This window comes from Euphorbia lathyris, chromosome 3 (genome assembly GCF_963576675.1).
Source record: "Euphorbia lathyris chromosome 3, ddEupLath1.1, whole genome shotgun sequence".
In the NCBI taxonomy this organism is placed as follows: domain Eukaryota; kingdom Viridiplantae; phylum Streptophyta; class Magnoliopsida; order Malpighiales; family Euphorbiaceae; genus Euphorbia; species Euphorbia lathyris.
The window spans coordinates 42993070-43065158 of NC_088912.1; the positions used below are offsets into that span (position 1 = coordinate 42993070).

General features: G+C 36.4%; 1 protein-coding gene and 1 long non-coding RNA gene across 3 annotated transcripts; both read left to right on the forward strand.

The window, feature by feature from the left end:
• Positions 1-12121: 12121 nt before the first annotated feature.
• On the forward strand, positions 12122-13322 carry LOC136224876 (uncharacterized). Its single transcript, XR_010686654.1, has 4 exons — positions 12122-12186; positions 12633-12721; positions 12797-12902; positions 12995-13322. It is a non-coding gene; the product is annotated as an uncharacterized lncRNA (long non-coding RNA).
• Positions 13323-26494: 13172 nt separating this feature from the next.
• Positions 26495-30130, forward strand: LOC136224859 (D-ribulose kinase). Of its 2 annotated transcripts, none has more exons than XM_066013287.1 (9): positions 26495-26640; positions 26768-26997; positions 27400-27539; positions 27616-27868; positions 27971-28103; positions 28869-28957; positions 29251-29528; positions 29645-29714; positions 29799-30130. In XM_066013287.1, exons 1-9 carry the CDS (start codon positions 26586-26588, stop codon positions 29991-29993), a joined length of 1443 nt encoding a protein of 480 aa, XP_065869359.1. In that variant the 5' UTR covers positions 26495-26585; the 3' UTR covers positions 29994-30130. The 2 variants fall into 2 exon arrangements, with proteins under 2 accessions (XP_065869359.1, XP_065869360.1); XM_066013288.1 differs by having other exon boundaries at positions 29637-29714; positions 29799-29937.
• The last annotated feature ends 41959 nt before the right edge of the window (positions 30131-72089 follow it).

The following is a 72089-nucleotide window of genomic DNA, read 5'->3' on the forward strand; positions in this document are numbered from 1 at the left end:
TAATGATAATAAAAATCAACACCAAAGGGAGGGAATGGATAGGGAACATCTGTTTGGAGCATCACCTATTCATATCATTCCAATATCGGCAACAATCATATTAACCGTCAATATTTCATAAAATCCAAAAAGCAATGCCCGCTTGCACAACCATTCAAATCAGTCCAAAATCAACAGAGAATGCTCATTTGCGAAGCCATTCAAAACTGGAGAATGCTCAGTCTCAAGCCATTTAAAATGAAAAATGCCTGTTTGTAAAGTCATTTAAATTAGTCCAAAATCAACAGAGAATGCCCGTTTACGAAGACATTCAAATAAAAATCAACGGAGAATGCTTGTTTGCGAAGACATTCAAATCAAAATCAACGGAGAATGTCTATTTGTGAAGACATTGAAATCAAAATCCACAGAGAATGCCCGTTTGCAAAGACATTCAAATCAATTCAAAATCAACGGAGAATGCCTGTTTGCAAACACATTCAAATCAAAATCAGCGGAGAATGCCCGTTTGCGAAGACATTCAAACCAGTTCAATTTTGTTCGAGTGGATTTTTCAAAATTTAACTGATTATATTTGAAATTCTAATAAATTCGCAACACATATTTCCATCACACATATAATTTATCAGGAAAATTAGATTTTATTATATCAATTCATCATATCTCAAATTATATTCAAGGTGTAATTCATTGAAATAGAAAATATATTTTTCAAGTTATAAATTATATTTAAGGTGCAATGTGTTGTGTTCTAAATATGGTTTGAAATTATTAAGTTTCAAATTTATTAGTTAAGTTCAATTTGTATCTAAATGGTTAGATTAATTTTCCAATTTTAATTCATTAGTTATGGAATTCTATTAGAAAAATATTTATAGTCTAAATATAAGTTATGATTACAAAATTAATTGCTACATTTATATATTCATATAGCTTTAAAAATAATTTTTGATTATATACTATGTTTAGAGGGTAAATTAAATATGTGATGTACAACTTTTGTTATTTTTTACACTTTGGTGTATAACTTTCATTTTTGCATATAAAATTGTACAACTTTTTCGTGACCTTACACTAAAATGTACAACTAGTAATTATGACATGTCAACGCCTCATGTCCGCAATTTGACCTCCCTAAAAGTTAAAATTGCTGACATAACACGTTGACCGGTCAACTTTTAACTTTTAAGAAGTTCAAATTGCTGACGTGGCGCATTGACCAGTCACAATTACCGGTTATATACTTTAGTAGGAAGTCACCAAAAGGTTGTACATTAAAGTATGAAAAATGACAGAGATTGTACACCATGTATGTAATTTACTATATGTTTAGAATATAATCTACTTTTAAATTTAATTAATGATAAATGAATTAATAAATAATATATAAATCAAATCATTAGATAAGAGTTAGAAGCAAAACAAAATAAATTAAAGTCTTTTAATAAATAATGACATTTGTAAAACTAATCTCAGTTTACTATCTTTTTGTTTTTACAGAATTCCTAACCCAACTCAAATTAAACCTCAATTCAAATCTTGAATGAAATTCCAAAGCAATGATTCAAAATTCAAATCTGAAAAATTATTCTAATCACCAAGATTGGACAACATTATGGGTTCACAAATCCAAAAGTAAAAGAGGCCATTCCAAGCCAATTTTCTCAATTATATGAAACAAATCATGCGGAAACCCAGAGTTAAAAGACAAATGCATGATTGAAAAGGAGTTTATGTTTGAGGACAAGGAGCCAATTACACCCATGCCAAGGCAACTACATCCATAATGAAGTCAAACTATAAATAGAGGAGCTCAATGCCTAAAAGAGGACAACAACAAGAGAGAAAGAAAGAGCAAGATTTAGAGAGCAAAAGACACATGAAAAAAGCAAGATTTAGAGACAGAAAACAAAGAAAGAAGAAAAATAGAAAGAGAAAAGAAGTAATTTTCGAACATCAAGAGAAAAAAAGAGGGGGAGCTTTTACTGGAGAGCCTTTTAGGTTAGAAAGAAAGTTTAGGGAAATAGTCCTAAAAAGGGTTAATTACTAATTTGGGCCAATTTGAAAGTTCATTTACATATTAAGACTACTTCTTCAACTTCTTACAAATTTAGACACTTTAACCTCATTTGGACAAAAATACCCTCACATTTCCCATTCCTCATCTCTTTAAACAATCGATAGTAGAAGCGGGAAACGGAACAGTGAAGAGAGAATGATTTGCAGGCGATTTCACCACGAATAGAACCTCCGGCAACATCTCTCCACCAGAAACAAGTAATGTACATCATCGTTATTATGGGTAGGAAGAAAAACGAAGCCCGTAGAAAATGAAAGGTAAATAATCTTCATCGTTTCGTTTCATACAGTACATTATTGTATAGTTATATGATTTTACTGCAAATTTAGACAATGTGTTATAAAAACCCGTTTTGCGATGGTTATATGTGGAAATAGATGGATTTACAGGCGTCGTTTGCTATTGCTGCGATAATAATGGCGTCTGTTGAAAATAACAAAACAGATAACATAAGCTAAAATATTCTGTGTTACATTTAATGAGACAATGCGACAATGTGACATAGTTTAGTTTATGTTATTTGTCGTGTTATATGAAAATGTGACAACGCGATAAAGAATAGTTTATATATTACGTCACGTTATATGACAACACGACATAGTTTAGCTTATGTTATCTGTCGCGTTATATGAAAACACGACAATGCGGCATATTTTATTCCTTAATTTTTATCTGGTTAATTGTTAACGCGGCAACATGACAACATTATATATCCAGCATTATCAGAAGGCAGCAAAAAAAAAAACAAAAAAAAAAAAATAGAGATAAACTTCATGTACCCGTATGCCATAAATTCGATAGTCCAAGTACCTTTAAAGTGAAGGCACCTTCATCTGCAAGCTTTTCGATAGCCAACACGGGTGCCTCAAGGGCCTCTAGAATCCACCGCAATGGATTATTCATTCTTCTTTGCCTTTTTTAATCATCCTCAGTAGATTTCGGGACATGATCAACTCATGGCTCTCTTTTGACACCACTAGCTCCACTCTGTCGTATAGGTACTTCCTTTTGAACTTCTTCACCATCATAATCATCGACACAATCATCACCGGATATAGATCATAACCATTATTGTGATCGTAACCATCATAACCATAATCACCATTCCAAAATTGATTTTCCGTTATATTATCTAATCCACGGGTGTCAAATTCGTGTGTAGAAACATAACTTGATTGAGCAGGCACAACTTTTGGCAGTGTCTCTTCTTCTTGGGGCTTCCTCGTCTCCTTACGTTGTATGTCTATTCTTTCATCATTTCTTCATGGTATAAAAGTAGCATATCAAGGAATCAAATTGTTCAGATTCATACGACAATAGTCTATAAAACACATAACATCGTCATCTTCAATTGGTGCTACTCTTCCACGAACTTTGTTTGGACCATATGCCGACTATATGGACATATGTAGGTCAAATGAGGCCGGATCAACACCTATTAAAGTGTAAAGTTTCTCTTTTAACTTTTGCATATCGATGTTAGTTGCAAAACAGAACAACTTCGATGGACCGTCCACGCATGTCATACTATCTCGAACGATTTTCCAATGTTTGTGCCATGATAGCATACATAAAACAGTTCCAGTCAACATAATTTTGTATTTCACAAAAAAAAGCACACACTAACAAACATAACGCGAAAATATTTTAAACAATAGATATTGTCGCATTATGATATAACGCGGCAACACGATAATATTTTAAACATTACATATTGTCGCGTTATGATCTAAACACGACAACATGACAGTCTGTTAAACATTACAGTTTGTTGCGTTATGATCTAAATGCGACAACGCGATAGTCTACTGGCTACTGAAGTTTGTCGCGTTATAATATAACACAACAATATTGAAATCACTTCTCCATTGTCACATTAGGTCGCAACACTGCAATACGACAATGTTAAGCCCAAAATATACCTAAAATATCATTAATATTCACGTCAATTTTGTCATAAAATTGTGCTATTTATATATATATTTAGAGTATTTTTACGTCCGAATATGTTTCTTTGATGCAAGGTACCTAAATATTTGGTAAAATCCAAATAGGAGCGAAAACGGATCAAAAACAAAGGAAAAACCCTAAGTTACGAGCCAAAAGGATGAGAAATTCAGCGCACCGATACGAGGAGGCAGGAACGAAGTCAGAACTGGGAGGATCATCCCATGTCGCGACCGAGATTCCCAAATCTCGATCGCGACACGCCCTCTTTAGGTACTTGACCTGTTCATTCTGAAGAATAAAAACTGCTACCCACATCTCGGCAGAGATTCTGAAATCTCGGTAGGATCAGCAGATTTTTTAGCACCAAATACACATGTTTTAATTCCAAGAAGCGCGTCTGTTTGGGTGGAAAGAAACGTCTCTTCAAAGCGGACACGACCCTTAAACACGACTCTTCAACATCTATAAATAAAGAGTTGATTTCAGAGTTGAAAAGAGTTAGATTAATTAAGATTAGAGAGCAGAATTTATGTAGAAATTCTGAGTCAGAAACGATTCAGAGTTAGATTTCGATTTTGTAAAAGCAATCTGATGTACACAAATTGTTCTTAGATTTCTTACAAACACAGTAACAATTAAGTTTAGATTAAGAATTGATTCGAAGACGAGTTTTCATTTCGGTAGAAGACAAACAATCTCTATTCTGAAGATTCAACGAGAAGATCAAGCAGCGGAGGCGACACTAGAGCCCGACAAACTCCAACGAAGTTTAAGGAAAGGATTGACAACCCGGAACTCAAATTAGTTAGAATGCTTACCATGTTTTCTTTTCTCTGTTAACTTGTATTGATTCACAAATTCTATAAGAAAAGTTTACGCAATTCAATATACCTTTCTGTAGTTACTTTGATAATTTCTTCGAAGTAAGATTCTGGTGTTTTCATTAAAATGTATTTAATTCACATAGTTACAAGGAAACTTTGTTGAACACTTGAAAGAATTAATATTTACGGATGATATGATCGTTAGGTCGGTTTATCGGAAATAAATATCAATTTGATTAAGGTAGAAATCTACTCCGAACCAGAGAGATTTCTACGGTTCAAAGCCTTTTAATTGAAGGAATTTACCTTTTGTTACACACTTATAATCTTTACAATGTTTAAGTTGATATCTTTGCTTAATGCAAATGAGTTTAACGCTTTTCTTACTTTAAACGCTAAAAGTTTCTGTTTTGTAATCCAATCTCAAGACAGAATTGATTTCTAAATTTCTAACATAAAGTTCTAATCTGATTCATGTTAATTCAATTCATCACAATCCAATTCAATTAAACGATTTTCTATAATATAAACCTAAAGACGTATTTAAACGGTATCAAAATAAGTTTTTGTGAAAAAACGTTCCATGTGGGATCGATATCTTTTTATTACGACAAGCGAAACCGTGCACTTGCGAAAATCGCTCAACAGACAACACGATAAGTGTTGGGAATTGCAAAGGCGTATTGGTTTACAGTATTTTCAATGATAATGCGAGTTCCAATGAGTTTTTTAGGTTCAAAATTATTGGTAACTAAGCTAATTTCATTTGCATTTCACATATATATCAAGTATCCATCATCTTACACATATGCCGATATTGTATGAAATTGAAATTGAAATTGAAATTGAAATGCAGGTACGAATCAATCCAAACTTACATGATTTTTGAATTGGAATGTTGAACAAAGCTTTAGCTCTTGGATTGTGTTGTTCTCTTGATTGTTGTATAAATTATTGTAGAAAATGAAGAGAAAGAAAATAAGGGAAGAAGGAAATTGAAAAGAAGAGAAGAAGGAAACCAGCTACTTCAATTTTGTTTGCAGGAAATGGAGAATGAGAAAGATGATAGTATTTTTGTCCAAATAAAGTTAATGTATCTAGATTGGTAAGAAGTGATTGAAGTAGTCTTAATATGTAAACGGACTTTTAAATTGGTCCAGATTTGTAATTTTCTCTATACTTTATAAATATTAATTAAAATTTACAACTAGTTTATTTGTAAATTGTGTTATCATTCACTCATAACCTTACTCGGCCTCTCACATTATGCCAGAGATAATTTTTCCACTAGTTTATTTTAGTGTTACATGTCTTAAGAAAATAATAATAATAAAAAAGAATCATTAACAGAAGATAAAAAAAAACAAAAAAAGTAATTACTAATCTAGCCTATTTGAGGGTCCACTAATATATTAGACATACTTCCCTTTCATTTTGCCAAATTAAATACTTTTATCCATTCTGGACAATAATACCCTAACCTCCTTCTCCTTTTCATTTCTTTCAAATTCTTACAACAAAATTCAATAATTCAACCCAACATCTAAGCATATCCATACATTATTCAAGTTCATGCAAGTATTCTTTCTTCATTTTACATACACATTATTCAAATACGCAGCCGGTTAGTTGGATGTTTTCTCGTTGAACCCGTCATTTTCAATTTTCTCCATTTTTGTCGCATTGATAGTTGCTTCTGTTGCATTTGCGATGAAAGTAGTCGCATCTGTGACAAAATTGCTCATGACGTCGCAGATGTGACAGCGCAGATGCGACAAATTTCATCGCAAATGCGACAAAAATGGAGAAAATTGAAACAATACGGTTGTAGATGAAGAAAGAGGCAAGACTAACGAGAAAAGCAGACGTATAAGCTAAAAGCATACCGTTTCTACTAGAAAGATTCGTCTGTTTTGTGTTTCCATTCCCAAAATTTAGAATACTTCAACAAATGCTTTCCTCTGATCTCTGCTAATCTCAAAATTGCTAACGAAACCGAACTCATCACACATATTCCTGAGATCACCAAATTTAAAGGACATTTATACAAATATTTCATCGCTACTTTTGGGTTTGGCTATGGATCTCTTTGACTTTTTTCTATTTTGGTTTAAGATGGCAAAGAAAATGTTTGATAGTTTGAGGAAGAGGTGAATTGAAATAAGGGTATTTTTATCCAAAGTGGATGAAAGTGTCTAATTTGGTAAGATGAAAAGGAAGTGTGTCAAATATGTTAATGGCCCCCTTCAAATGGGCTAGATTAGTAATTAGCCCAGAAAAAAAATCTAATTTAATCTAACATAACTGTCACTCCCCCTTCTATGTTCTTCAAAAGGTCCTCACCACCGGATCTGACGACGAAGATAGATCTCCACCGGTTTCGTATGCCACAAATCTGGTAAAAGAAGAGTAAATGTTAAAACAATGAAGAATGAAGAGAAAAAGATATCCTGACTCAACAACCATCACAGAAATGGACTAATATATAAGATCGGGACAAAAAATGAAACTCAACTCACTTGAGTTCATCAAGGAAGACAAACTGGTGATTCCGATCTCAAATCATCCCCGTTCCACACTGTTTTGAGTCGTTTTCCCGTTATTCATGACCCTTGGAAGAGCAGCAATATGGACGGAGGTAGATGGCGGTGGTAGAACACATAAGCGACGGAGAGAATACTGGCAGAATCTGAGGCAGGCCGAACGGAAGACGGTTAACCGTGGCAGGCGAATGGATGAAGACTGGCGGAGGCTCACGGCATGAAATGATGCCGACGGTGGCAATGGAGTGGTCGACTAGTAGAGGTAATTAATGTGAGCTAGATATATTGAGTACTACGAATCTCATCAGTTTTGAGCTAAATATATCTCGGGTTTTATTCTCGAATAACACTGCTAGTCGGCTATTAGAGGTAATTAGTGCTAAGCTAAATATATCGAATACTACGAATCTCATCAGTTCTAAGCTAAATATATCTCGGGTTTTATTCTCGAATAACACTGTTAGGCATCTAGTATAGGTAATTAGTGTTTAGACCTAGCAAAGCGACACACGACCCGATGACACGACATGCTTTTTTAGTGTTAGTGTTTAGGGTTTTATGACACGACATGAAAATTGACATGACACGAAATGACACGTTAATTTTCGTGTCAACCCGAAAACACGAAACTGACCCGAATTTTAATTACAAAAATTAAAAATTATAATAAACTTAAACTAGGTTAAAAGTAAAATAGACATACTTTTATTATTTATCAGAGAGTATAAATATAGAATATAAAAAAACCCTATCTTATCTTATTATTATCCCCTGCTCTCACTCATTGCTCGCTTCTTCTTCATCTCGTGGTAGTCAGTGGCGGCGGCTTCTCCCTCCCCCTCACTAGCCAGCGGCGACGCCTCCTTCTACCTCTCCCTCACTACCCAGCGGCGGCGGCTGCTTCTTCTTCTCCCTCCCTAGCCAGCGGCAGCGGCTGCTTCTTCTTCTCCCTCTCACTGCTCATCATCTTCTTCATCGACTGCTGTTCATCTTATGGTATGTCTCTCTTTATCCTTTATTTAGTTTTCCACAGACAAATCAGAAGTTCATCTTATGGTATGTCTCTCTTGACATCTTATGGTTAGAGCCGATATTAGGGATTCTTTTAATTGCTGCTATTTTGTCTGATCTTGACATCAAATATATGGTTAAGATCTGCAAAATTCTTGGTTTTAATTGCATGATTTTGGACAGCAACAATATCTATAACCATGTATGAGTTTGGTTTTAATTAATGACTTGGATGTCCTATCATATTGGAAGGCCAATTCCTACCGCTATCCTAAAATTTCAGCCATGGCTCGTGATGTTTTAGCCATTCCGGTGTCAACTGTTGCATCAGAGAGTGCTTTTAGTGTAGGTGGAAAAGTGTTGGATCAATTTAGGAGTTCACTTACACATGACATGGTTGAGGCATTGATTTGCACAAGAGATTGGTTATTTGGGGAGCAAGGTAAATTTTATAACTTACTAACAACTAAAAATTGTATTTGTTGAATTTCAATTTGATAATCAATGTTTAAGGATCTTTAATTTGTGTTAATATTTTTCAGTATTGACCAAAGATGATTTGGGTGAAGATATTGTGGAGAAGGATGATATGGTTGAGAGTATTCCTACAACTATGGCTACTGGTTCAAGTTCAATTCAAGTTGATTGATATATGTAATTTGATTATGCTATTTTGATGGATGTTAAACCTAAATATTTTTAGTTTGTGTGTTTATGGATGTTTTAAATTTATTTTGATGGATTTGAAACATATTTCAGATTGTTTGTAATAATTATCTTAACTTATTAGGTTTTAATTTTTCAAATTATGAAGTTGAAGTAAAGTTCAAAATATTTGGAATGATAGGTCGGGTCGTGTTAGCAGGTTAGGTCGTGTTAGCAGGTCATGGCGTGTCAATTTAATTGGTTGTGTAAAAAATTCGTGTTATGTCGTGTTTACCGTGTCAAGAGCAGGTCGTGTTCGTGTTCTGATTTTGTGACACGAAAAGTTTTCGTGTCGTGTTCGTGTTTCAGGTTTTGACACGAACCCGAAACCTAACACGAACACGACACGAACACAGAAATTGTCAGGTCTATTAGTTTTGAGCTAAATATATCGAGTACTATGAATCTCGGTAAGTATTATGTGTGACCAAGGAGGCATTCCAACATGTCGTTAATAGGGTACATGCTCAATTGAGCGGATGGAAGTCACGATGTCTATCTCAACTTTGATTACATCTATGACCTCTTCGTTGCCAGCTTATTCTATGGAAACTGGGTTATTGCTGGTTAGTATCTGTTGTAGTCTAGATCCGATGAACAGAAGGTTTTTCTAGGGAGGATTAGAGAGTCAGCAGAAGATCCCAAGGGTTAGTTGGGCTGCAGTCTGTCACCTCGGAGGTGGGGTGAATTGGATATTAGACATTCCCGGGAGTTTATTCTCGCCTTAATCACAAAGCTTAGCTAACGGGTCCTTATGGAGGACGAGACTCTCTAGGTTCAGGCCTTGTTGAAACGGTATGGCGGGGCATGCTCGTGTGGCCTGTTTTCATGTCGGTTCGACGCCTAGCTATATTTGGTGATGCATTGTTAAGGGTTCAATGCTAATCAGTCAGGGCCTTAAGAGACTTACGTCTAATGGGGTCATGACTCGATTTTGGACGGGTGCGTGGGCTGGTGGATCACCACTTGCTGAAGCGTGTAATATGCCATTACCTGTGACAACTAGTGTTCATTCGATGGCGGAGTATTGGAAACTTGACTGGTAGTGGGATTGGGACGTCATTGAGCCTTATTTGTCGATGCCAGACTTACTCCGACAGGCTTCAATGGTTGTTTTTCCTGATCAAGAGTCAGCCGATTCATAGAGATGGAAACTATGGATGCGGGGAGGTTCACGGTGAAATCTCCATACCAACTGACCCAATCCTGGGATGATAGTATTGGAGAGCTTTTGGATTGGAGGATTGTATGGTCTTTGTGGATACTGGATAGGCTAGGGGTTTTTTATTTGGCTCATTCTGAAGAATGGTATTATGTCTAATGTTGAGAGGATGAGGTGACATTTAAGTGAAGATTACACCTGCTCGGTATGTGAACTGCTGGAATCGACCCTGCATATTCTTTGGGACTATGCACAAATCACGAACGAGGGTGGTTTGGCATACGTGGGTTCGTATGCATGGAGTTTTATAGTAGCAGTTTGGAGAATTGGCTGCGGGGGAATTGTCTAAGAAGGCAGAAAAAACTCGGGAGTGGCAGGCTACATTTGTGATGGTGTATGCGGGTGTTTGATCATTCGAGGGGAACACTGTTTGGATAAAGCAGGTTTTTTATGAATGCAGGTTGACGGGTTTTGAGCTGCACTCCGGGCCGACCAGGGGCTGTGTGCGGTAAGAAGCGCGGAGGTGATGGTAGGATAACGACCGTCGGAGATTGGTTAGATTAAGTTGAATAGTGACGGTGCGAGCAAGGGGAATTCTGGGCCTGCGACTACTGGTGGTGTCTTCTGGAATGGATCTAGTGGATGGGTCAGTGGTTACACGGTAAACTTAGGAATCTGCATTGCATTCCTGACAAAGTTATGAGGGATGTATTTCAGGCTTATGATTGCACGGGATAGAGGTTATCAACGAGTTATATTTGAGCTTGATTCCTTAAGTGTTATCAAAATGATTAATGATTAGGGTGTCAGCCGGCACATGTTTTATTGGCTTATTGAAAAGTGTCGCGTGATGTATAAACATGATTGGGAGGTCAGGTTACTCCATGTTTTTCGTGAAGGAAATAGGACAGCGGATTGGATGGAAAACTACGCAGGACGATTCTCTTTGAGTCTTCACGAGTGTAACAAGCACTACAAGAAAAGTGGGCTTTACCGGCCCTTTCATAGCAGCTGCAAGACAAACCGCTTAAATGGGCTTATCCATGTATTGTAAAAGGGCGGATCCATAAATCGTCACTAGAGAAAAGCCCATTAATTTGTTTTATCTGCCATCTGGATCCCATTAAAATCGCTTACGAAAAACAGAGCTTCCTCCTCCTCTTTCTTCCCTATGATCCTGTTTCCTCCGTCTGGTTCATCGACCATTCTTTCTCTCTAGAAATTTGGATGAGTTTGCTAATTGAGATTTGTTTATACAGAAAACGATTTTTATGTTTTTTCTACTTTTCTAATCCCTTGTGATAACAAATGCAAGAGGAGAATCGCAGGCGAAATGCTCCTTCTCGGTCACGGCTGAGGACTACTCGGCTTTGTAAGTTCTAGCTTCTCTTGGATCCATCTAGGTGGTTTAGTTCGTTGTGTTTGACTCTCTTCTTTGTGTCAATGGAGGAATCTAGATCGATCTCGATCTCGCTGGATTTTGTTTGGTTTCAGTTTTTTTTATACTCCTTGATTTTTGTATTTTTATGCTTTGATTTCTTATAACCAATTTTTAATTTATTCTTTTGTGCTGAACTGCTTCTGGAATGACCAGATTTCTGTTTTCAGTGGTTTACACGGATAATTTTCATTTCTAAGTTCTGATCAACCAATCTGCCGAGTTCTTTTACATCAATGACTAACTGAAATTCTTAATTCTTTTGGATTAGGTATGGTCACTGGTTAGGCGATTCAATCAGCCACAGAGATACAAACCATTCGTGAGTAGGTGCATCATGAATGGAGAGCTTGGGATTGGAAGTGTTAGGGAAGTGAATGTCTGCTACCACTAGTACAGAGAGGCTCGAACTCCTCGACGATGAAGAGCACATTCTGGGAGTCAAGTTTGTAGGCGGTGATCACAGGCTAAAGGTATATATTCTATGTGCTTCTTTATTTGTAATGAATAGTTGCAATTACTTTTTTTGAGATTCTCTTTTGTTTTCCAAATAAAATTGTCTCGTAATTTTCTTCCTAAAGAGGCATTGCCATATAGTTTGCTGGTTACACAGATTTGGAATGGACTTGTAGATCACCATTGATATAGTAGTAATTAGGATTGGTTGCTTTGAGATTAGATCACCATTGATATTTTATGCTGGTAATCCTGAAATGGTTGATGGTTTGAAGTCATGTTCAGTTGCTACATTTCAAGTGCTTTTAAGGGGGTTCTGTCAAGGACTTTGGACAAAGTGTTTGTAAAATTAGGAAACACTAATAAACAGAGAAAGTGAGATATTGAATTGTTGAAATATGTGTTGTTCTTAGTTGTGTTCTTAGGAAACACAATTTTAACTTTTTGCTATACTTCTATGAAGAGCAGCTGCACCGCATGGAATGCATGGCCCAGGAGCCTGTACTATTTGAGGATATCTTGTGTCAAATTGTAGATATGATTGCACCGAAGGTGAAAACTCAAATAGCTATTTCGAATCTTCTATTTTTGTTTGGTACATTAAGAATGGTGTGATCTTATTTGCAGAGAGAAGCTTTTATCACACTGCGAGACTTGAAATGTTTTCAATATACTTTTTAACCTCAATAAGTTCATGGCTTTTGAAAGCTGTGATCCATTTCTAATTCGCCAGGTATGTTGATTACTCTGCCGATTTTTAGTTCCCTAGTTATGACATTATCAACTGTGGGGTATATTATCATATGCTGATTTTGGTTTGGACAGGAGCGTGAGGATCCAACTTTGACAGATTGGGATCGGTTTGCGCATAAGGAGTATATCAGGCTATCAATGGAAGAAGATGTTGAAAATGTCTCAAATGGGAGCGCAGATGTTTGGGATGAAACACTTAAGGCTCCTTTTTAACTGAATGAGGTAAATTTTATTTGGAGTTCAGGATCGACTTCCTAAAGTGAAAGATGTGAAGAGTTATTTCCAGGCTTGAAGATTACACACTGTGACACTAGCTGCCAAAGAGCTCGTGATTGTTGCAACATTGGCACTAAGAGGCAATGCCATTAGTGTCTAGGTTTCCAATAAGTATGGGTGGAAGATCGACAATTTAGAAACAAGATGGATGTCATGTAATAGTTTTATTTTGATATTTAAATGACATTAGTGTTGCAATATCAAGCTAGTGATATTGAAATGACATACTTCATTAAATTTAGTGTTTTATAATTTTAGAATCATGTATTGAATTTAGTAATATATCAAAAGTTGAATTTTTTGATATTATATATTCTTTTTGAATTGATTTGTACAATTAAAACACTTAATAATTATTGTAGGTAGCAAATTCAAATATATAAAAATAGTATGCATAATAAATAATGCATATATTATGTTGGGGCGGTTAAAACCGCCCCTAGAGTCAAAAGGGATTCTAGAATCAGGTGTAGGGGCGGTTTAAACCGCCCCTACAAATCCGTCGCTAATTTTTAGTCTACCCCGTCGGTGATGATTTTCGTCGCTAATTCGTAGCTCCGGTCCTCTTTGGCGACAGATTTGGGGCGGGCGGTAAAACCGCCCCTACAAGCGAAAAAAACTGCCTCTATAGGCAGTTTTTGTTGTAGTGAAGCCTCCTGTAGGTATCCAGGATATTTTATTTTCTGATACCAATGGCTCGTGTCTTCGTCGAATGACATGGGTCTCGATGTAAAACTTTTTGCCTCCCTGTTATAAAAAAATATATTACATGTGTTTAGAAAAATAAAAAAAATTCCACATTATTTTCCAATTCAGGTAGAGATTAACCATCATAATACATTAAAGAAATTTATTAGCTATAAAGTATGATTTTTTAATACTTATTTAGCATTTCCACCTTGTTATTGTTCTCTATTACATTTCTTATGCAACATCTATCATTCATATATGTGGCAAGGCTCTTGTGTTTCTACTATTAGCACTATCATTGCAAAGAATGCTTGTCATTAGACATCAAAAGAAACAATTATTTTATCATTTATTACACCTCCGTGTTCCAATACGCTCTATTTTTGTCCGTTCTTCGGTGTGATTGCCCCTATGGGGGGCGCCGTTGGGTTTAGCCGGGGGGACTCCGATGCTTAAGTCATTAAAGTACAGAAAAATGATAAACTGAAAGCACGAAGAATAGTATCGAAAGTGTACCTCAATAGCTTGGGATGCAAGGCTATTTATACTAGGATAGTTGTAACCATCAATCTTGTAACTAGAAAGTCCCCATTAATGCCACATTAATGGTAGTTACTATTCTCATTGAAGTATGACTGTTAGCTCATTTATGGAGCTATTACTTGTCATTAATTGTTTCAGTTTCCATATGGGAAGACGACGTTGACATCCTTTGGGAGTATCGATGCCAGATGGCGAGTCTCCCGAGATATGGCGGTTGCGAGCCTCTTTAAGATGGCTAGTCATCATGAGGTGTATCATTGAATCCAAGGATCCTACGTGGCGTATAACTTGCCTCATACGCCATCCAATAGGCGTATCCTTTGGCCGTAGCCGATGGCTAAATGCTCCTTTGGTCCTTTAATTCTATGAAGCTTTATGAATTTGCCTTTGGATAATATCTGGATGTTATCAGAAGCCCTCCTAAAATGTCAATCAAATCCTTTAGGGCTTTTCAGCTTTTGTGCGTGCTATCAGTTGGCGGCCTATTAATGGGTGCTCCTTCCCAGGCCATTAGATTAGTGACAGATGTCATCTTGGTGCCCAAACCTCGAAGCGATGACGTCATGCTTCCCTTTAAAGCCCCAAGTTTTCTCTTTCCTGAGTTTCTTACTATTTTTGCTCTTCAAATTCGTCTCTCTGCATCATCAAACCTTCTTACATGGAGCTTTTTATTTCTAGATTTCCTCGATCTCGTCTTTGTTTCTCACATCTCTAACTCTTCATGTAAGTTTGCGCAATTTTTTCTTCTTTATTTCCTTCCGCCTCTTCATTTTTATGGGTTCTAGCTCTGAGTTGTTAGGTTCCAGTGAAAGTTCTTCGAGTGAGAGTCTTTCGAGTGAGGGTTCTTCTATGAAAAAGGTGAGTTGTGAATTCACGAACCTTAGACGTCTTAGGGAAAACCAAGAGGTTAATCAACCTAAGTCTTTAAAAACCCAGGCTTCTCCTGTTGTGGCATCTCCAATTGCTACGACGGTAGAGCTTAGATCGACCTTTGGGAAAGAAGCCACTTCTTCAACTCCTTATAGGGGGAAGATGAAGGGTTCTAAGATGGAGATTACTCCATCACGGATGAGTTTTGGGGATTTGATGGCGTTGGCGGGTCTGTATCCCTAGATGAGGAATGTAGAATGTATGTTGGCGGATGAAACTCATCGGCCTGCCATGCCTCTAAAGGGGTACTTTGCTGTATATCGGAGTCATGTGGAGAGGGGATTCATCTTTCCTGTTCCTAAGGTCATTGGTGACATTTTGGACTTCTTCGGGATTCCTGTCTGCCAGCTACATCCAAACGGCTGGTTGGATATAGTTTTAGATTCCTACCTGGCAGTGAATCTAGGGGTGGTCTTAGCTTCTCGCATCTTTAGGTACCTTCACACATTAACCAAAGGTTGAGGATCACCTTACTTTTTCCAAGTTGAAGAGCTATTCGCCTGTTAGGGACAAGATGTCCAACATCCACAATTGGCTGGACAAATACTTCTTTGTTAAACTGTCGGAGGGCGTCTCTTTAGGTTCCCTTCTTCCTGGAACTATAATCCCAGCAGCAAGGTTGGAGAGTCGATCATCCTTTCGCCAGCTGAAGAGATAGTGGTCGGGCTTCTAAGGGCAGTCAAGACAGACTTCTGGTCATATGCCGAAGCTCTCAAATTTGTGGCTGATGGAGTTTCGCTAGTTCCCCGTGAGGGCGCTGTGATCGTCTACAAGACATACCACCAGTTCTGCGAAGGTATTTTTACTTATTTTATTTTTCACAAGTTTGACTTCCTCTTTTTATTCCTTTGGCAGGGAGATGCTTAACGCTGATGATGCACTTGCAGAGCGCCGGAAGCGGATGAAGGACCGTGAAGCTAAAAAGAAGGCGGATGACATGGTTGATGAGAAGAAGGAGGGGAAACGCCCTCGTGCTGAAGCAGACACTCACCATAGATGGTTAATAGCAACATAAAATAAAAGTGTTGCCACTAAAATGTTGCAACATATATGATTAAATTTGATCAACTGCAACACTGTTTATAAAGTGTTACAATTGATACGAAAAACTAATTTAACTTTTAATCATGGCAACACTTATGTGAAGTGCTACAGTTTATACTAGAAATCCGCAAGCTTCTGGAATTAATAATCTTGTTTTAATTCACAGATGCAAAATGACATAGTTTTGCATCTGGAATTAAGAAGAAAAAATATATAAAAGAATAACTTTTTTGGGTGGAAATTTTTTGTTTTAGGAGGGAACTTCTAATTTATTTCCCCTACTTTTATTACTTCTATTAAAAAGAAACCATCGATCTCTTTGGGCACTATACATCAATATTATTTCCCCCAATTTTTTTTTTACAAAAGTGTTACATCTTTTATGGTAATGGCAACACTTATTCAGAGTTGTCTTAGGGTATGAAAAATGTTGCTAATGATACCAATGGTAACACTTATGTTGGTGTTGCTCCTGATATAGTCAAGTGTTGCTATAGACATCTATAGCAACACGCAATAATGCAACACTATTTTTTGGTCTAAAGTGTTGCCTATTTGTCTAAAGCAACCCTTTTGCAGTCTAAGCCAACACTTATTGGGTGTTGCAATAGACCATTTATGGTGTAGTGATCTCAAGGCCGACAAGAGGGCCAAGACTACTACGGCTGACGGAGGGAAATTAATGGCGGCTGCCGTTAAGGCGAGCAAGCCAAAGGTGGATTGGTTCCAGTCCCGTTCTGAAGGGGTAAGACTTTCATCCATTCCTTTCGTTCGACATCCGCTTTTTGTTAGATTCTAACTTGTGTTTTTCTTTCTTTAGCTTGAGAAGCCGGATCTCGGCGGATATTGGCTTACCAAGTATGGCGATAGGGTTGCCGTGGAGAGCGAGGATGTTATGAATGACCTTGAGGAGGCCTTTGGGCGGCTCTACATGCTCTAAGAGGTGAGGGCCAAATACCCTGGAACCAGTCATGCTAAGATGGCGAAGCAGAAGCTCCTTGCGGTAAGTTTTTTAGTCATCTCCATACCTTTGTTCTTTTTGGTTTGATTTTTGACTTAGGTTTTTCTTTTTTCGCAGGCGTATAATCATATCTGCGACATGGAGGCGGATGTCGTCTAGAATGTTGCTAATAAGGCAACAATAGTGAGTCTGGAGGCGGAAGTATCCAAGGCTAACTCTGATGCTGCGGCGGCGGCTCTCATCTCCAGCAAGGATGCCAAGATCGGGGACCTTGATGCTAAGCTCGCGGAGGTCACTAAAGACCTTAAGCCTGCCCAAGCAGAGATGAGCAGCTCAGATGTCCTATGTGGCAGCTGGGCCTTTTACTATGGGGAGCGGATCATGTCAGTTATTAAGATAACTACCCAGACTTGGGTTTTGAAGATCCTGAGCTGCGAGTCCCCATCGCAAAGGAGGCAAAGAAATACGACGCGATGGAAAATCCTCGTGATTACATTTATGGGCAGGTCTCGGCAGAGATGAAGTTAAACGCCGGTGAGGACATCAACCTGGATGATAAAGAGTCTGAACACGTTCGAGATGCGTCAGAAGGGGAGCTTCCGTCTCAGAGCATGCGGGCAGGCTCTGAAGGGGTGGAGCTACAAAAAACCCTTAAAGGGGACACTGGGAAGGTTGATGGTGCGCCTAAGGAAGATGCCATTCCTTTGCAAGTGGAGAAGACCGCCAATTCTTAGCTTGCTTTATCTCCTTTGTAATAGTTGTAGTTAAAAAAATGTTTATTTTGAACATTTATTAATAAAAATCTCCTTTAAAAAACCTTGCTTTATTTCACAGGTATTTTATTAGAGTAAGAAAGTTTTCGGATAGGTGGCCAGCCATACCCCAATAGGTGAACCTTTAGAAGGTTCTTAGTTTTATTTCCTTAAGGAAATTAAACTGTCCTTGGTGGCGATCAATCTTTTCCTATCTTTGAGGTAAATTGATCCGCATGTGGGACTTTTCATTCTCCTATCTTTGAGGAGAGAGTTTATGGTGTAATTTTCTCATTCTTGAGGTAATTTTAACCCGCCCTAGGTGGCAATCAATCTTTTCCTATCTTTGGAGTAATTGATTCGCCAGTGGGTCTTTTCATTCTCCTATGTTTGAGGAGAGAGTGAATACGCCATAGAGGCAGTTTGGACCCATCAAGGGGTTTGTGTTTAGAGGATGCATTTGCTGCCCCCAATTTTTATGAATCAAGAATATTTATATTCTGCAATAGACACTAAAAGAAAAAATTCATGTTAAAATAATTCTTTATTAATGGTAATTCACCTTATTAAAATGGACGATGGTCTCTTAGATGAGCCTCATTAAGACCTTTAATAGGAAAAACCCAGTGGAAAAAACCCTATTAAAGGAAAAAGAGTGCTCAAGACTTACATTTTACTCTCTGAGGAAATATTTGCGGAGATTTTGGATGTTCCATGTGTGCGGTTGTAGGTTCAGCGCCTCATCGCAAGCGATGGGGAGAACCATTAATGACGCGACTGTTTTGGGCTCGGGGCCCAATTGAGATCATGATGCATTTTCGACAGGGTCGGCACCGGAGAATGAGAGTCGCCACCCAAACAAGGTTTGGGAAATGTTACCGAGATTCCTTGCGGGAAGCAAGCGGGTTTGGGAAATTTGGTACACTTTGGGGAAGGCTAATATCCTCTCGGAAGAAGATATTAGGCACCCCCAAAACGCCCGGTGAACCCACCGGCCTCCTACTTAACATTCCGAGTCTTACCAGGCTAATCACACTATTCCTTTAGGTTTAGAATTCTTTTAAGATAAACTTGTTTTGTTTTGTATGAAAAATAGCACAAATAAATGAAAATTCTCAAATCAAGTCAAACAATTATACAAAATGGGTACAAATTAATTAACTAAATTACAAATACATCCGGGCATCCCCGGGTCTTCAACCATATTTAATTATTTAATAAAACCTACAAAATCCGGGTTAGAAGCAAATAATTAAGAGAATAGTGAGAAAAAGAGAGTTTCAGCATTTCTGACAGACATTTCCTGTCAGATTCGTAACAGAATGTCGGGAATGGTCTGCTTCTAGTTTATGATGGAATTTACTGACAGAATATCTGTCAGAAGGACCTGCTAGCTTAATTAATTCAATTCTCATTCTTTTCAACCCCGTTTGCCTCGAAACTCCACAAAACACACATTAGTAACTTCTAATAGTTAAATAAAATACTAACTTGTGGAAATAATGCTAAAAAAAAATAACTAACATAAGATTAATTGATTTAAACATGGTAATAATAGAAAACATACTTACATGGATCAAAGTGAATAAACTAAAAAAGTATTAAATCAGGGGCCAAAATGAATAGGATGAAAGTTATTTATTTTTGGGATTATAATGAATAAAACAAAAAGTGTAATCAGGGGCTAAAGTGAACAAACAAGAAAGTTATTTATTTCAGGGACTAAAGTGAATAAATCAGAAAGTTTTTTATTTCAGGGACCGAAGTGAATAAAACAGAAAGATCCTAATCAGGGACTAAAGTGAATAAATCAGAAAGTTATTTACATTAGAGATTGAAAAGGATGAAAAAAGATTTTTTTTATAACTATTGGTAGTAAAATGACCGTGAGATAAGATTTATCTCGGATTGGTTCGTTTACCCCCAAATCATGGTTATGAATAAAAAAAAGATAAAACAATTGAATCAATAATATTAACGGGTAATATTATTAACGTCAGATTTGTACAAAAAATGGAACAAGTTAATTAGAACAAATAAAAGGGTCAAAACAAGTGATTTAACTAGTAAATCATTGCTTTAGGGTTGATTTAAACCTATTTAGGCATCAAATATATATGGAAAATATATTGACACCATATAGATAATAAAAATCCGTATTGAAAAAATAAAAGAGAAAAAAAGATGAACGAACAAGATTTTTCAGTGTAAAAATAAAGTTAATAGACAGGATTTGTCCCTCAGAAACCTTTACCTAGGTTGTAGGATGATTGGAAAATCGAGAATTATAGAACACGGGTTTTGGTTTCTCTGAAACGGTATTTTATTCGGAGTATTTTGGCAGAGCTTCGCTAATTTTCGGTGTAATTTTCGTCCCCCTAACTGTGTCTAAAGAGCTGCTATTTATAGAGTTTAATTAGGGTTTAAGGCTGAACTTGTAATTAATTACATGGAGCAAGGGCTTAATTGTATATTTTATATAAAACAAACAAATAACCCTACCCGAGTACGCCATAGCCGCCATTGTAATATATATTACTAAGAGCATGTCTAATGCTATGTAATTTGTTACTTTCAACCTCCACATCATCAAAAATAACACTCTATAATTACACACCATTAGATTACCTTGTTACTTCAATTTTTAATGGACCCCACTTGTCATAAAACACTTCATATTTACTCAACTAATAATTTATCCAATATACTAATAATTAAATAAATAAATTATTATTATTAAATAAATTAAAATTACTATGTGATTTTTTTTGACAACATGTGATTATTTATTTATTAATTGAAAAATAAAATTATTTATTAAGTATGATTATTTATTTAGTAATTGAAAATAAATTAAAATTATTGTGTGATTAAATATGAATTAGTTGAATCTATACAGTCTACTTGGTGATAAATTAAACTAAATTATTAGGTAGAGATCTTTTAATTATTTAATTTAAAGTCTTTTAATGTTTGCTGGAAGCTTTAAAGTGGTTGTTAAATAGGAGAGAGAAGGAGTTTTATTATCAAAAGTGGAGAGGAGAGAGAAGGTTGGTTGTTATCAAAATTGGTTACAAACCTAAAATTGGTAACAAGGTAAATAGTGGTTGGTTACAATTTCTCACAAAGAGATTACAAGCACTAGAGATGCTCTAAGTAGTTCCTTTTTTTTTTCAATTCAATTCCAAAATGAATTAAAGTAGCAGCACAAGATTTTGAATTAAAACAGCACAAGTTGGGCAGGCGTGCATGGCACGCTCCAGCGTCATGCTGACACGTGGCAGCGTGTTTCTTCCACGCGTTAGACGAATCTCCAATGAAATGTTGACATGTGTCATTCTCCCTCCATTTTATTTTCTTTCCTATGTTTTTGGACTTGAAAAGGCTCTTCCCGACCTCCGATTTTGACGATTCTTTTGCTATTGGACTCGTTTCGACGAGACAAACATTTTTATGTCCAACAATCTAAAGATAAAAATGACCCGAACTAAGATTATTACTCATTTGTATCTCGGATTTCACCCGAAACCTTAATTAGTCATAACTTATTCGTTAGACCTCCGAATCGAGCCCGGAAAAGTGCATTACGACCCACTAAGATATCCTAAAACTCATTTTAGCTCTCTTGAAATTTTTGGTTTTGGATGAGGAAGGGTTGATCTAGACTTCCTAACGAGGATTTTTCTATGATATGTTTTCCATCATATTTTTCCAATCATCTTTGAAGGTTTTCATCATAGGGCTACGACTCCAGTGTCTACAGCGGTAGAGTGTTTCCGTCCATGTCTTGTATCTTAAAGGTGGCGGGTCCAATTTTGGTGATGATACGATAAGGTCATGTCCATGTAATTCCAAGTTTGCCTTTTCCATCAGCAGATTGGTGTCGTAATAAGATCCCAACCAATAATAGAAAGGTCTGGAAATAGGTGGCGGACTATTCGATGCCCCAACCCACTGGCATGGAAGGAATAAATGATAAGATGGACAAACGAGTGCTAGATACCTTGCTGAGGTATGGATACTCGACGAATAGACCAACTCCCTCCTATGAGGATTCGCCATTCTCCATGCGGATCTTGAGCTATGAGAAAGATATAAGGTTTTTCGACTTCCATATGAGAAAGGGAAGCCCCAGATAGCACCCCGTGTCAAGCGGAGATATGAATTTTAACACATTGGTAATAGTCGCTTTACGCTCAGTTGTAACATTTACATTGAAGAAGATACCAGATTTAGATATATCAATAGCTTGTCCAGAAATGTCCTTATATTTGACTAGTATATCACAAATTACCTGACATTCCTCCAAAGAAGCACCAAAAAATAGGAAACTGTCGTCATCAAAGAATAAACGCGAGATGCTTGGGGCTCCACAACATACCTTACACCCCTGGATGCGCTCATCCGTCTCTGCCTGGGTAATGAGTTGTGACAGCACCTCTGCATACAAAATAAATAAGTATGGTGCCAAAGGATCACCATGCCTGAGACCCCGACCCGACTTAATAGGTCCCACCCTTTCACTATTAACATTAAAAAAATACGACACAGGAAATACAGAGCATATAATCCATCGAAATCGGACTACATCAAACCCCATTCTAATCATCACAGCTTCTAGGAATAACCAGTCTACATTATCATATGCTTTACTTGTTTCAATTTTCACTGCTACCTTGCCCTTTGCTCCCACAGTTTTACGTTTCATCTTGATTTAAGGAAAAAATTAAAATATTAATAGCAATGATGGGAAAATAATTATTAAATAGTAGCAAAATGCAAGACATGTGGTTTGAACTTAAAACCTCATGGTTATGGAAAAACCTCCACACTTCTCTTTACACCAACTATAATACATTATTCTCTTATTTTATATTTACATCTTCTTTAATATATAAAAGATACTGTCTTATGGGGCTACCCAGAATGAAACCACTGATCGAGGGGGCTTCATCCCATTGGGCTCTAGACTGGCTTTGCCTCAACTTATATGATGATCAAAAGAGTATAGAAACATCTTAACATACAAACAACAATATCAGACCAATTACTAAACATCCATTAACGATTTGACTTTGCATAAATTGTCGAATGCACAAAGACCAGGAATCTCAAAGGTAGAAGATTCAAAGATGTTCATCACTCACAATAGAATAAACATTGACACTTCAATTGCTTGGATTTTATAAAGCAAGGCCTACAATCCATCTGATAAGTAAATAATATTTAATAACATATAATATAAGAAAGCGATGAAAATCCACATTACACCCATATAAATAAATCAACTTTCAATGCCTTCCATAAATCTTACATAACCATATTCAGTAAGTTTGTCATTTTAGAGGGAAATTTGAGAAACAATGCGAGTAAGAATGGAAAGAAAGGAAGAACCATTAGTTAAGTGTTAAAAAAGAGTGAGAATGGGGGAGTGAGTGAGTGTATGAGAGATGAATACTTGGTTTAAGAGAGAGAGAAAACTAAATAAGAAATATCAAATTTTTCGAATTTATATATTCATAATTTTACCGATTTATTATTTCAATTCATTGTCTTGAACACGATATTTTACTGTGTCTCGGTCCAATGGATTTACCGATAAAAAAAGAATTCGATAATTTTGACAAAAGACAAGTGAGGCAGATTTTAGTGCGATGTTTAATACGTGGTTTTACACAGGTTATGTGCTTGAGTTTAGCAACATAGGCATGTCGTAGCCTATGGTTCCATAAGTCTAAAATGGAGGAATCAACAATATTGATGTCAAAAGTAAGACAAATGTGAATAAACTTGAGACACCCACTCTTTAGGCCAATGTTTTGTATGGTGATTCAATAAATAATATAGACCATATTCTTTTTTTTCCTATGCCCATCAATTGTTTTGTCATATAATCAACAATTAAACAATGTGTATGATATAATGATACCTCACAATGACTGCCTTTTGATCAGTTTTCGAATAGAAAGCAAGTTGTGTTTAAAGTAGGTAACATATAGAACATTTTTGAGTTATAAACATGTTGGCAATACTTTGCGACCAATATGGGAGATAAGACCAGTTTGATCATTAGGGATGTTGATAGAAGGTGTATTTATGGATGTGATATGTTGTGTAAGGTTTTGCAAATGAGGAGTCATATGGTCAGAAGCCCATAAGTCAATGGTCCATTCTTAGGATGAGCATCAACATAATGACAAGTTATCATGCTTGAGAAATGATTGTCAAGTTCTCCATCTGTCTATGAACCCTAGTTTTGTTGAGCTTGTAACTTGGGCATCAATTGGATTAATTGATCCAACTACTGTGGAGTAAAGAGAAGACATATAATATCAGTCCTATTAACACTCTAAGAATTGGAAGCAAGTTTAGGTAGAGGATCATAAGAGTTCTTGGAATTCCATTTAGAAGTAGGATTGGAGAAGTAAGTATGTTCTTGATTTGTAGATTTAGACTTACTCTTATGTTTAGAGAGCAATTTGTGGTAGCCCAAACATATATCTCCATTGTGCCATTTCCCTCCATAGGCAATGTATGTCTGCAGTTTATTAGATTGATTTGCATTGTAAATAGCATATATATCAGTGTCAAACTTGGTGTAGCTAAGAATTTCTCTCTGAGCATCTTCTTGTTGTAGGGCAACAGAAGCAGTTTCCACTGAAGGGATATGGCTTTGCATCACGAGCTGACTTCTTTAGGAATTATATGCGTTATTCAATTCGTTTAAGAACTAAAACAGTCTGGCTTCCTCTCGTTGAAGATCAATAGCATTAAGAAGCACTTCAATCCCAACATTTGGTTGATTAAAAACATGCAAAAGGTTCAAAGAGTCCAACTTTCCCACATAGATCTCATAGCAGTATAAAAAAAAAAAGGGCGGCCCGGTCGTAATACGCGTCCCCGCTGAGCGAGGGTCCGGGGAGGGGTCCCACCACAAGGGTGTATTGGGAGCAAGCCTTTCATTTACCAATTTAAGTGTGTTTTTCTTTAAATATTTATTTCTTTAACTTATACTTTCTAGATCTATTTGTGGGAAAGAACATTTTTTCTACTTTAACCAGATTTTTTTAGCAGATGTCATGAACATCACAAATTTCTTAATATTAAGAGATAAGTTTTGAGTTACCCAATCGATTACCATGTTGTTGCATGTCTCCCACAATTCTGCTTTGGTCTCATTATCGTTCGATTTCTTCATAGTGCTAGTGACGAACTTAAGTTTGCATTTTGAAGACAGATTTATTCCCATCATTCTTCACCGAGCTCTATAATTAGAGGAACCTTGCAACTTATCAATGAGGATGGAGCACCATCAGATGGATGTATGAATAAGGGATTGAGCATATCTTGGTAGGTTATTTTGTTGTTGGCTATTGAAGACTTTAGAATCTAAGAGGAGGATTCAGAAATAAGAGAAATTACAAAAGAAAGGTAAATGAAAGGTGATTTTGATTCACATCGGAGAAATCAACATATAAGGGGATAAGAAACTGTCTCTTATGCTAGTGTTTCCGTAAGTTCTGATACCATGATGAGTGAATTGCCATGAATCAACATAGATAAGTATCAGAGAAGAAGAGAATGACAAAGAGAATGAGCCCGATGATCATTCATTTTTTATCCCCAAGAGTGACTTACACATAGTCTATAAAGCAAAAACAACACAAGAGACAAAAAGGACAAAGCCATCTCACACAAACAAACAAACGAGAGAGCCATAAATATAACGGTAAAGCAGACAAAATAACAATTTAATACATTAAATAATGGCAAAGAGCTAAATGGTCCTCAATATTATTATTTATTTCGATTGGAATTTTTGAAAAATTCTTTGCGTCCATGTTTCTAAATATGAGTTGGCATTTTTAAAAGTTAGAAGAAGACATGAAAAACCATCACACCATTAATGAAGTTATATGGATGGAGGGTGTATCTTACTAAAATAGAAAACATGAGTATAAAGGTACTCATATTTCCATATTATATTTTAATGTTGTAGAATAAGAAAATCTACAAGAAACTCTTAGTTCATTCTCTAAAATAATATAAACAATTGGCTCTTAGTGATATAAAAAGTGACTAACATATTATCTCTAATAATACTCTTCGTATTTACTTTTTATTTATTATTTTATCATTAATTATTATTATATTTACTAACAGTGAGAGGAGAGAAACTTATTGGAATTGATTTTTATTTTTAATTGTATTTTCTCAAATTTTAATGTAAAAGTCTAACCACGGTTAGAAATACTTTAAGTAAGATTGATACTTATTAGTTGAAAAAACCGGGCCGTGGCTATGAATTATGTGGCGATCGCCCATGACCCGTCAACTAAGGGGTGCCCAATATTCTAAAGGAAAAAAAAAGAAAATTTGAAGTCCAGCAAAAATAACGCCAAAAAGTGTCTATCTTTTATTTTTGATGGAAGTCTAAAAAAAATTGAGAAAACAACGGCCACCACTCATGGCTGCCTCCGTTCTCCATTCCACCACATTCATCTTCCCCTCTCCAAATCACAGTACATTCACCATCCTTCTCTGCTACTTCACCTGTTTTCCTTCCCTCTTTTATTTATATATATAATTTGATGTAAATGTTCTATTCATCAACTTGATTTGGATATGTATATGCTTCCATCATTTCAGGGTGTTTCAATCCATTGAGTTCTATTCCACAATTTTCTCTGCGACCAAGAAGACGGCCTCCTAATCCTATGGCTCATGCAAGCAATATAGATACACAAGAAGCTCTTCTTCAAGATGGAGAGCGGCTTTATCTAGGCATGGATTTTGGAACTTCTGGTGCTAGATTTGCTCTTATCGATAAACAAGGGATTATTCACTCTCAAGGAAAGAAAGACTACCCTCTTTATACGGTATGATTTCTTTGATTTTGAATTTCTTCTTGCATATGAATTGAACAGTTCAACAATCTCCTCAAATGCTGACTGCGATCTCAATTGGTATAAAATTTCATGCTTGTAAGCCGTTATTGTAAAACTCAATTCGAACTTACAATTTGTATCCTTGACCATATTATGTTAAGTTATTTTTCATAAGAGGAAAGACCATATTTAGCTGGATTCGTGTCTTGTGGAATTTTTTTGATGAGTCACAACACCTGCAAGAATCCTAATGATATGCTTTTCAAAATAAAGATTTTGTTTCCATTTTGCATAAGTATGCAATTTTTTTTTTTTATATCTCAAATAGCATAGTTCCTGCAAAATTTATGCTGACCAAATGTTTTGAGAATCTTGTTTCTGTTGTCTAGAAAGAGTGAAGAGACAATAGATTGGGCAAAATCTTGGAAGACCACGCTTTTCTCCTTGCTAGAAGATGTTCCAGATTATCTACGACATCTAGTTGCTTCAATTTCAATTGATGGGACTTCTGCCACTACTATCATTGTAGACAGGTAAATGGCCCTGCATAATCTTATTCTCTAAAGGAAGACCACTTTCAATTAGGAATCTAAAATTTTCTTAGTATAGTAATACTGGAGGACCAATATGGCGGCCGTTCCTTTACAATGAAAGTTGTCCTGATGCTTTGCCAATGGTAAAATCTATTGCTCCTCCAAACCACACAGTTTGCTCTGGAACTTCGACCTTGTGCAAGCTTGTTTCATGGTGGAACACGGAGGATTCCAACAAAAAATCAGCACTGTTGTTGCATCAGGCAGATTGGCTTTTGTGGCTTCTTCATGGAAAGCTTGGAGTGTCTGATTATAATAATGCTCTCAAGGTAATTTGTTCACCTGATTTTTGCAGTTTGCATTTGCTTTTAGACCTTTAATGTACATAAAAGATCATCTAGATTAAAGAACTCACATTTTCTTTGTTGCAGGTTGGCTATGATCCAGAACTGGACTCCTATCCTCCATGGTTGCTTGCTCAGCCATATGCACAACTTTTACCTTCTGTTATAGCTCCAGGGACTTCAATCGGTTGTTTAAAAGAGGATGTCAGAACCCAATTTGGTATGCTTTCTACCTGTTAAGCATCCTAATAATTAATAATAAATATCAGTTTTGTTTTTCTGTTTTACACTGTTAACCATCTGTTGGAACTTGGAGTCAATGGGCAATTTAGTCGATTTGCTACAAGTTTTTCTGAAGGAAATGAAATTGGCATCACTTCAGCTGGCATTTTAGACAGAGCATTGTGCTGTATAATCTTGTGTATTTGCGCAACCATTTTTTCCCACAAATATATGGATTGATTCAATGCTCGTAGGAATTGTGGCACACTCAACTCAAGCAGGCACCAATAAAAATGGTTTCCTATTTGCGTCTGTTTTTAACAGAAAACGGAGCAAAAAGCCTTAAATTATTTCTGAAGCTGCAATTAAGTTTGTCTTTAAGATTGTTGACATTATTAACATTTTTGTGTTAATATTAGCTTCCTAATGAAAACCTAATGGTAACTTCAGAAATAAGACTTAAATAAAAGGAACAAATCATAAAAGTTGGGATTGACAGATCATAGGGGAATGCAATCTCAGTGCACTTAGTTCGGGAAGTTATGTTATTGTGCATGGGCTTCATGTCATTAATATTGCTGTATGCCTCAAATTGGATAATAGCCTATTTGTTCCAGAACAAAATTTTCAGGGCATTTGCGTTTGAATTTCTGTGTCCTATTAGTGCCCCTTAAAAGTGCTCCAAACAGAATTATTTGAATTTTTGTTTGCGGCTGTTAGGCGTTGCTATTTGGTATTTATATTACGCATATGCATCCTGCAGGATTTCCAGAAGATTGTGTTGTATGCACAGGAACAACAGATAGTATAGCTGCTTTCCTTGCAGCACGTGCAACAGAACCAGGGAAAGCTGTAAGAATTACTTATAAGCTATTTGTGAGGACAGTAGCACATAGCTCTATTTACCGCAGCATTTAGGATTGTCTAGCCACATGGTCTACACTGTATTAGTATTTAGTAATGCGATTGATAGTTTTTTTACATTTTCTTTAAGTAATTCTATAGACCACGTTGTCAACTATGTTGAATTATTCATTGTTATTTTTCGTTTTAGATATATCAGCTAAACAAGGATTTCTTATCTGTTATTCCAGAAAAAGACGATGCCATTTTCTTCTTTTGACAAAATATATGCTTGTCTCTAGGTCACTTCTTTGGGTTCAACACTTGCTATCAAGCTACTAAGCACTAGTAGGATTGAGGATGCACGATTTGGGGTGTATAGCCATCGTCTTGACGACAAATGGCTTGTCGGAGGTGCTTCAAATACTGGTGGAGCCGTTCTTAGGCAACTTTTTAATGATGAGCAATTGAAGAAATTGAGTGAAAACATAAATCCCCTAAAAGTTTCTCCTCTAGATTACTATCCTCTAAATGCAGTCGGCGAAAGATTTCCTGTGGCAGACCCAAATCTAGCTCCAAGGTATTAATTCTTTTTATAGTTCTTATTGGAGGTTACCACTACCACATTCTCTTCTCCATATGTGCAAAGTTGTTATTTATTTCACATATCATTTGATATATTTCAAAGTTATGCAGGTTGCATCCGCGGCCAGAAAGCGATGTAGAATACTTGCACGGTATTTTAGAATCAATTGCACGTATAGAGGTATTGAGATTTTAAGTTTAACCGCATTTCATTTCCTAGCCCAACCTTTTATTCAGTGACAATGATATCCCCTGTGAAATTCAGGCGAAGGCGTATACCTTGTTGAAAGATATGGGAGCAACGGAAGTTGAAGAAGTGTTTACAGCAGGAGGCGGAGCAAAAAATGAGAAATGGACGGCGATACGAGAGAGGGTACTAGGGTTGCCTGTGAGCAAGGCAATGCAAACAGAGGCTGCCTATGGAGCAGCATTATTAGCATTGAAGGGTGCTCAAACATAATTCAGAGATAAACCTGAAAGGAAATGTCTACTGAATTGTATAAATGCATCTTCCTCTAATTTATATGTATACAATTAGGAACATAATTGGCTAGTGTGTGTAATTCTTTTGAATTTTATAATAAGATATTTCTACTACTTATGAAAGGCAATCTTAGGAGATAATAATCCCTAAAAACATGTTAAATATGTGATGTATTCATGATAACTTTTAGGCATGATATATTATGAATTAGAATTTTATTTTCCTGTGATTAGATTGTAATTACTAGTGACTTCCATGTAATTTATAAACTATAATAGTTATCTTTGGGAATTTTATTGATTAATGTGTTTGTATAGTAATTCTTATATCATAATTGCGTTTAACTGAATTTAGGGGAAATTGCAAAACATAGTCAATGTTATGTGCCTGCATTTACAAAAACAGTCTTGCGATTTAAAACTTTGTAAATGATGCAATTTTTCATTAACTTTTTTTTTTATTATTTTTTTTCATTAACTTTAAAAGGGATATTTCTACCTGTTTTATGTAAATTAGTTTTACACCGTGCTTTTTACATTTTTATAGCGAATGTGACTATATATAATTTTTTTTTTTTGTATAAAAATATTAATGAATATATTAATTTATAATTTTATTCGTATATAATTTTTGTAATATATTAAACAAAATAATTGAGTATGGTGAATGAATTGCTGTATATTATGAATGAAATACTTTTTCGAATAAATTCTTTTGAATGCATTATATGTTTTTTTTTCCTGCTTTTAACTCTACATAGAAAACACGTGCATTTGCATGAGATATATAGGCTCTGTTTGAGAATTAGCTGTTAGCTGATTACATTAACTGATTTGACTAGTTGTTTGTGTAGACTTGTTTGGTAAAAATTAGTTGATTGATAATAGCGGTTTGTGCAAAAAGACGAATAAGGACATTTCTTTTTTAATTTTGGTGCAGGAGAAGAGGAGGAATCTATCTATTAGCTGTTAGCTGATTACATTAGCTGTTAGCTGTTAGCTGTTTACATTAGCTGATTTGACTAGCTGTTTGTGTAGACCTGTTTGGTAAAAATTAGCTGATTGATAATAGCGGTTTGTGCAAAAAGACGAATAAGGGTATTAATTTTGGCGCAGGAGAAGAGGGAGCCTATCTATTAGGGTTAAAGAAGTCCATTAATTTTAATATTCCAAAACGCTAATTGAAAAAGCTCTTTTTAAGAGCTTTTTCTAAATTAGCGTTTTCATCCCAAAACTCTCTCCCAAACCTCTCTCCACCAAACACTTCAATCAGCGGTTTCAGTGATCAAACCTCTAAAATTGGTCAAAACCGCTCTTTTTATCCCAAAACGCTCTTTACCAAACAGGGCCAATGTTTTGAAGTTATTTTGCTTCAATTCATTAGTTGCAATTTGTTTTGTACATTATTTTTGAACTATATTTAAAAAGGCTTAATACATTATTTGTCCTTTGAATTTGTCCAAAAAACTTGATTGCCTCTCTGAACTTTCAAAGTATTTTGATAGCCCTCTCAATTTGTATAAAATGTTCAGTTAGCCCCCCTAAACTTGCGTAAAATGTAATCAATTGATCACTCAGTTGCAAAAAAAAAAAGAAAAAAGTAGGCATAATACTCCTTCAACCCCCTTAACTTGTCCAAATTGGTCATTTTACCCCCTCAACTTATCCATTTATCCCCCAACTTATAGAATATCCTATTTACCCCCTTAACTTCATAAAGTGGTATTTCTCACCCTCTCAACTTGTCCATTTACCATCTCCCCAACTCATAGAATGTCTTATTTACCCCCTTAACTCCATAAAAGTGGTATTTTTCACCCCTTACAATCCGTCATCGAGGCCTAAATTGATACATTTTTTAAACGTTAAACTTATATTGGTGCTATTTTGCACGTGGAACCTAAATTGATACTTCCCCAAAATCACAGGCCTATTTTGGTACCTTTTCCCTACATATAATGTCTTTAACTTGTTTATATTAATGTTCTTGTTTTTTTATCAAAAAAAAAAAAGTTCTTGTTAGTTGTATCTTTTATTCATTCTTTTTCTTTTCAATTTTTTTTTGCTAGTTAAATTTTGATTATCTAATTATTGTAATATAATATTATTATAATAAACACATGAAGGATCGATATAATTATCAAATTATAACAAAATAAAAAATTGATATTAAAAATATATATTTTCAAACTCATTTGAATAAGTACTATTAATTTTGCACTATAAAGGGGTAAGAAATACCACTTTTATGGAGTTAAGAGGGTAAATATGATCATAAGGGGTGAGAAATACCACTTTTATAGAGTTAAGGTGGTAAATAGGACATTTGATGAGTTGATGAGGGGTAAAATGACTAATTTGGACAAGTTAAGGGGGGTGGAAAATACCATTTCTTTGGAGTTAAGGGGGTAAATAGGACATTCGATGAGTTGGAGGGGTAAAATGACAAATTTGAACAAGTTAAAGAGGCTGGAGGAGCATTAGGCCAGAAAAGTAAGTTAAATTTGGAAGATGTATTCCACGCATCTTAAACTGTGATCAATTGATTTCATTTGACGCAAGTTCATGTGGCTAATTGAACATTTTATGCAAGTTGAGGGGGCTATCGGAACATTTTGAAAGTTCAGAGAGTCAATCAAGCTTTTTGAACAAGTTCAGGGAAAATGATGTATTAAGCCATTTAAAAACTACTCCCTCCATTCCTTTTTATAAGTCATTCTAGCAATTGAGTTTTTTTCCAAAATATAAGTCTTTCTAGTTTTCCAAGAACTTTTAGTTTTGTTTTTCAGTCCAAGCATTAAATTTTTTGTCTTGGTCCATGTGTTTTTTAATATTCCAATACTTATTCCCCAATAGTGACATGAGAGAGAAATTTTTTTTAGTTAAACAATGTAAAATCATTAATTAATTTCACTTCATATTAATTATATTTCTTAATCTGTGTGAAACAACCTAGAATGACTTATAAAAAGGAATGGAGAGAATATAAATAGACTCAATGTATTAAGCCATGTGGTTACTTCCGTCCCATAATATAAGTCATTCTAAAGATTTTCACGGAAATTAACAAATACAATTAATGTTGAGTCAAGTTAATAAATTTGCATTGGTTAACTTAAAAAAAAATTCTCTCTCATATAACTATTGGACAATAAACATTGGAATATTAAAAAACACATAGATCAAAATAAAATATTTAATGTTTAGACCAAAAAACTAAACTAAAAGTTTTTGAAAAACCAAAACGACTTATATTTTGAAAAAAAATTCACTTTTTAAAATGAGTTGTATATTAGGATGGAAGGAGTATATTTCAATCATGTCTTGCTTTTAACTCTCTAAACTGCCACATATAATTAATCATGGCTAAAAATCGAGCACGAAAATTATAAGATAACATATGAAATGAAAGTGATTGCTCTTAAATCTTATTTATTGTCAGGACAACGATCAAGAAAAATTATATTCGTTGAAATTCTAACGGTACTATGTTATCTGATGAGTAAAAGAAAGTTGAGTAATGAATAATTTTTATAATATATCCAATAAAAAATACATTTAATTGAGCGTGGTGCCAACCTATGTGGTGAATATGGGGGTAACCATGGATAACAGGCATTTCTCCAAACAGTTTATGATATGAAACAATAAAGTGAATAGGAGAAGCAGGCAAGCGATTGATGAGATAAACGACAGTATCAAATGCATGACTAAAAAGTGGGGGGGTTCCAGTGTCCTATATAGATGCACTACCTTTGCTCAATGGATCAATAATACGCAGCTGATTGATATGGGCTTCACAGGCCCTTGCTTACTTGGTTTCGTGGCATTACGCATCGGACTCAGGTGGCATGTCGCCTTGACCGAGTCTTATATAACTTACAGTTCAGAAATTTGTTTCCGGAGGCTACCACCCGCCATCTCCCACGGAACAAATCTGACCACACCCCTATTATGGCTACTCTCTATCCTCAGATACCTGCGCCTGGCAGTAAGCCTTTTCGCTTTGAAGCAACCTGGCTGCACCATGCAGACTTCCGCCAGTTCATAGAGGCTAGTTGGGATAAGTCCACTGACATTGCGGATTCTCTTAGGGATCTAACCCCAAGGCTAAAGCAATGGAATGCGGAGGTGTTTGGTAACATTTTTCATAATAAGCACCGACTGCTAAGACGCTTGGAGGGGGTTCAACGACGGCTGAGTTATGGCTTCTCCAGGGGGCTATTTCGTCTAGAATCAAAACTACTCACTCAGCTCAATTACATTTTGCTTCAGGAAGAAACTCACTGGTTTCAAAAGTCGCGCGTCAATTGGCTGTGTTATGGGGATAGGAATACATCCTTCTTTCACACCTCTACGCTCATCCGTCGCAGACGAAACAAAATTGAGGGACTACGGGATGCGTCAGGCGTCTGGATTTGGGATAGTGTTGAAGTTCAGAAGTTGGTTTTCACTTACTTTAACCTCCTGTATACTGAGGACAGAATCAGACGTCCCACTTTGATGACTTGCGCTCAGTTCCGTACGTTACCTACTTCTGCTAGGTCCAGAATGGCTGCCCCCTTTTCCAGCGATGAAATCAGAAGAGCTATTTTTGACATGGGACCCTTTCAAGCCCCGGGTCCTGATGGCTTCCAAGCATGCTTCTTCCACACTTTCTGGACTCAAATTGGCGACCAGGTATGTAGTGCGGTGAAGCAATGTCAAGCAACAAAACAGATCCCCCAGGGATGGAATGATACTTTGATCACTGTTATTCCCAAGGTTAGCAACCCGGAGTGGATTTCTCAATTCAGACCGATTAGTCTCTGCAACGTTCTTTATAAACTTGTCACCAAATGCATTGTCAATCGGTTTAAGCCTTATCTTCACAAGCTTGTTAGTCCCATGCAGAGCAACTTCATTTCAGGAAGACAGATAACAGATAATATTGTTATGTTACAGGAAGCAATCCACTCCTTTAAGACAAAACAGGGAAGAAAGGGTTGTATGATCCTGAAACTTGATTTAGAGAAGGCTTATGATAGAGTGTCCTGGCAGTTCCTCCATGAGACTCTGAACCTGATTGGACTAGATAGTGGATTGGTTGAGTTGATTATGCAGTGTGTCTCGAGCTCCGCTCTCCGACCTATTTGGAATGGAGAACAGCTTCAAAAATTTAGGCCTACTCGGGGTCTCCGACAAGGGGATCCCCTCCCTCCTTATTTATTTGTCCTTTGTCTTGAAAGACTTACTCAGCTAATTTCTGATGCAGTTGCTGATACCTCATGGAAGCCTATTCGTCTCTCCCGGCGTGGCCCTTGGCTCTCTCATATGTTCTTTGCTGATGACATCATTCTTATGGCGGAAGCCAGTACCAATCAAGCATTGGTTATCAAAGATGTTCTCAACCGTTTTTGTGAAGCTTCTGGCCAACAAGTCAGTCTAGCGAAGTCACGGGTTTTCTTCTCCTCCAATATTTCTGATAGCTCTGGTACGGGTATCTGTGACATTCTTGGGGTTGCACGAATGTCAGATTTGGGGATTTATCTAGGTGTTCCTCTACTCCACAATCGAGTATCCAAACAGACTTATCAACACGTCATGGACCGAATTCACAAGAAGCTCGCTGGCTGGAAATCGTGTTGTTTGAACCTAGTGAGTCGGGTGACTCTCGCCAAATCTGTTATCACGGCCATCCCAACATACATAATGCAAACAACTATCCTTCCAGCTTCGGTGTGTGACCGCCTTGATAGTTGTAGCAGAAGGTTCATATGGGGCTCAACGGGCATGACACGGAAAATTCACATGGTAAATTGGGGAACTGTGTGCAGGAAAAAGTCAGATGGAGGCCTGGGAATGCGGCCGGCTAGACAGGCTAATCTCGCCATGATCGCTAAGTTAAGTTGGCAGGTTTTGACCAAGAAAGATCCACTTTGGATTCAGATCATTCGAAGCAAGTATGGAGGGGAGCGGAATGGTATGGCTATATTCCAATCCAACTCGGCGCATTCTTCTACATGGCGCAATATAGTGAGTGGTAGCTCGGTTTTATCGAAAGGAGTTGGTAAATTAATTTTCAATGGGAGGGATACGCTATTTTGGACAGATGTTTGGTGTGGCTCCTCAACCTTGGCTTCTGTTTCCCTGCATCCAGTCCCATCTGACCATAAAACCCGAACGGTGAGTGAGTACTGGGTTACAGAGTCTAACTGCTGGGACTGGGAAGCTCTGCATAACTGGTTCAATACGACCACCATGTTAAAAATTGCTGCTTTTGCGGTTTGCCCTGAAAGCTCAACTACTGACACGTGGTTCTGGATGTTGGACTCCTCTGGTGAGTATTCGACTAGATCTGGTTTTGATGCCTTGGGCAATCAAGCAAACGCACAAACTGTCCCATTATGGGATGCTATCTGGGAGTTGGAAGAGCCTGAAAAAATGAAGTTATTCCTATGGCAGCTTGGGCACGACAGCATCATATGCAATGTCACAAGGGTTAAATGACAGCTTTCGCAGAACCCTCAATGTGCACGTTGCGGGAGAGATGAAACAGCAATTCACTTACTCCGTGACTGTGAGCAGATCCGGAAGTTTTGGCAGCCAGTTGTTCCACAGGCTCTGTTAAGAAGCTTTTACTGGGATAATATACAAGACTGGATTACTAGGAATCTTCGTTATACAGGGATGTCCGGGGTTACTCCCTGGCCGACGGTGTTCGCCTATTGTGTCTGGTGGGTGTGGTGTTTTAGGAATGATTTTGTGTTTAATGCAAAGGCGCTGCCCACAAATGCCATGTCAATTGTTCGTCGGTATTGCACGGAGTTTACTGAAGCTAAATCAAACATCCACAAAGGCCCATATAAGGTTCCGAGAGTCATTTGGATTGCTTGGGTACCTCCAAGTGAGGGATGGGTCAAAGTAAATACAGACGGAGCTTGCAAAGGGAATCCAGGATTTACTTCCGCAGGTGGGCTCATTCGGGATGAGTTAGGCAGATGGTGCGGTGGTTTTGGAGCCAATATCGGGTACTGTACCTCGTCAGCGGCAGAATTGTGGGGCTTATACTTTGGCTTGCAGATTGCTTGGGCACGGGGATTCCGACAGGTTATTTTTGAACTGGATTCACAAGTTGTGTTAAGATTCATGACGGGATCGGTTGAACCTCATCACCCGTTTTCTTGGCCAGTTGAGCGGTGCATCTCATATCGTGATAGAGACTGGAATACTTCATTCACGCACAGCTATAGGGAAGGTAACAGGGCGGCTGACTGGTTGGCGAATTTCGCAGGAACGTGTTCTCTAGGACACCATGAGTTTGGTGTGCCTCCTACAGGCCTCCAGGGGATTCTCACTGATGACAGCAGGGGATCCGTGTTAAGTAGAGTTATCCGTAGTTAATTGTTTTTTCTTTTTTTTTTCTTCCTTTCCTTTTGTTTGTCCGGGCTCGTTAGCCTTCCTTTATTACCAAAAAAAAGTAGCAGGCAAACGAGCATGATCGGGTAACACAAGGCCTGTTTTAACAATATGTCTATGTTTACAGACATCTGTTCTATTCAGGTGTATATGGGCACAAAGAACATTGTTCAATGCCATGATCTACTAAATATTTCGTTAAGGTTCTATATTCGCCTCCCCAATCAGACCGAAAATATTTGATGGGGAGACCAAAATATTTCTCAGCAACTATGCAAAAATGTACAAACATATCAAACACTCTAGATTTTTGTTTAAGAAAATAAAGACATGAATATTTCGTCGTAGTGATAAAAAAATAACACATAATATAAGTAATTATCATGGGACGTAATTTTAGTAGGTCCCCACACATCAGAACAAATTAACTGTAACGGCTGACTAGCTACAAAGGAAGATTTAGCAAACGGAAATTTATGAATTTTACTTAAGCAACAAGCATCACAAAGAGACAATTTGGTTTTTTTATTATCCTTAGCTAAAAATTACTAGAGTCGCAACATGATCTAAACGAGCATGTCATGTGGAGAGAGCTACATAATTAATCTGGACTAGAACGGATGAAGCTAGAACAAGTTCAGACCGACTTCATTCACATTTGGTTCATTCCCATTAAGGATGAAGTGGGTGACATCTTAACCAAGCCTTTATCGAGTAGTCGCTTCCTTATGCTTCGCGATAGACTCATGGTTGCTCCTCGGCATCGACTGAAGTGGGGCATTATGTCACGTCCGTGTCAAAAAATTTAAATTATTTTATATTCAAAATTAGACTGTCATATATAATTATATTATTATGTTTAATTTAATATTTTTAGATGTAAATTAAAAGTTTTGGGTAAATTTTATAAAAAAAAGTTATAAATTAAGAGGACCAAATTAATATTCTTCCAATTTCAAACTTATATACACTAAGAATATAATTTCTATTTTTACAATTAAATTTTATATTATTATAATTAAAAAAACGAATTGAATACATGTTTAAGAATAACTTACTAATAAAAAGCTATATGGTTCATAGATATCAGTATCTCGCTGTTGATGAGTGTTTTGTCTCGCTTTGGACGAGTGTTTGAGTTTTTAACAATCTGGTACTCCTAAGACGTATGCGACTGTTTCTCTAGTGGCTCCATCGTCACCCCACTGGAAAGAGTTCTCAGTTTAGGCTACTTCGGTACTGTCGGTTTTCTGCATGTGCATTAATCAATTGCACATCCACACCCTCCATAGGATAAGGCAGATTCCTACTCCACAGAGGATGGCAGACGTTCTTGATTTGAATGACTAATAGGTTCCAATCGGATAAATTATCACTATGTTCAGTCGTTGGAGCTGTGGAGTGCGGAGGTGGATCATTGCGTCCAAGAGCTGCTGTTAGGGGTTCTCGTGCGATGCCTGGATGAGAGCAACCATCTTTCCCGTGTCCATACCCTCCACAATTTGTGCAAACAACGTACAAACCTTCATACTGCATGTGATACACATTGCCATTGAGCCGAAAATGTGCGACCAATGGTTTATTCAACTCCACCTCAACACAAACACGAGCAAATTTACCCATGGACTTCGCAACAGTATTTTTATCCACCAGTACAGACTTCCCCACTGAATTTCCAATTAGCATGAAGGCATCCTCCTTGTAGTATTGGAGCGGTAAATTAGGAAATCATGCCCTAACCAACATGGATTCCATAGCAGCAATAGATGGGACAAAAGAAGGCGACCAGGTCCGGACTGTCAAATAATGACCTTGTACCATCCAAGGGCAATCATGAACAACATGATCTCTATCAGTTACCTTCTCGAAATTGACGAGATGGAATCTATGTCTAAAATCAATCATAGTAAAGCTTCCATCAGTCTTCCATATTTCAGTTGTTTGATTCCGTATGGCAATGTACCCTATATTTCGAAGCATGATTTTCATAATGTGTGCATCCGCCCATGCCTCTAACCATTCATCTACGAGTTTCAATTCAATTGTAATATCAGGGAACAAAGGGTCCCCACCAACAAATCCAATACAGACCAAACCAAATGTTATCAAACCAACTGGCATTCTACATATCTCCTTCATGACTTCATCTGTGAGCATATCTTGATACAAGCACGGAGGCTTGGACTAGGGAAGGGGAGAACATCGGCGGGGTCCGACAAATTTGGCGGCGATGGCTAGGGCAAAGTAGGGTTGGCTCAGTTATCGAGGAGCATCATTATTTAAAAATCTTTAAATATTATTAGTTAGAGATAATTACTCCAGTTATCTCTTTATTAATTATTTTTAATGATATATACTATTTATAACTTGTTTAATTTTCTTTCTAAAAAGCACCTGTATAAATACTTTATATTCTCCATAGATTACTAATTTAAGAAAATATAACGTATTCATTATTCATAATCTAAAATTCATTGTAACACTAATTAGTAAATTACTCGTCTAAGAAATACAATTGACTAATTGTTATTTATCCCCTGGTGAATTCATTGGACCGGACCATAGTAAAATGCTAGTTCGATACAATGAATTAAACCGATAAATCGTAAAAAAATTCTTATTTCAAATTTACCCGTAGACTTCCCAACAGTATTTTTATCCACCAATACAGACTTCCCCACCGAATTACCAATCAGCATGAGGGCATCCTCCTTGTAGTATTGAAGCGGTAATTTAGAAAATCGCACCCAAACCAACATGGATTCCATAACAACAATAGACAGGACAAAAGAAGGCGACCAGGTCCTGATTGTCAAATAATGACCCTGTACCATCCAAGGGCCATCATAACAACATGATCTTTATCAGTTATCTTGTAAAAATTGATGAGATGGAACTTATGTCCAAGATCATTTATGGTAAAGCTTCCCTCAGTCTTCCATATTTCAGTCGCCCGATTCCGTAGGACAATGTACCCCACATTACAACCCAAGATTTTGATAAGGAGTGCGTCTGCCCATGCCTCCGACCATTCATCTACGAGTTTCGATTCAATTGTAATATTAGGGAAAAATAGGTCTCCACCAACACATCCAATACAACCCAAACCAAATGTTCTCAAATCAACTGGCGTTCTACGCGTCTCCTTCACGACTTCATCTGTGAGCATATCGCGATACAAGCATGAGGGCTTAGACTAGGGAAGGGGAGAACATCGACGGGGTCCGATAGATTTGGCGGCGATGGCAAGGGTGAAGTAGGGCTGGCTCGGTTATCGAGGAGCATCCGTATTTATAAATCTGTAAATATTATTAGTTAGAGATAATCACTCCAATTATCTCTTTATTAATTATTTTTAATAATATTTACTATTTATAACTTGTTTAATTTTCTTTCTAAAAAGCTGTATAAATACCTTATATTCTCTATAGATTACTAATTTAAGAAAATATAACGTATTCATTATTCATAACCTAAAATTCACTGTAACACTAATTAGTAAATTACTCGTCTAAGAAATACAATTGACTAATTGTTATTGATCCCCTGGTGAATTCATTGGACCAGACCATAGTAAAATGCATGTTCAATATGATGAATTAAACCGATAAATAAATAAAAATAATGAATATATTAGAAAATTTCTTATTACAAATTTACCCCTGGACTTCCCAGTAGTATTTTTATCCACCAGTATAGACTTTCACACCGAATTACCAATCAGCATGAGGGCATCCTCCTTATAGTATTGAAGCGGTAATTCAGAAAATCGTGCCCAAACCAAAGTGGATTCCATAACAACCATAGACAGGACAAAAGAAGGCGACCAGGTCCGGACTGTCAGATAATGACCCTGTACCATCCAAGGGCCATCATGAACAACATGATCTCTATCAGTTATCTTGTCAAAATTGATGAGATGGAACCTATGATCAATTATGGTAAAGCTTCCCTTAGTCTTCCATATTTCAGTCACCCGATTTCGTAGGACAATGTACCCCACCTTCCGGCCTAAGATTTTGATAATGAGTGCATGCGCCCATGCCTCCGACCATTCATCTACGAGTTTCGATTCAATTGTAATATTAGGGAACAAAAGGTCTCCACCACCACATCTAATACGGTCCAAACCAGATGTTCTCAAATTAACTGGCATTTTACGCGACTTTCATGACTTCATCCGTAAGCATATCTCGATATGAGCGCATGGGCTTGGACTGGGGAAGGTGAGAACCATAGATTTGGCAGCGGCTGGAGTGAAGTATGGTTGACTCGGTTATCAGGGAACATCAATATTTAAAAATTTGTAAATATTGTTAATTAGAGATAGTCACTCCAATTATCTCTTTATTTATTTTTTTGGTAATAATATTGATAACTTGTAAAAAAATCCTTGATCGGAGAACTTCCCTGTGAGGCGCCGTTAGGATCGGCCGGGGACACTCTGATGCCAAAGTCAGTAATATTTCTGAGAATAAACTGTAAGCACAAAAGAAGAGAATCAGTAAGTGTACCTTTGATCCTAGGAAGCTGGGGTATTTATATAGGTTTCTGTAACCTTCAGCATTAATGGGGAAGCAAGTGAAGAGTCATGTCATTACTCATCTTTAATTGCTATCAATTCTCCATTAATCCCAGCATTTAGCATCGAAACCCTCAAAGTTGAGGTATTCGAACAGTCAAGTCTTTATTCCCCTTTAATGGCTATTAATTGCCATTTAATTGTATTTATTCCCATTCATGGATGGTAATAAAGGCGTCTTTTCGTATTCTTTGATCCGTCAAGGCGTATGTACGCTCTCCTTGAGAGCTATGGCGGGTCTCCACTACTCGCTCTCATCGGGCGTCTCTTGTTATGGCGTATCTCGCCATGGTCCACGTGATGTGACATAATACTAGAAACTCGTTCCTTTTCTTCATTATTTATATATTCACCCCTGCATTAATCCTGCAATAATTGTCATTAATTCCATATTAATCATGCATAAATATCTCTTTTAGAAGGAATAATGGTTTGCCATTATTTCTATTAATTTTCCCTTATTCCTTATTCAAGAATAATTTGGGTTGTTATCAGAAGCCCCCCCTAAATGTATAAAAAGCTCTTCAGGGCTGTCTAAATGGTGTTTTATTTTTCTATCTTGGAGGAAAGTGGACCCACCCTAGATGGGATCATATATGGATATGATGCGCTTTTAGGGGTTTTTTTCTTCTTCGTGGATAGGTGGGCAGCTGTATCCATTGTTAGCCTCTAGAGACTTCTTGAGAGTTATATTTCCTTTAGAAAGGAATAACCCGCCCTTTATGGGACCATTTGTTCCTACTGCATAGGATTATGATTCGCCTTAGGGACTTCTTTTCTTCAGTTCTGCCATATTGAGGAGAATGACCCGCCCTTAGGGATCAGTAAGAATGATCAGCCATTTAAGGACTTTTGTGCATTTTGTGGAGGGTCTTGGCACTCTAGGCACTTGCCTTTTTAGCCTTTATCCATTTTCCAAAGTGTTTTTACTTTGCATTTGTGAAAGCGAGACTTCGTTATTTCTATGATGAAGATGAGGATTCATTACTTTGATGAAGACGAGGCTTCATTATTTGGAGATGAAGACGAGGCTTCATTATTTGGATGAAGATGAGGCTTCATTATTTGGAGATGAAGACGAGGCTTCATTATTTGGATGAAGACGAGGCTTAATTGTTTGGATGAAGATAAGGCTTCATTATTTGGATGAAGACGAGGCTTCATTGTTTGGATGAAGACGAGGCTTCATAGTTTGGAGATGAACCCTTTTCTTTCCAGAACTATTTTTACTAATGCATTATATCTTTTAGCAAGTAATTTTCTAAAATCTGGTTTAGGATTTGTTTGGTTTGTTCAAGGTAGGTGGCCAGCCATACCTCGGAGTATGAGCCTTTTTGAAGGCTAGAAGCTTTTATTCCTGGTGAGGAAGTTAAGCTACCCCAGGTGATCGATTGTTTCCTATCTTTGAGGTAAATCGATCTGCCAGCGGGTCTTAATAGTCTCCTTTTGAGAAGAATACTTGAGGGTGTAAAGATCTCATGTCTGAGAAATTTTTAACCCGTCCCTGATTGCGATCAATCGTTTCCTATCTTTGAGGTAGATCGATCCGCCGCTGAGATTATTGTTCTCCTATCTTTGAGGAGAAAGTTTAGGGTGTAATTTTTTCATGTTTGAGATAATTTTAACCCACTTTTGATGGTGACCAATATTTTTCCTGTCTTTAAGGAGAGAGTTGAACTCATTTGAAAGCTCTTGAGGGTCTGTGTTTCTTATCTTTATGGAAAGGGGACCCGCCCGTGATGGGGATCAATTGTCCTATCTTTGAGGTAATTGATCCGCCTGTGGAACTTTTCATTTGCCAGCCACTGGGCGTATATCACCTATTTGATTACATCCGCCTTCTTCAGCTTTGCTATTTCTTCTTCTATATAATTTGGAAAGATATAGAACAAAACTAGGCAAATGAATATAAGAAGTATGGCGAGAAAGAATAAATTATAAAATATAGGATACTATAACAGTTTAATGCACATATAAGAATACGTAAAAATACTGATTTTTAGGCCCATGGTTCTGTCTTTTCTGAGCAACTAGAACCGCATCCTCAATGATGTTTAACTTATGAGTAATCACATCTGGGCTTACTCCTGTGGGGGATCTCATTCTCCCATGCAAATACGCTTTCAGACTCAATGAGAACTTTCGTAACATCCTCCTTGATCTCAGGTTTTAATCCTTTGGCGATCCGCACCCGCTTTCCATCAGCAATAAAGAACATTTCTGTGTCACCCAAAGCTGTAGTGAGAAGTTCATCTTCCTCACCTTCGCCATCTTTGAATTGTGGGCGGATCGATAGTGACGCCGAGTAGGTCTCTTGAGCCACCATTTGGTTCCCGCTAATCATTACTCCTCCTTTGCTGGTGGGAATGTACATTGCCAGACGGCGAATGGAAATTAGGGCTGCAACCTCTGAGATGAACGGCCGCCCAAGAATGATGTTATAAGCTAATTGTCCATCCCTAATAGAGAACTCCAGATCACCAATCCACGTTTGATCATTATCCGCTAGGTTGCATTCCAAAGTTACTTGGCCCTTGGTCTGGATAGTGTGACCTATCACTCCCATGATGTCAACAATGGTTGTTTCTATTTGGATCAGATTAACCTTTAGTTTGGCGAATGCACCTCTGGTGATGACATTGCAAGAACTGCCCGTGTCTACCATTACTCGCTTCATTTCATCTCCCATCCTTCAATCGTCATTGTTACTACCAACGCATCTGTATGTGGAGAGATTACTGGACCTGTTTCTGTAAAAGGGGCAATTGAGGGATGTTTTATCCAGAGCGGATATTTTTGCTTTTTTTCACGGGTGGCTGATACACTGGTCCATCTTCTATGACATTAATGACACTTTTGAATTTCTTTCCGGGATCTGTCTTCTGCTTGTCGTCTTGTTATTTGTTATTCTGGACAAATCTATCTAGTTTTCCAGCTCCCAGTAAGCTTCAAAATGTGGTGGCCATTTCTTCTATGGAACCTGTAATACGTCTTGGCGTTCCTTCCAACGGTTACATGCTCCCCTCCTTTGGGTTCGGGATATGTAATGTCCCATTTATATTGAACTCTTCTCCTTTATATTGTGGCAAGTTGGAAGCTTTAAACCTTTTATCCGCCTCGTACCATATGATCTGTGCTGTGAATGGCGAATTCCTGTTAACTGGATGGGCGTACCTTTCTACATTATTCTCTTGTCTATCTAGAGAGGCATGCACTCGCCTTTCAATGTCATCATCTGTGTGTTCAATGTTGACTCGTGGTGGTGAAGTCGGCTCTTGATTTTGATCTTGATCATGTTGAGGTTATGCTTGGAACTATGGTTTTAACGCGGATGGATGTTGTCACAACCGCCAACACCATTTTATGTAGCTTCGAATATCTTGTCTCCGCATCCTTCAACATTTTGCTAACATAATAGATGGGGAACTGTTGACCTTCTTCTTCTTGAATAACCACGATGCACATGGCTTTATCCATGACAGATAGATACAAATGCAGGTCTCCCCTTCAAATTGGTCTGCTCATCAAGGGTGGTTCTGCTAGGAATTGTTTTATACCTTGATATGCTTGTTGACAATCTTTCTAGTACGATGATCCGCCCGTTCAACCTCTGGATCTTTCTCACCCATTCTGGGGCTTTCATTTAGGCGCTCTTTTCTCATTTCTCCTCGTAGGGATTTTATTTAGGCGCTCTTTTCGCCATTTACCTTGTAGGGCTTTTACTTTATCTGGATTTGCTCTAACTCCTCTTTGGCTAATGATGTAGTCAATGAATTTTTATGAAGTGACTCCGAATATACACTTCTCTGGATTGAGCTTTATTTTTCATGCCAGTGTTTGGCACTGGTTGCAGTATTAACAATTCCGTTGTACTTGTGGGTTAGTACTGAAAGAACTCCAGAAGTGGGGCATATCCTGTCCACTATTAAAAGATTGTGGTAAGGCATAAAAGCTAGGGGTGCACGTGGTCGGTTAACCAGTCCATTAAGGTTAATTCGATCGGTTAACCATTTAATCGGTTTTTTAAAAACACTAACCATATACTAGTCCATTAAATTCGGTTAACCAATTATTTCGGTCGGTTAACCTTTTATTTCGGTTTCTAACCATTAGTAAATAAAAATAAAAATAATAAAAGAATTCTAATTTTTATTGTGAGGGAGACAACGGGTCAATGGCGAGTTGAAGAGATTAACTGTAAAGAGGGAGATGTACGTGCATTATGATCCCTCGGTTTTGATTATGTTAAATTATTTAGTCCCTATATCAAATTTCCGTACAATTAAACGAATACAAAAATGTAAAATACCCTTAATAAAACGTCTGGCTATAAAGTTTTGGAAAACAAGTAATAAAATTTTATCATTGTTTCCACATCCAAAAACATAAAAGAAAAAAAAAAAGTCTCATAAACTGAAATTAGAGAGATAGTAACAAATTAACTGAGAGTTATTTACATATTTTCATCTCATTTGATGTTAATATTTGATAGAATGACTAAATCATTAAAAGTGAAAAAATTTAGAGACCTTATAATTAAATAGTGGATTGATTAATGAGTTATGAAAAACTATAGGAACTAAATAATTGTTTACCCATATAAATAAATTTATTTTTATATTTTTTTAATATTTATTTGAGATTCGGTCGGTTTCGGTTAACCACGGTTTTTGGAATGAAGAAACTGTAACCGTAACCATTAACCATTATTTTTAAAATTAAAAACCGTACACTAGTCCATCGGTTTCGGTTAACCTTATTTTCGGTTTGGTTTCGGTTTGGTTTTTTGGTTTTTCGGATTTTTGTGTGCACCCCTAATAAAAGCTATATTCACTTACCTTGGGGATCAATGGCTTGATCCATGGAACAGACTTCATTGCGAAAGACTGTTTTGGCCTCGTTGGCAAATATCATGTACGATGCAATGTCTCTTTATGAAATTTTTAGTTCATCACAGAATCAGCTTAGTAATTCCTTTACGTTGGTCCCTGACTCATGATTCTCCTCCAATTTAGGGTGTAAGGAAAATTGCTCAAAATTCATCATCATCTACCTTCATATACCATCATCCAAACAATCTCTAAGGAACTGTCATGTATATCCTAAGAATTTTGCATAAATTAATGTTCTGATCCGAAACTGACGCTTGCACTATTTTGTAGTTAGCTAAGGGTATGAAAGTTTCGTTTATCTAATTTGGTAATTCATCAGTCCATAATGGCTTTAATAGTTAGGGACAATTACATGATAATCACAAATAGATTCAATATGTTCAATTCTCTTACGTTGGTAAAAGAAATTCTAACAATGTCAGATAAACAGTTTTTATATGAATAAACACATCCTTGTAAAAAAGGGAATGAAATAACTGTTTGACAAAACAATATTCAAAAATATGAATTTCTGATATTAAAAGTACTATATATGAGAAAAGCCAAACATAGATGGTGAATTATACAAGAAAAACCAAATATGATTTTTTGTAATTTTTTCTAATAGTTATATGCATGTTCATCCAAAAGACTGATCAGACCTAAATCATCTGTAATTACACGAGCCTTTTATGATATCTTAATATTAAGTAATAAAATCACATTGAATGGATGAACTTTTTATAAAATTCCAAGATTACGGATCTTATACATGCATCTTGTACTAATTCAATGATAATGACATATTATACTCGTCATGCATAAAAATATAAGGCATATTGAGCATGCAAGATTTAATGAAAGATTTGTGTCTATTACTTTATCTTTCACAATTTATTAGATTTATCATAATAACATGTAATGATATTCATAGCACTTTATAAGAGTGAGGGATCTCAATTTTCTTTAATTAAAAATGGAATAAGAAAGTGGAGGAAACTTATCTTTTTCATCATAAAATTTCAGATTTAATGTAGAAAACTATTTCCCATCAATATATGGAGAACTGTATCTTTGGATAGATTTCTTTATACTGATTGAGCCGAGGTTTGAGATTGTGATTTCTAATTCCGTTGACTTCATTGTTTTGTTCTTTGTGAAACTCTATACAATGAAGATTTTGTGATCTTCTGTTTGTTAGAGATCCACCTTCACCGCACCAATTGATAACTTGTGAAAAAATCCTTGATCGGAGCACTTTCCTGTGAGGCGCCGTTGGGATCGGCCGGGGACACTCCGATGCCAAAGTCAGTAATATTTCTGAGAATAAACTGTAAGCACAAAAGAAGAGAATCAGTAAGTCACTACAACAAATATCTAATATTGTGACAAAAATTCGTCTGACAAAATAATTTTTGTCACAATTAATGTACTTATTGTGACAAAAAAATAATTAGTAAAAAAATATGAAAATTCCAAACAAAATTATGACAAAATAATGTTTCGTCCAAATATTTATCACAGTAAAGCACCAGTCAATCAATATTATGACAAAAAAAATTGTCACACATTTTTGTCATAAATACATAAGGTTATGACAAAAATTCATACGTAAAAATAATTTTTTTATCACAACTAATGTATTTATTGTGATCAAATAATAATTAGTAAGAAAAGGTAAAAAACCCAAAAGAAATCGTGAGAAAAAAATATTTTGTCGAAATATTTATCACAAGAAAGTAGAACTTAATACGTATTATGATAAAAACAAATTGCCACATCATTTTTATCATAAATATATAAAGATGTAACGAAACATTCATACGATAAAATAATTGTTTTCGCAATTAATGTACTTATTATGACAAAATTACAATTAGTAAAAAAATTAAACCAAATTATGACAGTAATATTTATCAAATTAGACTAATCTATTGTTTCGGAAATCAATTTACAAATTTTCATATTTATTTGGGGATTAGAATGTGTCAGAGATTAATATAAGATATACGATTAAGCCTTAATCATCTTGAGCTTTTAGTTTAAACGGTTCCATGACATGGTATTAGAGTTGCTTGTACCAAACGCTCGAGGGTTTGAGTCCTGGCAACCTCATAAATTTGTAGAATTAAAAACACATGGCGGGTTGGGCCTATGTTGTACACGCTGCAAGTCCAATGGGCATTTGCATGTGGGGGTGTGTCAGAGATTAATATAAGATATACGATTTAGCGGGTTGGGCCTGTGTTGTACACGCTGCAAGCCCAATGTGCATTTGCGTATGGGGGTGTGTATGTAACATTTTTCTTACTACATTATGTAGTCACAATAAATCATATTTCACAGTTATTTAAATTTTGTCATAATAACTAGATTAATGACAAATTATAGTTGTAACAATAATTAAAAACTAATTATGAGGTAATACAATTTTGTCACTAAAAACTTATTAAGACGGGCTTATTGTGACTAGGATGGTGACAAAACACTTTGTAACAAGAAGTTTCTTATGACAAAAATATAACTTATTTTGACAAATTAAATTGTCGCAACAAGCTTGAATTCTTGTAGTGAGTGTACATTTGATCCTAGGAAGCTGGGGTATTTATATAGGTTTCTGTAACTTTCAGCATTAATGGGGAAGCAGGTGAAGAGTCATGTCATTACTCATCTTTAATTGCTATCAATTCTCCATTAATCCCAGCATTTAGCATCGAAACCCTCAAAGTTGAGGTATTCGAACAGTCAAGCCTTTATTCCCCTTTAATGGCTATTAATTTCCATTTAATTGTATTTATTCCCATTCATGGATGGTAATAAAGGCGCATTTTCGTATTCTTTGATCCGTCAAAGCGTATGTACGCTCTCCTTGAGAGCTATGGCGGGTCTCCACTACTCGCTCTCATCGGGCGTATCTCGTTATGGCGTATCTCGCCATGGTCCACGTGATGTGACATAATACTAGAAACTCCTTCCTTTTCTTCATTATTTATATATTCACCCCTGTATTAATCCTGCAATAATTGTCATTAATTCCATATTAATCATGCATAAATATCTCTTTTAGAAGGAATAATGGTTTGCCATTATTTCTATTAATTTTCCCCTATTCCTTATTCAAGAATAATTTGGGTTGTTATCAAATATTTACTTTTTTTTTGGTAAGAAGGGAAGAAAAAAACAAATAAACAAAAACCTAACCCGGGATCAGTCTAGGAAGACTGACCCCAATCCTATCCTCAAGAAGAGAAGGTAACAGAAAAGAAGGATGAACGGAAAGGGTAGAAACACCTAACATCCCCTCATGCCCAGCAGCTGCCAAGCGATCCGCCACGCGGTTTTGCTCCCTATAAATATGGGAGAAGGTAAGAGAATCGAAGGCAGGACGAAACCTCAAGATGGCTTTAATGAGATTCTGACTCTTAAGACAAACAGCCTGTCTATCCGAAATCCTGTTGATAGCCTCCAAATTGTCAGACTCCACCGAAATCAAATATTTACTATTTATAACTTGTTTAATTTTCTTTCTAAAAAACTATATAAATACCTTATATTCTCTATAGATTCCTAATTTAAGAAATATAACATATTCATTATTCACTGTAACACTAATTAGTAAACCACTCGTTTTAATTTTTTCTTTTTAAAAACTACTCATCTAAGAATTACAATTGAATATAATTATTATTTTTTCGTTGGTTAATTCATTGGATCGGACTATAGTAAAATGCACGTTCGGTACAATGACTTAAACCGGACCATAGTAAAATATTCATTCAATACAGTGAATTAAACGGGACCATAGTAAAATGCTCATTCAATATAATGAATTAAACCGAAAAATAATGAATATGTTAGAAAATTTCCTATTTGATTTTTTATTTTTTTTTCCCCTTAAACCAACTCCTCATCTCTCCGCAATGTGAGTTTTTCTTCCGTTCTTTCCATTCTATACTGGCACCGTTTGTCTGTGCTTGCCCTTTCCGATTCACCGACTCCAACTGTTCCCTTCTTTATCTTCCTCTCTTAACCATGGGGTTTTTCCTCGACTGAGACTCTCTCAGATGTACTAAAACCTTGCACTCTTGGAATTATGGCATCAACAAAACTAAACCCACAAGCACCTGAATTCTTCCCCATAAACCACCGATTTCACTGTTATAACTTCAATCCACTCCCTCACTTCTTTCCACCACCAAACCCTAATCTCTCTTTCTACTACTCCTCATCCGGACCTCTACACTACTCAAATCCATCCTATACTTTGCCTTCGGAATCACCAAACTCTGATCCGGCGGTGATCCAGCAGACACATACACAGCTGTTGCATGAATCGGCGGGAGAGGTAAATGGAGCGGTGCGTTCAAGAGGTGGAAAGAGAGGATCAGGAAGATGGAATAGGAAACGCTACTGGAATTGGCGTGGGTCTGCATATCCTAATAATAATAGGGGAGAGAGAGAGAGAGAAAGAGTGTATATTAATGATGGAAAGAAGGAAACATGGAGAGTCAAGGGAAACGCTTCAGATTACCAGAAGAATTGGAAACGGCGGCAGGATTCCGGTGATAGAAGAAACAAACCTTGTTTTTTCCCTGTATTACCTATTGAATCAGATGGAGAAAACACTACTGTGATGATCAGGAACATACCCAATCGATACACGTATGTATAGTATAGCTTAATTGAAATTCATTTTTGCTTTCGTTATTGATTGATTGTAAATGAATGCAGGCGTGAATTGTTAATGGAGTTTATGGACGAGCACTGCAAAAAGGAGAACGAAGAGAGCAAGAAAAGGAATGAAAAATCAGTGTCAGCCTTTGATTTCCTGTACCTTCCTATAGATTTCGAGTAATGTTTGTTTGATCAATTATAGAAGTTTATCTTCCATCTTTATTGGGTGTATATTAATGGCGTGTTTTTGCAGAAACAAAGCCAACAAAGGGTATGCATTTGTAAATTTCACAAACCCAAAAGGTGTATGGAAGTTTAAGGGAGCAGTTCACAACAAGAGATGGCCACTTTTCTTGTCCAACAAAATCTGCAGTATAGCCTATGCTAGGGTTCAGGTAATCATGAATATTTCTTGGAAATAGGGCATGGAAAGAAGGAAGGCGGTGCAGTGCAGTGTGTAATTAATTAATTTTGCAGGGAAAGGAGGAGCTGGTGAGGCATTTCGAGAGCTCAGTATTTGAGTGTGAATCAGATGATTATTTACCAGTATGTTTCAGGCCAGCTCGTGATGGTGCGAGGAGTTTAGTTGAGGAAATGGTTATAGGGAGAAGGGTTTGAAATTTGAAGTAAGAAGAAGATTTGATGTGACTGTAATTAGATTGGATTAGATGGTTTAAGATGTCAATCAAGAGTAGAGTTATGGTGAGTGAGTGAGTGACTTGAGTTGAAGCACAGCACAGCACAGAAGAGAAAAGAAGCATGTCTGTATGGATGTAGAAAGGAAAGGAAAGGAAAGGGAGTTTAGGTTTAGGGTTTAGGTGCTGAAGTGACAGATTTTAGGGTAAGTACCTTCTAAGTAGTAGGGTATGGGGACCCAGAGGAAGTTGTTGTTGTTGTGAGGGTGGAAGCTGGCACCTTTTCCTATAGGGGCAGGCGGTAGGATCCACCCTCTCCTTTTACAAGTATCTTTCTTATTTTTAGCATTTTCTTTCATATATGCCTTCTGTTTCATGCAACTCTTCTTTTATAGTACTATTATATTGTTTCATATGGCATAACTATAAGTTTCTTTTCATCAATTTTTAGGATTTTTTTTATTATATACATGTCAACTATCTTATTTTTGTATATATTGCCTTAAATAGTAAGTTTTTATTATTCTTTTCTTTTAATGGAAGTTTTTATTGTTCTTATTATGGCATTAAATAATTAAATAGTAACTTTAAATGATGTTTTACAAAGTTTTTTTGGTTAAGACTAACTAATAAAGCTCAATTATCAAATTAGATTTTAGATTTTAATAAATATTCTAAATTTTTAATTTTATACATAAATATAATATGTTCATTAAAGTTTTTAATTTAATTTTACAATTAATTTTTTATCAGTAACAAAAGGGAGAAAAATTTAATTTGAAGAAAAGAATTAAAAAATTTGAGTTTGAAAGAGATCAAAAGAAATGTATTTTCAAATTATTTAAGTTTTTGCCGTAGATAAATGCTTTTTAAATACTACTTTTTAAATTAATTATAATTATTTATGTTGTGATAATATGAAAGATAAAAAAAACAATTTTGAAAAATATGAGGATGTCCAAATCCACTGAGAAGAGTTGTAAATTCGTCCTTCAAAATTTGTCTAAGTGTTCGTTTGTTTCCATTTTTCGGAACTGTTTTTTGCCTTTCAAGTTAAACAGGTGACAAAAAGCGTTTGGTAAAAATTTGGAACAGCTACTTTTGGATAAAAAATCAATTAATATTTACTGTCAATCCGTAACAGTTAACAACAATAGTAAATTGGAGCAGTTGAAACAAACGGATCCTAATGCTTTTTTGGGGTTATTACTATTAAAGTTGATTGTGGCAAAAGTATTTTTACTAAATCAATTTGAAATGATTCATTTAGAAATAAAATAACATTGTTTTTTTTTAATTCCTTATAATGATATTTCTTTCATTCATTTTAATAAGTCATTCTAGCAATTGAGTTTTTTTTTTTACCAAAATATAAGTCTTTCTAATGTTTCAATAACTTTTAGTTTAGTTTTCTTCCATTCATTTTAATAAGTCATTCTAGCAATTGAGTTTTTTTTTCCAAAATATAAATCTTTCTAAAGTTTCAATAACTTTTAGTTTAGTTTTCTGATCCAAACATTAAATGTTTTGTCTTGGTTCATGTGTTTTTCAAAATTAAAAGATTTATTCACCAACTATTATATGGGAGAGAAATTTGTTTTAGTTAACCAATGTAAATTCATTAATTCACTTTATATTAATTGTATTTTTTAATTTATGTGAAACAGCCTAGAATGATTTATATTTTGGAATGGAATGGGTAAATGATTAAAAATATATAATTATACTCACTCCGTTCTATTATGTTAGTCATTTTTATATAAGTCATTTTGGAAGTGATTTTTTTTCCAAAATATAAATTGTTTTAATTTTTCAAGAATTTTTAGTTTAGTTTTTTTTGTCCAAACATTAATTTTTTTTATCTTGATCTATGTATTTTGAGCATTCCAATAGAGACAAATTTTTTTAAGTTAATTAATGTAAATTCATTAATGTTATTCTGCATTAATTGTATTTCTTAATTTGTGTGAAAATCTTTAATGTAATTTTCATTTTTTTAATGTGAATGCATTGCGCACAACTTTAAAAAAAATATATATATAAAAAATTAAATATATAAATAGTAGAAGTAATTGAAAGAATGCTAGCTCATTTTCAATTAATGACAGCTCAATAACCGCTCATTACTAATTAGGTAGTGATGAAGAATGTGAGTTCATAAAGCAAACCCATCAAAATGCCTCTTTTTTACATATTTAAAGACAGATCCAACAAATAAGAAGCTCAAATGCTTGATAAATCTAAAGGCATAATAGACGTTCCATTAGATTCTCAACCTTTATAAATACAAAGGATCCAACTTCTCTCTCATTATACCGACTTTTTATCTTTGTTTATTAACTAATTTGACTGTCAGAGCATATTTAGGGGACCGTTCCCGGTGCAGGTGGCATCCGACAGCAGCATACATCATAGTAAGACTCGAAATCTCACTTCTCTATTATTTGATGCGGTGAGCATGGAGTAGCACACGATTCCAGTCATCTTGTTTAAAAAAAAATTCCTCCCAACATCTAGTTTTCTTTCGAAACCAATGGCATATTCTTAAGTAATCCCTAAGATAGTGAATTCCTTGAACTTAAACACAAACTCTCTCCTATTGATAACCGTCAGAATCTTTAAGAGGGTGTTTGTTTCTCCTTTTGCATCTACTTTTTGCATTTCCACTGCTAACAGAAGTTATCTTAGTGTTTGGTTAGGAATTAAAAGAGGCAGCTGATTGCTGTTTGAACAAGAATAGGCTGCTTTTTCAATAAGCAGCAAATTGCTGCTTTTTCCGTATAAAAAGTCCTGATCATATTTTGTTTCCTTCATTACCCTTTACGTTTTACAATTAAAATATGCCATTATCTTTTGTTCCATTGCCTACAAAACCCACTAGTCCTTAGAAAGTCAATGTTTCATTTCTGTACATTAATGTACATGAGAACTAGATCAGCTCCAATTTTTTTTTTGAAATATCATACAACATATTATTATTTTTTTATCTAAATAATTTTCAGCGGATGATACCTATTTAATTTGAGCATAATATTATAATAATATTTAAAGTAAATCAGCTCCAATTTTGTAATTTTATTTAGTTATTTAAATTAATTTTATTATTTTTAAAATTAATTTTATATATTTATTTAAAACATATCCATATTAGTCATTTTACATACTAACTGCAACAGACGATCATAATTTTACCAAACACTAATAATCAAACAGCAAATAGTAAACAGCAAACAGCAAACAACAAACAACAGGTAAACCAAACAGACCCTAAATTCCGCTGCAAAATTTGGGTCCCCTAACTCGTGGAAATAGACTCAAACGAGGAATCTAAAGAACCATCAAAATCAACATGATGAGAAACTTTCATTTAGAAATAAAACAAAAGAAATAACACACCATTCTTTTATTAAATCCTTTATTTTAAGTATTAATAATATAAAACTAAAAATAGAAAGTTATAATATATGTAGAAGCAAATTATAGGAGGTCATAATTAAATATATAAAAAGTAGAAGTAATGGAAGGAATGTCACCTCATCTTTAGCAGGTCTGCTCTTGAGTCTGGACAAGAGGAGCGCTTATCCAGAACCTATAGATAAGAGACGACCCAATTATAATAATGTATAGTATTATTATAGGTTTTAAATTATACTTGATTAAATTAAAAAAAAATTTATACTTGAGCAAAAACATTGTTATCAGATTCTTTCCAAATAAAAAACGTTAACATTAGATTAAATTAAAAAAAGTATACTTGATTAAAATCTCGGGCATCAGTTATTTTCCAAATTCTCTAACATAGGCCAGATTCTTTCCAAATTTCTAAATAAAAATGTTAGACATCAATCTCCTAATTTATCCCAGAGTCTTTCTATAATTATCTCTCACACCTATCAATTCTAACAAAATTTCTAATTTATCTCTCCATTCTATAATCACATCCAATCCCAAAGAATATTAAATGGTAATATTATCCTTCATCAGCTATATAATCAATTTTGTTCTCTAATCACCTCACTATGAAACTTCCAATTACTAATAGCTTTTTTTTATCTTTGAGAAACTCTATCAGTTTCTGATTTACTTGTTTTTCAGAAGCAATTTGGGAGAAGCGCTTGAAAATCTTCCAATTTCAAGAACTTAACCGCTAAAGCCCGTTAAGAGAGATGATTTTCAGATTTGGTTTTTCATTTTTCTATTATCATGTTTTGTGTATTGAAGAACATAAAATCTATTTTTTTTGGGGGGAGGAAGGAAGGCTCAGAAGCCCAGAAAAAGCAAAGGAAACAAAACAAAAAACAAAGAAGAACAGTTAAGATGGAGCAAGTTCCGGTTGAACGCTAACTATCCTCGATGAGACTCTGCCAATCCGGTCCTCATGGAGAATAGACTGGAGGCCTGCAGGAGGTGCATCACACATGTGATGACCCAAGGCTAAAGTGCCTGCGAAATTCCAGTCAGCAGCCTGGTTACCTTCCCTGTAAACATGTTGGAAGCGAATATCCCAGCTCCTATCCCGTATTTTCCAGCATTCCCGAATTAGTCAACCCATCGGGTGCCGAGAACATAAAATCTATTAGAACTATTTCATAATTTATTAAATTTGATGATTTTGCATCTAAAAATGCTCATAGACATCATTTTAAAGCAATATAAAATGTAACAAAAAAATTGAGTACTTAAAGTAATATAAAATATTTTTTTTCATATAAAATGTTTTTATTAGATCGCTTGTTAAATATAAAAAAAAATGTCATTTTAAGTAATCTTTTTTATACAATTGACTTTTCTCTTTTATTTTTTTACTTGCACTAAATAGGGGTCTCACTTAATAATTCGTTTCTGGACTTCTAAAATCTCACAATCAGCCTGATCCTTAGTTAATGACATATAATTAAATATATATAAAGTAAAAGTAATCGAAGAAATACTAACTCATTCTTAGTTAATGACCGCTCGTTAGTAAGTTTTTATCATTTTTAGTTAATGGACATGTCAATGACCGCTCATAATTATAAGTTTCTTTCATCAATTTTTAGGATTTTTATTTATTAATACATGTCCAACCATCATCTACATCGCTTTAAATAGTAAGTTTTTAATTATTCTTATTATGTCTTTAATTGATGTTTTACACTCTTTTTTTTTGGTGGTTTTAAGACTAACTAATAATTTTATAAAAAAAACTAATAATTAAGCTAAATTATCAAATTAGATTTCATATTGTAATAAATATTCTAAAATTTTAATTTTATACATAAAATTTATATTTATGTTCATTAAAGTTTTTAATTTAATTTTATAATTAATTTTTGTAAGTAATAAAAGGGAGAAAAATTAATATGAAAAATAATTAAAAACGAGTTTGGAAGAGATCAAAAGAAATGTACGTCACATGCGAATTCTATTAGTTTTCAGCGTAAATAAATACTCTCTAAATTAACTACAATAATTTATGTTGTGATGAAATAAAAACATGAAGAATTAAAAATAATCTTGAAAAATAAGAAGATGTATGTACAATTAAATGTTAAGAAGAGTTGTAAATTCATTCTTTAATATTTCCCCAAGAATTTCTTTTTTCAGTATTACTACTAATAAAACAAGTAATTCAGTATTACTACTAATAAAAGTTGATTGTGGGGAATGATACTTTTACCAAATCAATTTGAAATAATTCATTTACAAATAAAACAAATAAATAATACAAATTGTTTTTTTAAATCCCTTATTTTAAGTATTAATAATATATAATTAAAAATAAAAAGTTATAATGTATGTAGAAGTAAATTATAGGATATCATAATTAAATATATAAAATGCAGAAGTGATAGAAGGAATGTTAGCTCATCCTTACTTTTTATTTTCAAAGGGAACCAATACTTTAATTAATAGATATCAGCGCTAACGCGTTACAAATGAAAAGAGGCGGGGCATTTACCCATTCGTTGCGATTAGTCGTTGAATATGATGTCCGAGTCAGTGTATGGGCAACTTTATTCGTTGATCGCTTAATGAAGCTAAAAGAATAACTATCTATTTGCAAAAGTAAAGAAAGACAATCTTGAATTATAAGGTCCAGACCAGAAGAAATAGGCCGAGCACACTAAATGGCGCAAAGCAACAATTGTGAGTCCGATTCAATTTCAATCGATGACCAACCATGAGAGATGATCTAGTGCAATGTAGCCCGGCATGCTAGAATTTCAGCCTGAAACAGATCCGTGCAACAACCAACAGGGGCGTGCCCAGCAGCGACAAAACTTCCATTAGACTAATTCACTTTCATAGCTGCTTTTTCCGGTCGTTCTAACGATACTCTGTTACAGTTCGAAGCTCGTTCTAACGGTACAAATAGGTGATTGGGGTCTCGGTTTAACGATACTTTGTTACTGTTCTAAGCTCGTTCATGAGGGAGAAATAGCAGCTTTCTTACAGTTCGAAGCTTGTTCTAACGGAACAAATAGCTGATTTGGAGCTCGCTCTAGGGAGACTTTCTTACTATTCGAAGGTCCTTCTAAGGTGCCTTTTACTGTTTGTTCTAACGTAATTGTGTTACTGTTCTAACGAACACTTTCTTAGTGTTTGTTGAAACAAGACTTACTGTGATAAGGGTACTTTCTTAGAATATCCCAATTGCTCAATTTCGAAGCAATTCCCCCTTTTCGATAAATGTCCTCAAGAGCCACTCAAAATTCGGATTTCGAGATGAAAGAATTACGTTCTATCAACAAAACAAATATTTAGAAAAAAAATGGCCAATTTCCCCACACCCCCCAAGAATAATTAAACACCCCCCAGGAATAATTAAGAAAGATTTCTGAAAAATATTGTGATATGATAATCAAAAATGAGCGAAAAAAAGACAGAAAGGTTATCATTCTAAGTGGTCCAGCCCTTTGCTCATTAATCATTAAGGAGGGCAAAAAAAAGATAAAAAGAAACGTCGGCTCACAAAAGAAAGGAGAGAAAATTTCCAAGATATAATCTATCCTGAACCACTAGACGATGGGGGCACGTTTGCCCGACCGCCAGCATACTATGTTCATAGTATGAACAGTTTTTTGAAATTGTCAATATAACAAAATGGTATGACTAGATTTGAAGAATCTTTGTGCCTTTCGGATTCCATAGAATTTTTTTATTCTTATATTAAAGAAAGATTCATTCTAATCGATGGTTGAAAATCACTCCTTCCCTTAGTCTCTTTCCTGTTGAAGCGCAACATTCAATAGTAATAGAATAGGCATACGCCAGAACAGCTTTCACGAATGAATCCCTGTTAGGACAAATAAGCTGCTTGGGTCTCCCTTGGTTTGCTAGAATAGACTCTTAGATGGACAGAATGCCCCATTTCAGTCTATTGGTACCTAGAGACAAGAAAATCTTGACTTGCTTTCCTAAGCTAAAGGAGTGCATTGATTAGCTTAATCCAGTCGGTGATGACGGACTTCCTCAAAGTGTGGAACCATGAAAGAGCTGTCAGCTCCAAGCTATACGGGAACATAGAGCAGCGCAGATCCTGGGTCCATCCCAACTGATATGCCCTGTGCGTATAATAGCAGCATCAAAGTTGATTTTTATCCAGCCGGGCTTAGAGGGATTCCAGCGATCGTTTGCGATTTGCGTGCCATTAGCAGATGCAAGGACTTGGGTATGGGACAAGAACACTCGCTGAAGTTGATTTATTGTTCCAGACATGATCGTTTCTGTTTACCCACATAAACCAACTTACCACTGCAGCTAAACCTAGCTCCTCAACCGACTTGTTATTGAGTAAAAAAGTCTAGTACTCACCATAGTTACCAAAACAAGCGCTCAAATCCCCAATGGGCATATAATTCCAAACTTTTCTGGCAAAACTACAAGCAATAATGGCATGATAATTATCCTCAACTGCACCGCAACATACCGGGCAACCGTTATAGACTACTATATGTCTGAATCTGAGAGCTTCTTGCATTGGTAAACATTTCATAAGCGCCCGCCAAACAAGATGCTTAGCTTTTGGAGGAGCCTGAACAAACCACAACCTTTGCCACAGGAATAAAATAGCAGGCACCGAAGGAGGGCTACGAAGTTCACGGTATCCATCCTTCACACTGTAATGCCCCCGATTGTCTCCAAGCCAACCCCATGCATCTTCTACCGGTCTAGCACTCAAAGGGATATGTCTAATCAAACGACAGTCACGCTCAGTAAAGAGCATTGTAATCACGTCATCATCTTAAGAAGTCCCGCTGTGAACCCCGAGATCGGCTACTGTTTGTAACTCCACCCCATCCAGCTTGTCGCTTTCCATATAGGGATTATTCGTGTCCGATAACCAAGGGTCATTCCAAATGTCTATATGTAAGCCAATGCTGACAACCCTCCGAGCCCTGGATACCACCAAATCTTTAGCAGCCATGATGCTTCGCCATATGAAACTAGGATTGTGAGATTATTCTAGTGATGCAAAATGGACCTAGATTTGTAGGCACGAGCAATAAGAGATGCAAGATACTTTAGGAGTCACCACCCCTGTTTAGCAAGCAGTGCTAAATTAAACTGATAAAGTCTTTGAAATCCCATTCCGCCAAGTTTTTTAGGACAGCAGAGACTCTCCCACGACTTTCAGCACACACCCTTTTTTTCCAACCCATCCGAGACCCACCAGAAAGAGTTCATTCTTTTTCCAAGATCATAACATAGCATTTTTTGCAACAGAAATAAACTCATGACATACGAGGGGATAGGGGTGGACACGGTTCGGTTAACCGGTCCATTAGGATATTTTATTAACCAAACCGAACCTATCGGTTTTTAATGCATTAATAATAAAACCGTTCCATTAATATCGGTTACCCATATCAACGGTTAACCGATATTTTCGGTTAAATTTTTCGGTTATCGGTTTTTAACCATTACCTTTTTTCTCTCCATGGTTAACCAAAACCAACAGTTAACCGTAATATTCAAATATACAAACAAATTTAATTTTAAATAGAAATATGAAAATAAGGGTTTGCAGTGGGGATTTTTTTAATATATCTACAATAATATCTAATACACTTATGATCGTGATAATTAGAAAGATGAAAAACCAAACAATAGAGGAACAACTAATTTACAGCAAACAATTAGAAAGATAAAAACAAACAAAAAAATGGAGGAAGGCTGAAATTAAAATCAATCTAAGTGTAAAAGTCTTTCATTGGTTCTCAAGATTTAATTAGTATCAACTCTAAAAGAAAATCCAGCCTTCAGCTTCCATTTTCTATTTGCTGCCCAAGATCCACCATTGAGGAAGATCCAGCCTTGAGCCTCCTTCTTTCTCAGCTTTGCTTCTGGTGAATGGAATATGTAGTACAAGAGAGCAATAAGCAAGATGAGTGAAGGGCTGTGGGTGGCTGTCGATCAGAAATCCAATGGCTGTCGATCGAACCGCTTGGATAAATAGTGGTTGGCTGGCTGCGGTGGTTTTATGGGTGGCTGTGGGTGACTGTTGTGTCTAACTTAGGAGGGAGATGGAGATCTACGGCTGCCGGTGCTGGCTGTTATCTGCTGGTCGGCAGAAGAGAAAATGAATGGGGAATATGGATGGTTGAAAGAAAGCAGAGAGAAAGCAAAATGAGGTGGGCGACTGTTTATGGAAAACGAAAGCAGGAACAAGAGATAGAAATTTAGGGTTTCTAACTATTTATTTCTAAAAAAACTATATTTTATAATATAATAATATAAACGGTTCGGTTAACCGAAACCATCAGTTTTTTTTATCTAAAACCGAAACCGAACCGAAAACCGAAAAATTCAACTTACATAAACCTAAACCTAAACCGTCGGTTCGATTAACCAATTTTTTCGGTTCGATTTTTCGGTTTTCGGTTCGGATAAAGGTTTCATTGGTTTTTTTGCCCACCCCTACGAGGGGAGAGCTTGGATAACAGATTTTAACAGTACCTCTTTACAATCACGAGATAGAAATCGCGACTTCCAACCTTGTAGCCTTAATGATACTATATTCTCCATATAGCCGAAAATAATAGCTCTGTTTCTGCCAACCGCGCTTGGTAGCCCTAAATACTTCCCAACCGCACAATCAACTAATATGCCAAGCAAAGCGCTAATTGAGTCACGGGTATGAGGAGAACAGTTGGAGCTGAACGAGATTGATGACTTAGTTATATTTACTTGTTGTCCAGAAGCTTGTTCATAGCGCAGAAGACAATATTTGATAGTCTGACACTCATTCGTCCCGGCTCTAAAAAAGAGATAGAAGTCATCAGCAAATAGGAGATGAGAGATGGAGGGAGCATCCCTAGCAACACATGATCCATGGATAAGACCCTGGTTTTCCAGAGCAGATAGAGAAACATACAAGCCCTCGACATATATTAAGAATAGGTACGGGGAGATAGGATCGCCCTGATGCAAGCGCTGTTGGGGAATAATACTATCGGATGATAGGGGCTATTAACTACTCGGTACCGCAGCTTTGTAACACACTGCATAACAAGGTGGATCCAATTCTCCGCACAACCCATCCTCATCATCATTTTCCTGAGAAAATCCCATTCAACCCGGTCATAGGCCTTAGCCATAGCCAATTTGAGCGTTGTATAACTGACTTTACCCTAAGTCTTCCTCTTCAAGTAGTGATTAACTTCAAATGCTAACATCACATTATCAGTGATGAGCCTGTCAGGGATAAAAGCACTTTGTGCAGGAGAGATGATACCCAGAAGGACCTTTTTAAGCCTATTAGCAATAGTCTTTGAGATAATTTTATAAATAACATTACATAATGCTATAGGCTGAAGATCAGAAACATGCTGCGGGGTGTTCTTCTTTGGAATGAGGATTAAAGAGGTATCATGCAGTTCATCAGGTAGCATTCTCGCATTTAACCAGTGTAAACAAGAAGCTGTGACCTCAGGGCCAACCAAATCTAAGTTCTTTTTTTATAAAAACAAGGGCTGAAACCATCCGGCCCTGGGCTTTTGTTTGGATGCGTAGCAAAAAGAGCCAATTTGATTTCCTTAGCTGTGAACGGCATGCCTAGCTGTGCATTCTGACTTTCTGTGATACTTGGAGAGATATGACAAAGTATAGGATCAGCGTTGCAGCCAGCAGAAGAGAAAAGGTTAGAATAATATTTAATTATTAAATCCTCCATCCCATTGTGCCAGCCTACCCACAACACTTGAGCTGTTCAGTAACCGTATCAAACAGTTCTTCTTTTTTCTGTTATTAGCTGCAACATGAAATTTTTTTGAGTTAACATCACCTGACGCTAGCCATTGCTTTTTACCTCTTTATTGCCAATATAATTCCTGTTGAAAGAGCACGACATCATAATATTGATGAACAGTGACCAATTCATGTTGAGAGCATCGATCTTGTTGGGACCGCAGCTGCGCAATTCGCTTTTTGAACTAACTAATTTTCACACAAAATCACCTTCTCAATTCTGTTGGTCCCTTGTGTTACAAGAATTAGTTCATAGGGGGGTTAATGAACTATTTAAAAAATTTCTTGTTAAGGCTGACTTGTTTTAGTAATGGCTTAAGATTTTTCACTTAATTCTTAGCACAGTGATATTGAGTGAGGTCAGAGGCAGCTTTAGTTAATCAATGACTAAGGCTGCTTCTAACGTTGAATCAGGAAATAGCACTTGAGAGTCTATTCCTGAGCTCACCACCAATTCACACAACTCAGTATTTGCTCAGTTAAGCATTTTACTAGACAAGATAAAAAGCAAGCAGATAAGGGAGTTAAGGGTTAGAATATGTTACTCAACAGTTTTATCCTGGTTCGGCCTCCTTCCTACATCCAGTCCCCAGAATCCTTCTGAGCTTTAATCCACTACTGAGCTCTTTTGGGTAGAGCACAAATCCCTTACAATAGTCAGCGAGTATACAAAGTACCTTCCTCTATATCCTATACTCAACACTATCTACCTCTGAGTGCTAGATACCGAGCAACTCAGAGTCTCCTAACAATTTTAGAATTGATAAGGTTTTTGTTCTAATAATAAAGAACACTTTGAATGATCTAAAAACTAATCTTTTACACGAAAATAAGAGTTGGTGTAAGATTGCTTTGCTTTGATTTTGCACAGAACTTCAAGGAAGAATTTGGTCAGCATTTTGACTTATTGAAGAACTGCATCGATTGAAGCAAATGAGAGGCCTATTTATAGTGACACCTTGTGCCTTCGGTCATTTCGAATTTCAAAATAACCGTTGGAGGGAAACGACTCTACTGTCCCTTTCAACCTCAGTGCTCAGTGTCTTCGGCCAATTAGAACGTAGTTTTTTCTGTGTTGATCAATGCTTCAGTAGCTTTTGGCCATTATGCGTCAGATTGTCTCTCTATTTAAGGCAAAGATTCCTGGACAGCGAGATGACAACTCTTCTAATGCAACTGAAACTTTCCTCATTTAGGTAGCCTTTGTCTCCAAGTTTGCTAAGTCAACTTCTGCTTTGTCTGTTGAACTCAGCAACTTCGTTGTGAAGGAGATAGCCAGTCTTCTGGATCCTTCTTCTTGCTGGGCTAAGTTGATTCACAAGCCTTGATCCGTTTTGACTTTGCTTGGGCCTTGATCTTGCTTGACGGGCTTTGGGCTTTAACATAATGTCTCTTACACTTGTAAATTAAATACTCCAAAAACACTCAACAAACACATTAGTAACAAATAAATCAAAGCATTTAAACTTAATGTGTTAGAATTTTTTATCTTAGGGATTTACTTCTAATTTGAATAATTTTGTCAAATCAAAATCAGTGTGGAAATATGTTTCAACAAGCTCTTCCCCCCACGTGAAAAGTTGTTCACCACATGATTTATGGCGCTGCAGTATATCTTCCCCCGTGTAACCGTTCCATGCGCTTTGTATCTATTTCTGGCAGCCATCCTCGACTAACCAAGCATTTTCAAACCGGAAATGTCTCACACCTCTCTGTTTTGATATGGACAACTGAAGGGCTAAGCCGTATGATCAGAAAAGTGAGCCGCTTCATTTCAAACCTACGCCCCCTGAAAATAGATTCAACGAAGCTGAATTTGCTAGGACATGATCCAATTTCTCCTCCACAAAACCAATAGAACCTTTTCACTTTTCCCATGTAAACGGGTAACCTATCATCTAAACTTCGAATATAAATTTAGTTATATATAGATAGTGTTGTAGCCTGAACTAAACAATAAATTTGTAAGATGGGAGATCAATCGTTGGACTTCTGAAGGAAGGTGGTCCTTCCAATCCTCCTGGATGAAGGTTGAATGTCCCTGGATGAAGGATGAGCGTCCCTGGATGAAGGTTGAACGTCCCTGAGGATTAAACCTGTTACAGTGTAGGAAGCGGTCTTCCCACAAACGCTCCGATGCTTAAGTCAGATACCGTAAAATATAGTATTCTTTTATCCCTCTAAAAACCAACCCCTTCCTCTTCAGACTTACACCTATTTATAGGAATAAGGGAGGAAGTTACCTATGAGCTATCGGTATGAGATAGTGCTGAACGTGGGTAGAATTATCTATGACGATAATGGAGTACGTGTGTAGTGGTTATATCAATTGCTCCCCACTGTTATTTTCGGATTACTTTCCAAAATAAGAGTGGGAAAGATAAATTTTCCTGACCGCTCGAGAAATGATTCTCAAAAATAGTAGCACGAATCTCCCTGACAGGATTATCAATTTCGTACGAGAAGTAAAAATAGAATTAAAAACAGGAATGAAGAGAAATCATTTTATGCGATAGGACTATTTGTTGCGATTCATTCAAGAACAGAACCCTAACGCTTTTGTGATTTTTCTGTCCCGAATAAAATTGACCCTATAACGTTTTTTCATCGAACAACCTCGAACCTCTGACTTTTTGCGTTTTTGAATAAAAACGATCCTCGAGGTTTTTGCAAGTTCGAACAAAACTCGAACCTCCAGCGTTTTTTCGTTTTGAATAAAAAACGATCCTCGAGGTTTTTGCGAGTTTGAACAAAACTCGAACCTCTAACGTTTTTGTGTTTTGAAAAAATGATCCTTAACGCGTTTGCGATTTCGAACAAACTCGAGCCTCTAATGTTTTCTCGTTTTTTATGAAATCGATCCTCAAAAGGGGATGGCGCTAATCCTGCTGCGGATAGAGAGGTTGATTCCTCTCTTTCCCCGTCTGTCTGATCATTCAATATGTCGCTGTCCTAACATCTGGTAACACTTATACCCCTTCTTTGCATTTGTTTACACTCATCTTTTATCTTGCTTATGTTGTTTTCCCTATGCTTTTGTTCGTAATAACATTGAGGACAATGTTTCATTCTAATTTGGGGGTGGGAAAGTACAAATTACAATATCTGTATGCATAAACATGATAAAAGCTTGAACAAGTTGTTAGTGTAGTAATTTTCTGAATAACAAGTTACCCCATGTGATCTTTTGTTTGTACAAAAAGAAACCTTTAACTATCCTTAGTAAATATTCTTCATCTGTGTTCATTTCCTTGTAAATATTCTAGTATTTTGATCGTTTAGGTCCTGTAGTAATCACTGAACAGACTGCTCTTGTCATGATTAAAATGTGTGGTGATAGCCTTGTGTTGATCTTAACTACCCGAGTCTTGAAGTTCCAAAAATTTTGAAGTTCTAAATCAACTCTCACAAGAGGGACCTTTTACCTTAATGCATAAACCCCCAAAATAGTGAGAACTTGAGCCTGCAATTGCATTTAAAAATGCATTGATTCTTTAAAAGAGTGGGCCAGTGCTTACTATCTGTAGGGAGAATTTGCTTTGGTATGCCCTATAGAAATGGAATTTTTTTTGACAAACCTAGAATGATAAAGGCTTTAGGCACCTAACTCAACCATATAAAGGACTTAACCCGTGCATTGCACTCACATAATAGGATGAACCATTTGAGCCTTACTAAACTTTTTTCGTTAACTTAGCCTGTGAATAACCAATATCCCTTCACTTTGAGCTTAAAGAGCCTAGAATTTGCCTCATGCATGCAGTGCTAGTTGAAAATATAAATTGGCTGAGGAAACTCATGCTCATACTAAAATAAAATAAGTGAATAAAAGAAAATGAGCGAGAGGAAAAAGAAAAATATGTAAAGAACCTCTTCACTCATGGCACACTATCACAATGTGTGCCCAAATCATCGGAATTGGTTGTTTAGTGGTAGGAGTTAATGAAAAAGTGGGGAAGTCATTTGACAAAACAAGCTGTGCAACGTTGTATGTGAGAAATAAAGGATTGGTGTAAAGTGCATGAGGACAGAATTCTTACACACAAAAGCCGTTCACTACTACACCTGAACCTTAACCTTGCATTACAACCCATAAAAGACCTTTGGACTCTGTTTGGAAAATTTTGATCCATAGAAATTGGACCAAAAAGCAAACTCACACCCTACTGGTGTATTTACTGAGCTGATGAGTGAAGTTGCATTCCCTTCCTTATGGCGAAAGAGCCATACGAGAGTGAGTGAAAATTTCATTCCTTAGTGAGGCATGACAGGTAAACAGGTTGTTCATTGTGAAAATTGAAGTCTAACTTTAAGCTTTAAGGAATTTCTTGAGTAGGTTACACGATCTAACACTGGCATTGCTTCATTAAAATATCGTGACGTGCGTTTTTCTGTTGATATTTTCCGAGAACAAAATGATCTGTTATAATCCCTTCCTCTTCGTGAAACACTCAAAACCCCTCTTCCGTATTCTTTCACTCCTAACTCTTTCCCTATAGTTAACTTGTTTTCTATCTGTTGTTTACTTGAGGACAAGCAAAGATTCAATTTGGGGGTATTTGTTAGGCATGAATTTGACTACAATTTAACATGTTATTTATAATGAATTAAGGGTGTTTTGGGGTTAAATTACAAGAAAGAAGGTCTTATAAGTGTTTTTGTGCAGATAAGGAAAGATTAAGTCGAACAGTCTGGAAGCAGCCTGTTTCGCACATACCATGAGCAGTTGAGCCATTCTTTGACCCAGCGGTCTAACGCTGGAATTTCTGATGATGGACAGCGACAGGACGGAAGGCAGGTGCGGCAGGAGCAGCAGGCAGAAAGGCGGATAAGAGCAGAAAAGTAGCAAGATGAAATGAAAGTTCGACCCTTGAGTGTTCAAGGCTCAAAAGGATCTTAACCACTTAAAGCAGTCTAGGATTTGTGAAAACAATTTGGTTGATTTTGTAATATTTTCTCGGATACTTTATGTACCGTGTTGACCTTTTCTTTTCCCTTAAATAGAAGTAGTGGGGAAAGGAGAGGACATCTCTTTTGTTGAACCTAAAAATCGACCTTTTGGTAGAGAGAAGAGCTCTCGAGGAAGATGACTCCATTGATGGAGCTCTGTAGAATAGAAGCAGACTGTTCACTCAGTAGCATGAGTGAGTAGTCATTTTGAATAGGTTCGGCCAGTAGGAGCCGGTTATCTAAGTTCTCTAATTTCTATTTATGAATGAATGATGTTAATTTATGAAGTGTTTGATGAAGCTTTCTATTCCATTGCTTATGCATGTATGTTAGTGCTAGATGAATGATAGGGAACTGCTTTCATCTTCACCAAACTTTTCATCAAACATCCAACCCCGAAGCACAGTTGTTAGGTGGTTGTATCAAGGGTTTTCTTTATTGAAATGTTGTTTCAGTCATAATGCAAGAAAGAACCAACCTTAGGGACGCTTATGGTTGTAGTAAGTCTTAGAATCTTAAGAACACACGAGAGTTGACTTAAGTGAGCATTAAAGCAGAGACTTTGACTTCACTTTGTGTCATTCATGAATAAATAGGGTGTTTAGGGACTTAAGGTAACCTGTTCCGATGTGCCTGGCCTGTTCTACCTTTTTTTTTATCATTATCAAGTAATCGTTTTTATAAGCTAAATCATTGATTCTATCACTTATTCACGATATATCTCACTATAAAGAATTCACACACCACGAACACCCTGTTCTGCAACGTTTTTCTAGTAAAATTTGGTCATCAATCCCTGTGGAGACGATACTTAACTTATCACTTTATTACTTGTATCTAGTGCACTTGCTAGAGTCTGTTCGGAAGACAACACCCAGTCACTTGAGATTCAATCTGAATTGAATGTAGATTCCTCTTTGAGGTAAATTCCTCTTTGATGTAGATTCCTCTTTAAGGTAAATTCTTTTTTGCAGGGAGCTCAGCGTAAAGGATGCTTTGAGGTAGATTCCTCTCTGAGGTAGATTCCTCTTTGAGGTAAATTCTTCTTTGAGTTAGATTCCTCTTTGATGTAAATTCCTCTTTGAGGTAGATTCCTTTTTTATGTAATTTCCTTTTTGAGGTACATTCCTCTTTTGCAGGGAGCTCAGCGTAAAAAATGCTTTTGATTTGATTTTGAACCTGAACCCTTCTGGATTCAATCATTCCTTCTCCCCAATCACTTGAAATTCAATTTCAATTGAATGTAGATTCCTATCATAGGTAAATTCTTCTTTGAGGTAGATTCCTCTTTGATGTTAATTCCTCTTTGCGGTAGATTCCTCTTTGAGGTAAATTCTTCTTTGAGGTAGATTCCTCTTTGATGTAAATTTCTCTTTGAGGTAGATTCCTTTTTTATGTAATTTCCTCTTTGAGGTACATTCCTCTTTTGCAGGGAGCTCAGTGTAAAAAATGCTTTTGATTTGATTTTGAACCTGAACCCTTCTGGATTCAATCATTCCTGCTCCCCAATCACTTGAAATTCAATCTGACTTGAATGTAGATTCCTCTCTGAGGTAAATTCTTCTTTGAGGTAGATTGCTCTTTTATGTAAATTCTTCTTTGACATAGATTCCTTTTTTATGTAATTTCCTCTTTAAGGTACATTCTTCTTTTGTAGGGAGCTCAATGTAAAAAATGCTTTTGATTTGATTTTGAACCTGAACCCTTCTGGATTCAATCATTCCTGCTCCCCAATCACTTGAAATTCAATCTGAATTGAATGTGATTTCGATGAACTTTATTAATATTGCTTTAATAGAAATAACTGCGTGCACTTTGGTGAAAGCATTTAGCTTTTTTCTACACCATGTGTCTTAACAACCTTGATAACTGTGTGCACCATGGTGAAAGCATTTCGCTTTGTTCTACACCATGTGTCTTAACAGCCTTGATAACTGCGTGCACCATGGTGAAAGCGTTTCGCTTTTTTCTACACCATGTGGCTTAACAGCCTTGATAACTGCGTGCACCATGGTGAAAGCATTTTGCTTTTTTCTACATCAGGTGTCTTAACAGCCTTGATAACTGCGTGCACTATGTTGAAAGGGTTTTGCTTTTTTCTACACCAAGTGTCTTAACAGCCTTGATAACTGCGTGCACCATGGTGAAAGCGTTTTTTCTTTTTTCTACACCAAGTTTCTTAACAGCCTTGATAACTGCGTGCACCATAGTGAAAGCGTTTTTGCTTTTTTCTACACCAAGTGTCTTAACAGCTTTGATAACTGCGTGCACCATGGTGAAAGCGTTTTGCTTTTTTCTACACCAGGTGTCTTAACAGCCTTGATCCGCGTGCATCATGGTTTGTTACACCCATATGTCTTAACGGTATTAATAGAGACAATTGCGTGCACAATGGTGAAAGTGTTAACTTTTTCTACACCATGTGTCTTAACAGTCTTGATCCGCGTGCATCATGGTTTGTTACACCCATGTGTCTTAACAGTCTTGATAGAGACAATTGCGTGCACAATGGTGAAAGCGTTAGCTTTTTTCTACACCATGTGTCTTAACATCCTTGATCTGCGTGCATCATGGTTTGTTACACCCATGTGTCTTAATGGTCTTGGTAGAGACAACTGCGTGCACAATGGTGAAAGCGTTAGCTTTTTCTACACCATGTGTCTTAACACCCTTGATCTACGTGCATCATGGTTTGTTACACCCATGTGTCTTAACGGTCTTGATAGAGACAACTGCGTGCACAATGGTGAAAACGTTAGCTTTTTTCTACACCATGTGGCTTAACAGCCTTGATCCGTGTGCATCATGGTTTGTTACACCCATGTGTCTTAACGGTCTTGATAGAGACAACTGCGTGCACAATGGTGAAAGCGTTAGCTTTTCCTCCACATTATATATATATAAATCAGGAGTATGTAGCATAAATAAGGTAAGAAAACAAATTATAAATATGAACTAAACAATAAATTTGTAGGATGGGAGGTCAATCGGTGATGTCCTGAAGGAAGGTGGGCCTTTCAATCAGAATAAGGACGAAGGTCGAGTTCCTTGAGGATTGAACCTCCTTGAGGATGGAACCTCCTTGAGGATTGAACCTCCTTGAGGATCGAACCTCCTTAAGGATTGAACTCCTAAAGGAAGGCGGACCTTCCAACTAGAATGATGACGGTCCACGTTCTTCGAGGATTGAACCTCCTTGATGAAGGTCGTGTTTTTTGAGGATCGAACCTCCTTAAGGATCGAAATTCCTTGAGGATTGAACCTCCTTGATGATCGAACCTCCTTGAGGATTGAACTCCTGAAGGAAGGCGGACCTTCCAACCAGAATGATGACGAAGGTCGACGTTCCTTGAGGATCGAACTTCCTTGATGATGGAACTCCTGAAGGAAGGCGGTCCTTCCAATCAGGATGATGACGGCTGATGTTCCTTGAGGATCGAACCTCCTGGATGAAGGTCGAAGGTCCCTTGATGAAGGTTGATGTTCCTCGATGACGGTTGAACTTCCTTTATTCATAATGAGCGTTGTACAATGCAATTGCTTTGAGCTTCAAGTAATTTGCATTCCATGTCTTGTGAATTTTAGGCGTTGAACTTCTTTAATGGACGTAGGAGGCTTCATCTCTAAAATGGCTTGGATTTTCTCTAGACTTGCCTCAATTTGTCTTTCAGTTATCATGTAACCTAAAACATTTTCTGATTGTACTTCGAAAGTACATTTGTTAGGATTTA

Excerpts from the sequence above, each read along its gene's own strand:
- LOC136224859 (XM_066013287.1), top strand. The coding sequence starts at position 26,586 with ATGGCTGCCTCCGTTCTCCATTCCACCACATTCATCTTCCCCTCTCCA. Across the intron at positions 26,998-27,399 it reads AAGACTACCCTCTTTATACG|AGTGAAGAGACAATAGATTG; the intron begins GTATGATTTCTT and ends TTGTCTAGAAAG. Across the intron at positions 28,958-29,250 it reads CAACAGAACCAGGGAAAGCT|GTCACTTCTTTGGGTTCAAC; the intron begins GTAAGAATTACT and ends GCTTGTCTCTAG.